This window comes from Dreissena polymorpha, chromosome 2 (assembly GCF_020536995.1).
Source record: "Dreissena polymorpha isolate Duluth1 chromosome 2, UMN_Dpol_1.0, whole genome shotgun sequence".
Taxonomy (NCBI): domain Eukaryota; kingdom Metazoa; phylum Mollusca; class Bivalvia; order Myida; family Dreissenidae; genus Dreissena; species Dreissena polymorpha.
In genome coordinates, this window is record NC_068356.1 from 48,547,195 (window position 1) to 48,619,283 (window position 72,089).

The window sequence follows — 72,089 nt, forward strand, 5'->3', positions numbered from 1 at the left end:
TATACCCAATGACGTAGGGAATAAAGTGTTAACTCACCAAACGGAAACGAGTTCATTCTCTTTAGTTATCATAATTATGATGCGTCATGCTAAATGTTAACTAATTTGATAATTGTCCTCCTTTTTTGAACATAAAAACACACGAGAAAAATAAAATATTATACTTAATTGAATAGGCAATTGTCAACTCGCCTTAAAGAAAAGGATATTTTAAGAAGAATTTTTTTCCTGATAATTAGTTTGGGGCATAAGTTCACATAAAATCATACAGGATATCTTCTAAAAAAATAAATAGGCATACAGACATTTTAAGTTCCATTTGATGACTTATACAGACGTTTTGATGAATATATGCGCTGATATTATAGATTGAAAGTATATCAATGAAGTAAATAAACGTCCAAGTGGTCTGTATGTGTAACCTGTAAAACGTGTATTGTCATGTGGGTCAATATCTTACAGCTGTTAGTAAACCGCGGTTTGTTTGACAGTCGTCCACCACACAAACAACTATTTATACATGTAGATATAGAAATTTCTTTCACAGCGTTAACATAGTAAATAGCGCATACCGAAACAGTTATACAGTTCGTAATACTTCATTCAGGCATTCTTCTCTTTTCATAAAGATTCGTAAATAAAGCACAGCGAAGAGATGTCGAAAAGAAAAATCCGATCCAAGTTGAAATTTAGACGCGATGGTATACACAGATAAATAGAGCGCGCAATGATAAACGGCTTACAATGCACGTAAATATTCGAAACCTATCACTACACTCACAGCGTTTAATCTTACAGCGTTAAGTGTAGCGTGTATCTTATACAAGGGGGATTTAATTTTGTAAATATTAACAGGATGTTATAAAAAATTGTGTTTCATGTATGGATGCAAATGTGAGGACGATGTATTGTTAAAGTGGATATTAATGGTGTATGAAACGTTAATATCGTGCCATTAAGTAAGGATATTCGTTCGTTTTTAAAAACATATACTTTTTAAATACTCTTTCCTTTCTCGGTAAAGCGTTCCTACGACAATATTCTACAAGGTCACGATGAAAGGGTAGACATTAAAAAATTAAAATAAGTCTCTTAAGATAACAATCAACACACCAAAACCTTTACAAAGCAACGATGTCAATTGAACTAAAACGACCTCCGGGACCGAGATGTTGGCCCATCGTCGGCAATCTACTGCAGCTGTCGGGATCGGGTATGTTCTACGAGAAACTAAACACTCTACGAAAACAACACGGGGACGTTGTGTATATTGAACTGGGGGCGCTCAAGCTGGTGGTGCTGTTCGGACACGAGAAAGTGAAGAAGGCCCTGACCGCTCAACCGGACTCGTTCAAGTATCGACCACAGTGGCTCGTGGAGATTTCTAGTTTCGCATTGTTTAACGGTATGATTTGCACCCATTTATTAACAAATGTGTAGTCTGGTACTCTTTAACTGTATGATTTACGTTGATTTGATAAGTGATTCGTAGTCCGCCCCTCGTATGTGATATCAATTAAATTGACTCGCCTCAGAATTCGTATTCTTACACTCTATTATGACTTGAATGACATTGGTTTTCTAAATGCTTACACAAAATTAAAATTTAGACGGTTCTGCATGTAAGTAAATCTCCCTGCTAGCAATACGTTTATTGCAACAATAATAGACATTAAATATAAAACGCCTCCGGCTCACACGCATACACGAAAAGCCGATGAATTTCTTACGGGCTGTGTCGGATCGGCTTATGAATATGCTTATTAAATAACGACAACATTGGCTTTAATTATTTAACGTATTGCATATTTACAGAAATACAGATAGGTAAGCTTATATAAGAAAGAGAAGCATACTTAATTTATAATTTATAAAACACTGAAGAATATGTTTAGACACGATACAAACCACAGGGAAAATAACTTGAACCTTAATCCAGGTATCTCTAACCCGTAAAAGAAAGAAATCAAAGTACTGGCAGTACTGGTGTGACGATGCTTTTGAAGAGGATGGATATAAAACATCAATTTAACTTTATCTATATCACCACAATTGTGTATGTTGATACGAACATTTGGGTACGATAAAACAATTTGGATACGAAAATTTTGGGTACGAAAAAAAATTTGGTACGAAAAACATTTGCGTACGAAACATTTTTGGTACGAAAAAAAGTTTAGGGGTACGGGGAAGTAGTACCCGTGGGTAACTTGACCCATTGAGCGAACCTGGGAGGCAGGTCACATTCTTGTTCATAAAGTATGGCAATACCTTCATGATGATTCTCGAAAGTAGGTATGAGCACATAGCCGGACCATGTGAGCTCAATCGTATGAGCACTTGACTATCCGAGTTCGCCCACGAACATATGGATAAGTTAACTAATAGCGAAATGACCTTATACATGTTTATGCTGAAATCTAACAATCGAACGAAATATCAAACATGGTATGTACACTTAGGTGGTTGTGTAATTTCTGTTAGAATATCGTATTAAATATGTAAATTTTAAATGATTGTGCCCGCACTTGAGTTTGTTGCCTTGTTTGAGTCTATACGCGCCTAGGCTGCACCCAGTGTGTGTATTTGTGTTTTTCCAAGGTAATGAGTTACCTCCGCGCTGAGGCTGCATAATGTTGGGACTCGGAGTGTGTCCAGCACTCCTACCTAATAAGATTAGATTGACGACAGTTGGAACGAATTTTGAATGAAAGCTGCAATTTCCAGCTATTTGTTTTGTACTGAAATACTTTTTAATTTTTTACATGGTCAAATGCTGCGGGGGGGGGGTGAGATTATCCGGGAAAAAAAACACCTGTCCGGAATGGTGACCACAAAACATACAAAATATAACATTGCGCCGGGAGCGGGATTCGAACCGGTGTCGTAAAGGTGAAAAAGCGAACGTCCTTACCACTGCGCTAGCGGGACGGGCAATTACGGAAAGAAATGTTGTTTTATCTATATATATCATAGCAATGCAGCGTTTACAATTTGCAGGTTCGAAATTGTTCGCCTTCTTTAGTTTTGTGATCACGTAAAAAGTTAATTTTACATGTTTTTATTCGCAATTTGTTTACTAAATCGAGAGCAAATATCAAACAAAATAGAGAAAATATATAGTTGTTTCATTGGTCCATAAAAATAAAATGGATGTAAAATTACTATTTTGAAATTAACGTTCTGATACACTTATTGAATCTGTTTCCCCAGGATATGCTGTTCTATTAATATTTACCTTTATCAACACGAACGACAACTCTGCTAGGAGAATGTTATCAGTGAAAATCAACGAGCAATCTCCTACGCAGTGGCGAATGCCAAGGGAAGTAACTGAAAAATCGAGTTATCTTAATCGGACTGGCTCGGTCTTTTATATAGGTCGCCATTGTGAAGATTTTTTTTACTGGTTATCAAACCTTGGACGCTGCTGTTCCAGCATCGTCAACAACTAGTAAATGTTTGATTGAAATTCTTTTTAAATATTTAAGTCTATAAAGAGTATTCAAGTATCGTTTATCGTTTAAAGAATTCACCATGTGTTTTTCCACAATATGTTAACTATATTCGGAAGACTATACCTCACATGCGAGTGTGCGTCTATTAATTACATATAATATCAATTGAACGCTGAATATTCATATCCTGTTTGACACGCGAATCCTGTTGTTTTTCGAGTACAGGTTGGAGGTCATAAAAAACAACAACAAATGAAGCTCATTTCATTTGATGTGTAAAGTGACTTAATTAAGTCATGAAATCCGGTCGGTGATTTCGAAATAACGGAGCGTAGGAGTTCGAACTCTTATTGCTTTTACGGTTTATGTTTGCCGTTACCATAAACTCTTAAGTGTAATCAATACATACTCTCATGTGTGGGCTATTTTAGATTTAGTAATTCTTTTCAAATATTTACTTAAGCCTATAGAACATCTTTAATAAATGGGTCGCGCTCTGTGAAAAGGGGGTTTAGTGCATATGCGTTAAGTGTCGTCCCAGATTAGCCTGTGTAGTCCACATGCTAATCTGGGATGACACTTTCCGCCTTAACTTAATTTTTGCTCAGAAGATACTATTTTTTTTGCAACAAAAAATATCATAAAAGTAGAAAGTGTCGTCCCTGATTAGCTTGTGCTGACTGCACAGGCAAATCTGATGCGGCACTTCACGCACATGCATTAAACCCCTTTTTCACAGAGCACGGCCCAAATGTATTCGTTGTATGTGTTTTATGGCATAACCATCCACCTTCAGACTATAGGCTGTTCATCTCTTAATGATATATTTTGTTGTTGTTACAAATCGTTCAATTGCACGAAACATGTATAACGCATACAAGTGGTTCGTTTAAGTATGCATTGTGTCTATAACAACACGATAAGTGATTCAAACGATGGGCTACGATTACTTCATGTGAAGTTGACAATTAGTAATATCCCGCTCTATTTATGACATTGCATGCTTTCCGTCAATCACATGTGTGAAAATAAGGCTTTAACGTTCAAAACTATTCACCTCATTTCACTCAACCTGTAGTCTTATCGACCGTTGGGTCACCACAGGCGACCTAGCAACCAGCTACCTCAAATCTTCTCGTCTATCGTATAGTCTCAAGGTTTTGCTAAACCTAAACCGTGTCACTTTTGAGATGTTATCATCCCTTAGTTTATTTGTCTGCCTGCCCTATTTTCCTCCTTCCCTGTACTGAACCTTGTAGCACTGACTTGGTGTTGGAATGTCCTTATGATCGGGAGACATGCCCGTACCACATTAGTTTTTTTCAGGATGGCTAGTAGCTCTTGGTAGCTCTCAATAAGAATGTCTTTGTATAACCAATATATTAGTTAGCGGTTATTTTTTTATTGGAAAAGTATACTGAAGCGTTGAACATGTTTTGTTTTCCTACGCAACGTATTGCTGGATGGGCGTCAGATAGGCCCGATATTAACGCCAATGAGACACTATCGAAAACACAACAACGAAAACTATTTTTGCAAATCGCAACACAGGTCACATTTCAACGCCCATGTTATACAAATTGCAACACAGATCACATTTCAACGCCCATGTTATACAAATCGCAACACAGGTCACATTTCAACGCCCATGTTATACAAATCGCAACACAGATCACATTTCAACGCCCATCTTATACAAATGTAAGCAAGTGTAATAATCATATTTATGTATTTTTTACGGATACTGTTTCAAATATTCCATTTTGCTACCAGTATCGGTTACACAAACCGGTATCGAATTCAGTTTCACAACTGATAGATAGAGACGGTTGGGTTTGAATCACACAAAAAACGCACCGGAGTTGCGAGTAAAGAATAATTAATATATACAAGAAGCAAGGTATTAAACTTTATAACCTTCGTTTATTGATGAAAGACAATAGTAAGTTTGAAAAGTAACACAAAGAAGGAAATGAGCCTTGTTCTGAGAAAAACTGGGCTTAGTGCATGTGCGTAAAGTGTCGTTCCATATTAGCCTGTGCACTCCGCACAGGCTAATCAGGGACGACACTTTCCGCCTAAACGTGATTTTCGGTAAAAAGAGACTTGATTTAAACGAAAAATGTCATAACAGCGGAAAGTGTCGTCCCTGATAAGCTTTTTCAGCATTTTATTTCAGTTTAATTCATTGTGTCCAGTGCTGCATTTGTTCAGTGAAATGTCAATTCTTTTCAGTAAGATCTTAGTTCTTAAAGCTTACCGTTCATCTTGATTATTAATGCTTCAGGCATGATTATATGAAATAATACATCATCGACATAATATTGAACGTTGCTTTAAAAACAATTTGCAAATATCAATACAGATATTAAACCATCGCACATGTTATACGAATAGTATCGTAACACACCATACGCCGGTATGCTATATCGGGTAACTTTTATTAGACACGGTTTAACATTTTTTTAAAGCTATCCGAGCAGAATAATGACAGAAATTATATACAGCAAAAAGCTTTTCATGTAAATTATGTTCATGCAAGCCGCGGGTCGTTGTGACATGCAATTTAAGACAGCAAGACTATTATATATTAGGCAATTGGTCCAAGAGCGATCTTATGGGCATTTTTCACTGTTGAATTGAGCTGAACAGAATTAACAGGTCAAACGAGTTACTGACCAATATCTGCAACTCATCTTGCTTCCAGTTGTTTATAAAATATATATATTATATTCGATATTTTACATGACTGGTGAGTCCTCTAAGCCGAAATGATCCGTAAAACAAAATAGTGTCTTTGTGTCGTAAGAACGAATCTGCACTAAAACGTAATTTAGATTCACATCGTACATTGAATTATTTCTGTCGTCAGTTGTTAAAACGAAAGAACGGTTGATATTCAAATGTATTATTTATCTTTTTCCGGGATATTGTTTTAGTATGTTGATGCTGCATTAACAAATATAAGTGTATATGCAGTGAAAACACCAAACATAAACAACGGTTGCGATAGACACCTATAAACTGTTGGATGCCCATAATATCACTTTAAACCACGCATACATTTATACAATTGCTCTCTCGATAACTTCTGCTCCCTGTATTTCTTTTGCCTTGACTGCATACAATTTATTTAAGTGGGTTGAAACTTAATGAATTAATTAATTTTGTTAGCTTTTATTAAAAATACATGGCTTGCGGTTAATGCATAATGCACGTGTTTCATAATGATCGGTATTCAGTAGGAGGCTAGTTCTAATGTATAAGCCACATGTGGTAAGCGATTGGCTATGATATTAGTTAGAAAACACATAATTTTGAATGAAAGATACATTAAATCAAATTATACGAAAAATCAACTTCTATGAAAAACAAATTAACTTTCAAATATATATATCTTTAATATTATATATATGAGAGCGAATTTTTTTCAGAGAAGTTTATTTTTTGTTATAATTTGATTATTTTTCATTCAAATGATTTTTTTCCTATTGCTTATTCAACGAGATCGCTGACCGCGTTTAAACATTTAAGATACACGGTTTGAGGTTAACGAATAATGCATGACTGTGTATCGGAAGAAATTTTGGCCGCGATTGTTTGGACTTTTGTTTTATATGCTACGCATGCTTTTTACGGTTGAGCTTCGCCCACCTGTCATTCCATATCTTGAGCTCCTCCACACCGGAGAAAAATTAGATGAAATCTGGTGTTAGCATTACATTTTATTTAATAATTGTACGATCCGATCTTGGCAATTTAATTTTATATTCGATATGCAATGTCAATTTTAAAACCCAACCACACGCTGTAAATACAAATTTATAATCTTGTCACGTAGTCTTTGAAACTCAGTAAACGTACACAACTCCTATTCAGTATTAATAGCGATTTATTTCTATTTATTTAATTCTAACATAACGTTTTCCAAAGTCTGTACAATATAACAGCAATACCCTTAACGGACCTCGCCCGCGATGACAAGAAACTACGTGACCTATCTGTACAGTGGTCTATCGTGTACTGTCTTCGTTCCTTTACTGCCAACAGTCACTGATACATACCCATGATACACAAGACGATATGAGTCGTGTTCTGAGAAAACTGGGCATAATGCATGTGCGTTAAGTGGTGTCCCAGATTAGCCTGTGCAGTCTGCACAGGCTAATCAGGGACGACACTTTCCGCCTAAATTGGATTTTTGCTAAGAAGAGGCTTCATTTTAACGAAAAATGGCATACAAGCGGAAGGTTTCGTCTCTGATTAGCCTGTGCGGACTTCACAGGCTAATCTTGGACGGCACTTTACGCACATGCATTATGCCCAGTTTCCTCAGAATGCGACTCATATAATGCACCATCATAAAAGGTTTCCTTATTACCAAGGGAGTATAACTAATAAATGACATTTTATCTGCTTGACAGAACATGGGCAAGTCGGCTAGGTAAAATCATTGTTTTTTTAAAACATAAGGTCACACCATAAAATTGTTCTTTTTGTATATAAAGGATTTTTCTAATGTTCAATAATTCGTTACGTTACAATCTGATACATCCTGATTTTCAAAAAGAATTCAAACAACCTTACTTTTAGTTTACAGTATTTCGGATAGACTTTAAATGATCCTTTTACGTCTTTATTGATAGAATCGGTTGTTGAATAAGGTCAAAATTATATTTTCAAATTCATGTGCTACTATTTTTAATCAAACTCGAAAACAAGGGTCTTTAGATTTGCTCACAATTGGAGTTGAGAGCAGTACTTGATATATGGTTGGAGTTGAGAGCAGTACTTGATATATGGTTGGAGTTGAGAGCAGTACTTGATATATGTTGCGAATGATTAGTCGGCATTTGCAAATTTAATCATGACAGTACATCCAAGTTTGTTAAAAAGCAAGTCTCTAAGCCGGACTTACAACTCTAGAAATTACTTCGACCTAAAACCAAAAATGTCTATCCCTGACGAATACAATTATTGAGAAAATAATCATGTTATCATTCAATCACCTGTTTAAACGAATTGACGGAATTCAAAAGTGTAAATAAGTATAAGGTATAACACTCTTGTGATATTTTGTTTGTGTTTGGATACATCGTTTTATATGTGAAACTTCGGTACACCATTATTTTAACCTAAATATTATTGTAACAGCGATACTGACTTAAGATGAGTAATATTAAATAATGATTATGTTCATATTGATACGACCAATCGAACTTTGCTCTGCTTTAACAGTTATCATTAAACATCACTGTCTTTTAATTGTCGATTTCCTTTGCCATACACTGACTCGTAAAGTACCGGTACACTAAATTGGCTATGGTAGTTTCAATTACTAATACCAATATTTACGGATGTGACCCACTAAGATTATTTAATGTTTACTTGTGTTAACGTTTTTTTGAAACATAAATGGCTTTCTTTAGTGAAAATTTAATTAAACTCCGAGAAGAAGTATCGTTGTACGAGCATATAAACTTGTTAAACTTCAAACAGATGAAATTTCATATCGAAGACAATTGGTGCCTGGCTGAACAGGTCTGCCAATATAATCACTGGCCTATACCAATATTGACACAGATACACACACTCGACCTGTCAGTCCTTTTCCCATTCAACATAGTTTATAACGAAATTAAACAGTGTTAAACTAAAACTATTTTCTGACACAATCAGAGTCAGTGTTTTGTATGTTTCACCAAAAACATGCAATTAAATACTTTAACTTTTAGTACCAGATGTATACATGACTTTGTAGCCGAAAGGCTTTCACTAATCAACAGTTAAATTGCATCAGTAAACACAATGTTACCTTCGGTGACGTACAATGTCCGCCTTATTGCACACATGACCATCATAGTCGACATTTAAAAGTGAAATTCATCAATAGTAAACCATTTAAAGCTCTGACAGTATAAGGTTTTATTGTAGTTATAATTATATAGTTTTATCACATGCCATACCCTGTTTCCCATGTAATATAACCATTACATATATTTTTATCTTACACATGTTTAATATACTTTTTCAGCGTTTTCATTGGCTTAGTTTTCGTTTATTGAACACTTGCATTTTGTTATTTTGCTGAAATGACGTTGCAACGTCAAATGACGTCATGAAATGTAAACAACATTATCATTATGTTTGCGTAAATATCTGAGCCGCGTTCTGAGAAAACTGGGCTTAATGCATGTGCGTAAAGTGTCGTCCCAAATTAGTCTGTACAATCCGCACAGGCTAATCAGGGACGACACTTTCCGCACATGCATTATGTCCAGTTTTCGCAGAACACGACACATTTATTTAATTTGCTCATTTAAAACTATGTGATCAAAAAGATCTGACACTCGGTGTCATATGATACCATATTTAATTAAACTCGTCCAGAAAAATTGTTAGTTAGCTCGCCAAAAGTTCGCTTACTAAGAACATTCCTGAACTCGTTTAATAAAATATGGTATGATATGACAAATCTTGCCAGATCCTATATGTAGCAAATACTTATAGGTTATTAGACGTTTCACTGTACAATACGGAGATATATTTGGACGAGCACACAGTTTGACGTCATATTGGACGAGCCGTTAGGCGAGTCCAATATGACTTTAAACTGTGTGCGAGTCCAAATATATCACGTATTGTACAGTTTAAACGTCTAATAACCTATAAGTATTTGCTACATATAGCTTTTTATTCTATATCCCTTTCTTCAGCTCTTTGTTTCATTTTATTTTTGATTTTAAAATGCTTTAATTGCATCTATGCTATTTTCAAGACAAGCGCCCGTGTGAGTCGATTATAGTACATTCGGATACTTTTTCTCAATCGGGACACCTCGGACAATTCCGCCATATCGGCGATCGTCTCTCGGGTGTATTTGGTGGAAGGATATGTCTAACGCCTCTAGGCGGAAGATATTACACCGAAAATATAGTTCGGGTTACACACCAATAAATTTGCACTAAATCAACCGGTAATACAGATATATAAGGACCAATATCTTTAAGGAGTAATATAATAGAATATTCATTAATGTTAATGTTTAAAATTAGATATTATTGCATGCAAAATTTTCAAATTTTAATAAAATGTTAAGAAAGCCAATTAGTTGTTTATTGAAGTGAAAACAACAACATTATTCAAACTTAAAAGAATCAGTATTTCTTAAATTATATTCATTGCAAAATTGCTGATGTTCGGCTGCCGGCAACAATCTTTGAGATTTAATCAATATGTTTATGTTCTATACCATAAACAATCGTACAACACTGTACAATGGTACAGAGAAAACTCTTCCGTGTAATATAAGAAATAGTAAACTCCACGTTGGTCCCAATGGCATTATAGTGACCAGCCAGGCAGTCACAAACTGTATATGGACCATAGCCATAAGGCCCTCAGTGGGGCTATTATCAGTATTGAGACACCTGAAAGGTTTCATGGAATGGAATGAGTGGGGCTTGATTGAATTTCAAAAACGATTCTTTCTGTACATTTGATGATGGCAACCATACAGTACTTCTGGCAGATATTGTTTATATTTTATCCTAGGCATTTATCCAGATGTTGTTATTCCGACCAGGCAACTATCTTTTCAAAGCCTTAAACAACCAAGTGCCATTAATATTAGGGACAGTGTAACAATGTTCAGTTTGGTAATATTAATATATTAAGGCATAACTTTGCCCTTGGAAATGAACTCAATTCAGAATGGCCTCTCAAAAAAAGACATACTGTACTGGAAATGTTAAAACTGAGCAGTGGTGTTGTTAAAATTTATATTATTTATCTTTTAAGAAACTTTAAGATACATATCACAGGCATGCCCATGGTTTTGGGTCTTTACTCTTTAGATGAGAAACAAAAGCACTAAATATGGTCGACAGTGCAGGCAACAATTGTAAAAAGATATTTTCCATCCCTGACTGCCATTACTGACATGAAGTAATTTAACTGTAATATGTCTGGAAACAGTGTCAGTCACACTTTTCTAAATATTGATTTATTCATGCATATGTATATATATGTCATGCAAGTACAGATCATACAATATAGTCAATTTAGAACATTTAGCAATTGGAAAACAATTATCACAGGTTTTGGATCACAATGCATTGATATATCACATTTTGAATATCACAGTCAAAGTTAATCATTTACATTCAGTTACAAGTAAATAGTCAGTGTATTTGGAAGAAATCTGAAATAACAAGTAGTTACAAGATGTTGAAATCAAGACATAATATATATACCACAGGATGTCCCATGAAAGGTTTGCAACTTATTTCCAATGGGGCCCTATAGATGGGTGGAAAATGTACAAAAATGGTGGCATTAATACGCATAAAAATATCGTTAATTTAAACTTGAGACTATAGTCTTGAGATCAAATAGTAATTAGCATATATTATTAAAGACTCTTTAATAAAGAGCATTAGTTACACAATGTTTACTACTATCTTGTCATCACATTTAAATGTACGTACAAATACTTTATTGATGACTTATTTGAACAACAGTAATATATATTCCGGTTATATATATATATATATAACATATTCAGGCCTCAAAAAAAATGCTAGCTACGCCCCTGAAGAATCTTATTCTTCAGTTCACCTTTTTAATAATATTATTAACAATAGATGTAGCAGAAAGATCAGCTTCGAATATTGAACCAAGGTTTTCAACAGATGATTGAGAAACAATAGTGTGATCATTGCATTTTACATTAAAATAATGAAGTTTAGATAATTTCCTTTTGGAACCAAACACTAAACATCCAGTTTTTCCAAGGCAGTTTGTTATCCACTAACCATTTAATACAATTTTCAAGTTCTTTACAAAAAACACTACCGATGATACTAGGATCTTTGTGAAAATAAAGGATGACACTTTCATCAGCATAAAGAATAAGTTTACATAAATACAATAATCAAAAATCACTAATATCCTATATCAGTGTTAAGGCATTATGAAATGGAAATGGGTGTGAAAAGTAACAAGAACCCTACACATTTACATCACAAAACATCTGATATCTACAATTACTGGATATAATATACATGTTGAAAGTTAATATAAAGAGGGCAATACAAAAGAATGTACAAAAGTAGTAATAAAGACAAAACAACCAATTTACAATGTTAAGATTTATGCATTTGTTGGCAATAAGAGAACAATTACCATTCTTTACTTTGAATTTTGCAAGTGTAAATCAGAACACAAGAATTTGTTTCCCAGTCACTTTGAGCTATATAAGTGCCCAATGTTTACACTCAGTGAATTTGTAAAACCAACTTATATGTGCTAACTGTCTGTCCGAAAGCTTAAACATTTCCTATAACCTTTGCAATATTGAAGATCGCAACTTGATATTTGGCATACATGTGTATCTCATGGAGCTGCACATTTTGAGTACTGAAAGGTCAAGGTCATCCTTAAAGGTGAAATATAGGGCTTCAAAGCGGTGCAATAGGGGGCATTATGTTTCTGACAAACACATCTCTTGTTTTTACATGAAAAACCACAGACATTGTTGGAATTTGCCACATATTAGGCATTGTGTATACATTTTTTAACTCAATTTTCCACACAATGAAACAACTTTTTTAAAAGGCACCAACAAATGTTCCTCCATACCCTTTGCACGCTAAACAAAGAATCAGTTTTTAGCTCCACTGGCCAAATTTGTTCAAATTATGCCCCTTGGTCAAATTTGACCCTGCCCCGGGGGTCACAAATTTGAAAATTGCTTATTTAACGCCTATTTTGTGAAAACTTTCAAAATCTTCTCGTCCATAGCCATTGGGCCTAGGTCTATCAAATTTGGTATGTAGAGACATCTAATAGTCCTCTACCAAATTTGTTCAAATTATGCACCTGGGGTCAAATTTGACCCTGCCCCGGGGGTCACAAAATTGAAAATTGCTTCTTTAAGGCTTATTTTGTGAAAACATTCAAAATCTCCTCGTTGATAACCATTGGGCCTAGGGCTATAAAATATGGTATGTAGAGACATCGAATAGTAGTCTACCAAATTTGTTCAAATTATGCCCCTGGGGTCAAATTTGACACTGCCCCGGGGGTCACAAAATTGAACATATGCTTATATATGGCCTTTTTTTGTGAAAACTTTAAAAACTTCTTGGCCATAACTGTATGGCATATGGCTACCAAATTTAGTATGAAGTGACATGTAATAGTTCTCTTCTTAGTTTGTTAAAATAATGCCCATGGTGTCAAATTTGAAACTGCCCCGGGGATCACAAAATTGAATATATGCTTATAAAGTGCTTATTTTGTGAAAACTTCAAATATATTCTTGTCCATAGCCATTGGACCTAGGGCTACCAAATTTGGTATGTAATGACATCTTATAGTCCTCTACCAAGTTTGTTCAAATTATGCCCCTTGAGTCAAGTTTGACCCTGCGCCGAGGATCACAACATTGAACATATGCTTATATAAGGCCTATTTTGTGAAAACTTAAAAAACTTCTTGTCCATAACTGTATGGCATAGGGCTACCAAATTTTGGTATGTAGTAACATGTAATAGTTCTCTTCTTAGTTTGTGCAAATTATGACCCTGGGGTCAAATTTGAAACTGCCCCGGGAGTCACAAAATTAAATATATGCTTATAAAGGGCTAATTTTTTGTGAAAACTTTAAAACCTTCTTGTCCATAACCATTGGGTCTAGGACTACCGAATTTGGTATGTAGTGACATCTTATAGTCCTCTACCAAGTTTGTTCAAATTATGCCCCTGGGGTCAAATTTGACCCAGCCCTGGGGGTCACAAAATTGAACATACGCTTATATGGAGCCTTTTTTGTGAAAACTTTAAAAACTTCTTGTCCATAAACATTCGGCCTAGGGCTACCAAATTTTGTAAGTAGTGACATCTTATAGTTCTCTACCAAATGTGTTCAAATTTTATCCCTGGGGTCAAATTTGACCCTGCCCCGGTGGGTAACAAAATTGAACATATGCTTATATAAGGCCTATTTTGTAAAAACTTCAAATATATTCTTTTCCATAACCATCCGGCCTAGGGCTATCAAATTTGGTATGTAGTGAAATCTAATAGTAACACTGTATTATGTGAATTGGGAATAAGACATCAATTTGGGAATAAATTGTGTTTTATCAAAAGTGCATAATATGCAGTTTTATCTGTTGTATTTATCTAGTTTTACAAATTATGATTAAAACATATACTTGCATATATAATAGCATCATTTAAATTGATATTTCTTCAAAACTGGATTTTATATTAATTAAAAAAAAATCCTCATGAAATGAAACTGTGTCTATGCAGCGCATGGACACATTTTAAAAATACAATTTAAATGATAAAAATTCAATCACTGTCAATGAAAAAGTCATGGAAAATTTCTTATTAAGCTTAAATTATAGATAATATATTACAAAAATATATGTAGATCATGAAATGAAAAGTCTTGTTTGAGAAAATCACCTAAATGATGTCCATTCCCAGTTTGATGTCTTATTCCCAATTCACATAATACAGTGTTTAGTCCTCTACCAAATTTGTTCAAATTTTATCCCTTGGGTCAAATTTGACCCTGCCCAGGGGTCACAAAACTGAACATACGCTTATATGGGGCCTATTTTGTGAAAACTTTTAAAATCTTTTTGTTCATAACCATTGGGCCTTGGGCTACCAAATTTGGTATGTAGTGGCATCTAATAAACCTCTACCAAATTTGTTCAAATAATGCCTCTGGGGTGAACTTTGACCCTGCCCCTGGGGTCACAAAATTGAATAAACGCTTATGAAGCGCCTATTTTGTGAAATCTTTAAAAAATCTTACGATGAAACCATTCGTACTACAGCTTCCAAATTTGGTATGCAGTAACATCTTGTAGTCCTCTACCAAGGTTCAAATTATGACCTTTGGGTCAAATTTGACCCTGACCCGCGGGTCACAAAATTGAACATTATATACGCTTATATCTTGCTTATTTTGTGAAAACTGTTAACATATTCTTATCCTTAACTCTAGGACCAAGCGCTACCACATTTTGTAAGTAGTGAGGTATAGTAGTCCTCTACAAAGTTTGCTCAAATTATGCCCCTGGGGTTAAATTTTAACCAGCCCAGGGGGTCACAAAATTGTTCATGTGCTTAAATAGGGCCTATATTTAAGTAATTGCACATGCTGAGAAATATTTGTTTTAGCCTTTTTTTAGCAGTGGAGCGATACAGGGCCATCGTGGCCCTCTTGTTTATAAGAATATGTCAAAATGGGCAAAAGTCAGGGACAATACTGTCTAAATGCCCTTTTAACAACTCTGTTGACATGCGGCTGTAGTATATTTTCTCTGTAAATTTACAGCGAAACACATAATGTCATCATCATAAATGTATTGCTTACATGTATATAAATATGTTACGAGGTCTTACCCGGTATTTATACAAATTAACCTGGATATTTATGAAAAACACCATCTCCTTGTAAAGTGTAAAGAGAGAAGGCATTTGTTCACCAGTAACATTATGTTCATGACAGGTAAATAAAAAGCAGAGAAACATGAAAAATTCAGTTCCCAATTCATAGAGTTTTTTAAAAGTTCAACTTTGCTTAAGTAATAATGCATCAATGTTGATTCTAAAGAAAAAGAGTAATCATTTATGCCTAAACTGTTCTGCTGTCCAGAAGCAAGGACGACATACACAACTTGACAAGCTTTACAACATTTATAGTTTTAGTTACTTAACAATCTAAAATAAATGTCCATTCTAAGTTTGCTGTCGTATTCTTCCCTTAAATCATACATGTTTCTTGCATAATTGAATGTTCATGTCCATGGATCACAATGTATATAGAAACAAACATTATTTTGAATTATCTTTCACAGTTATATATTTAATATTAGGTTAATTTTGGGATACACTAAAGCAAATATTAACATTTGTCTCAAAATGGATCATCCTCTGAAGCCCCCGATGGGATTTAAACCCATACCTCTTTCCTCTGGAGAGGAAAGTATTCTATCTTAAAATACAAGGGCATGTAAGAGGAAAACTAGCAATTTCAAAGGGACGTTTTCACAGATTAGACATGTATTGAAGTTTGTTATTAAATACTTTAAATTGATAAGTCACAAAATCTAACTATAACATAAGAACTCCCAAAATATTTTTTTTCATTATAGACTCTATGCTATTTTGATAAATGCAAACATTGGATCTAAAAAGCTGCAATAAAAAAGACAAGAATAAAATTAAATAAAAATATAGAAGTAACCCTCAAACGGGCTTGAACCATAGCGCATTGACCCCATGGAGTAAAAGTCTACCGTTTAGACCACTCGGCCATCCATACTCATACAATGAGTGATGTGTTTCATACTTTATCATGTTTATGTAAGCAATCCTCGTATCTCACAAAAATTCAAAATACAACGAAAACAGTCGATTTAATTTTAAATTTACTCGATGTCAATACTATAAGTACTCCTATCAGTATGTCAGTAATGGCATCTTTAAATTTTAACAAGTTTTTAAGTACGTTGTGGGAATTCACAGATCTACATTAAATTATTACTTAAAGAATGTTATCTTGAAAAAGACGAGCTAAAAGACACATTTTAATTTTTCCTCTTTACGAGAAGGCCGCCATCTTGTTTTCTAAAGTAGTTCCAAATCCAATATGCCGGCCGCCTACGTACATCAGAGAGACGGTGTGGTGTAGCCCACTGTCCGATGCGTTCAGATTGACTTTTTCTCGGTAACGGCTTTTATCGTTATAAAACCATTGGTTAGTGCACTTGTACTCAACTGTCCAATATGGAAAAAATACAGACTTTTTGGATCCAATACCGGAATATATTGGACGGTCACGTGGTACATATGAAGAATGCCGATTGGATGAATTTATTGGATATAGAATAAATAAAAAGTTCTGTTTCATGTCCGGACTGTACTGATACATTTTAGCCGAAAAACTATACATGTGTAATAACGATAAATCAAACTATACCAGACCTAACGAACATAAAGCACATCGGTATTCTTCTCTGAAATAGTCCTAATTCTGATGCGCAAATAGAACTTTGTTTGATATTTTTTTCATAATTTATTTTATCTTAACAAATAAATAAGGAAAATTAAATATGATACTTCATTTAATAGGGAATTGGTAACTTGCCTGACATTATAGGGGATTAGAAGAAGAATTATGTTGCTGGAGCTTAAGTTTACCTCGATTCGTACTGAATATCTCTCTACATAATATATCTTCATCTGATTTTGATGAATATACGCTCTCAAAAAATAAATCGTTATAATATAAGTAAAGTCAATAGACCTCCATGTGTACTGTATTCGTCAGTTGGTAGATCCTATCTGTAACGCTTTTCAATACCTTTCGGATATAAGTTAACCGAGTTTTGGTTAACAGCCGTCTTCAACGCTATCATCTATTGATATGTATTTTGTTGACACTTTTAATATAGTAAATGGCGTATTCAAAAACAATTATAGTGTTGGTTATATGCATTCAGACCGAGCTTTCTTTAAATAACGATTCGAAAAACAACACAGTCGGTCGAAAAGAAAAGTGTTGCTGTATTTCAAATTACTTTTTTAAACATTTTTATTTTAAGGAATATCAATAATATTAAGAATATAGTGTATAAAAGACATAGTTAAAGCTGCTTATGGCAATTTGAAATACATCAGAATTACTTTATTTAATTTATTTAATAAGCATGTGTTCTTTGCCAAAATTTCGATCTATACTGCATCCATGTATATAGGTATGCAGCACGCAAAGTGAAAATTTGGCACCGATTTCAGACGTATTCCAGGATTTATTCTTTAATCTCAAAGTGATCAGTTGATAGGTGTCTATCGCAACCGTTGTTTATTTTTCTTCTTTCCGAGATATTGTTTAAGTATGTTGATGCTGCATTAACAAATATAAGTGTATATGAAGTGAAAACACCAAAAATAAACAACGGTTGCGATAGACACCAATAAACTGTTAGATGCCCATAATATCACTTCAACTACACACAATTTACTCAATTGAACAATGAATTCTCCTTCCCGTTTTCCACAAGCGAATCTTGTTCTTTTTCGAGTACCTGTTGAAGCTTTAACACAAGAGTAGATCATTAAAATAGATGAAGAAACTGTCTTATCTGAACTGTGAAATGTGTCGCCGTGTTGACATGAAGAAGCATAAGAGATCTAACTATAATTGCTTGAACGGTTTATATTCGCCATTACCATAAACTCTTAAGTAAAATCAATACCATCGTATGTGGGGCATTTAAGACTAAGAAATGCTTTTATCAAATATTTACTTAAGCTTAAATAGCACCTTTAATCAATAAATTGGGCATGTATGTTTACGGCATGTCCATCCATGTCCATAGAGTAAAAGCTGTTTAAAGGGGCCTTTTCACAGATTTCGGCATGTTTTGAAGTTTGTTATTAAATGCTTTATATTGATAAATGTAAACATTGGATCTAAAAAGCTCCAGTAAAAATTCAAGAATAAAATTTAAAAAAAGGAAAAACAAGTAGCCCGCATCCTGCCCAGGATCGAACCAGTGATCCCCGGAGTCTTGGAGTAAAAACCAATTAGAACGCTCGGCCATCCTGCCAAGTATTAATAAAAGACGTATTTTATACTTTATATGTGCAATCTTCATAGTTTCACAAAATTAAACGACAACAACAGAATTCTCCAAATTATTCAAACGTTTCGCGTTGCAACGCTTTATAATTTTCAGGTTTATAAATCGTCGAAAGATGCATATAACGGCTAAATTAGACCATGGTAAATGTTCAGTATTACTGTTTCCTAACAAATATCATAACTAAAACGAACATTTGCGAATCTGAAACAACTTTTTTAAATTTTGTCAATTTACCAAAACGTGAAAAGATCCCTTTAATATTTATTGAGAGATATTGACGCTGTAAAAGATGTACGCGAATTCAGTGAAAAATGAACAAAAAACGCTAACAAGTTGTTTAGTCGTCCAAGTATGCATTGTGACTATAATATCTTGATATGTGATATAAAATTTGGACTACCATTGTTTTATTTTAAGTTGACATTTCTCAATTTCCCGCAATATGACGAGCTTACATGCTTTAAGTCAATAACATGTATGAACAGTTGACTTTTACTTGCATAGCTTTTCACAATAACTAAAATAACAAGGTCTGTTTCATAACAAAGATATCAGTTATCGGTTAGTCTTTATTGAAAAGTACACTCCGGCGTTGAGCATGTGTGTTTTACTACATACAAAACCGCTGGATATGCATAAGATATGCCTGATAAAAAAGCCATTGAGTACTTGTGAAAGTACAACAACGATCACTATTTTAGCCAATCTCAACACAGGTCACATTGCAACGCACCTGTTATACTAATGTTAAAAAGGACTATGATAATATTTATGCCGGGTATTTATTTCGGATTTAATATTGAAATATTCCATTGTATTACAAACATAGTTGACACAAACCAGTTTGAGATGCAAAGCGGATAGATAGAAACGCTCGCTAAGATAGAAACGCTCGCTATTAAATCACTAAAATTCGACAGAAAGGCGAGCAAAGAATAATAAATAAACGTGTATAAAAAGAGCAAGCTATTAAACTCTCTCACATTCGTTAATTTATGAAACGAAATGCTTAGCTTGACAAGTTACACAAGATGTAAAAATTCTTCGTTGGAAAATTACGAACATTATTTTTTGATAACATTATAATCGAGGTTCCATCAGTAAAGACAGAATACTATGCGCTTTTAATATGTTATTATTATACAATTGTTAATAATGTCGGTTCAAAAGCTAATTATAGCTTATGTTTATATGTTATGCACTCTTGCCGACTTTAAATCACATTTACTTGACTTGACTTGACTTGATAATCGGTATTTCTTCAGTACAGAAGGTATTACTTTATCTGCATGTGCAACAACTTTTATACAGTTTCAAAAATTGTAGTAATACGTTGAAGCAAATTCTAACCAAAATAAATATTGAAAGAGACGTTTTTAATATCCATTTAGGTTTTAAGACACGGTAGAGTTGAATATACTGAGATAATATGCAACTAAACACAATGTAATGCCATTAAAATTTGTCGACGGAATAACTGTTTTTATTTGTGAGCGTTAGCTTACAAATAATGCAGACGCAATTTTGCAAATCATTTTGCCTTAGCTACGGTAGGAACCGTAGCCCGTGACTGCCTGTGTGGATAACTCCATTAAATTTAAGCAGACGATGAATCTGCCTGTTCTCACTGGTACACTACATAATGAGTATTTAACAGCTTGTAAGACAACGTTGGCCATTCAAGTGTTTATCATTGAAATCTGTACATATTGGCTGCTTTCACGGAAAACGGGGCTTAATGTATGTCAAATAAGATTAGCCTGTGCACACAGATTAGCTGTATCAATGATTTGAAAAAACAACAACCCCACACATCTCGATCTGTGTTATAAGACACACTCTTTATAAATTCAAATGGGTTGTGGTCATTTCAAACTTGCGATATAAAAAGCTATAACATAGTTTTGAAAACTGAGTTGCGTCTAAGATTATACAACAGCGAACAAATTCAGTGCCTTCAGCGCTTTGATTATTGAAGCTGTGAGTTTGTTTTGAATAACTGTCATTTAAGCAAATTAGATTTGACACACATAGACAACTGTTTGGATAATTTGTATCCATAACAAAACAATTTCTGTTTAAGATAAAAAATGAAGGTTAAATTATTCAGTGCACCAACATGATTTACAGAAAATCCAATTTATCAACTTGATTCAAGATAAAGTTGGCAGCGCTCCATTATTGAAATTAATATAATTACTTTAAAGTATGCCTTTCATTTTCCGTTAGATATTATTTCTTGTCGGTATATAAATAGTTCATTCATTAAGTTGCATAAAGTTTTTTTTTCAGTATTTCAGCACACTATTGTTTCAGCTATGTTACTCAGCGCTGCATTCGTTCAGTTTAGTATCTTAATTTTGTCAGTAAATCATTTTTTTTCATATATGATGCATTGATGCCGATGATGTATGCGCATCATTTGAGCTATATCGATTTAAAGCCTACTTGTAAGCCTGTTTATCAGTGCATCAGGTATTGCTGTATAAATGAATACATCATCAACATATTTGTTAACGTTAGTATGATTTTTTTAAGTGCCCATTGCCCAATATCAATACAGAGACCCCGTTACAACGCCTACGTTATACAAATGCCAACAAAAACAGATCATACGGCTACCGTTCTTTTCACGGATTAGTGAAAGGTAGTGAAACTCTTCATTACAACGCCGCATACTATATCGGTTAAAAACAAGTTAGTTACGGTTTCAAATTCTTAACAAAGCTACCACAGCAGAATAAAAAACAGAAATAAGATACAGCAAAACGCTACTTATACGATGTCTATTCATTTACGGCACGGGTCAGCGTGACATGCAATTTAATACAACCGTACTATTAATACGTTTATTGAAAAATAGTTCAGCATCTAACATGATTTGTGCACATTTCGACTGTTAATGAACGGTCCATCAAGCAGACGGAGCGTACATAGCTTTTGGTATCATCTGTATCAACTGTTTCTACGCTGTAGCATGCAACATAATAAGTACTTTTTGAGATTTCAAATGTGACCATCACATAGCTAAAGACCATTGTTTTCAGCGAAATGACTTATAACTGGTTTGAAGGAGTACACAAACTGAAATCACAGGTGGGTGAAGCTCAACCGTAAACTAAGAAGCCTGCGTATAAACTTAAAAGTTACATTACTACTCAAAATCAACGAAAATTTCGTACAATATTTCGTAAAATAAACTTAACAAATTAAAATTCAGTGTTCCTTATGACAATTGCCGAAATTCAACGCCAGATGTGGTCTGGTAAAATAGATGTTTATAGATACAAAATTCTCGTTGTTTTTCCATTTTTATTTCCCGCAACGATATCTATTCATACGACACATGAACACTAACATGGTGTTCGTGTGTCGTATGAATAGATATATTCGCGGGAAATTAAAATGGAATTAATGTGGTCACAAATAAATAAAAACGAGCATTTTGTATCTACAAAAATCTATGTAATCATACCACACCCAGCGTTGAAATTGTGGCTATTGCTTTAAGGAACACTGATTGTTTAGGTGTTAACTTTATTTTACGAAATATTTTACGAAAATTTCGTTGATTTTGAGCGTTATAGAGACTTAAAACTGAACTACAATACGACGTTATCAGTTAAATATATGTTCTATAGCAACATGCATTTTTAGATTTCCGATGAGATCAAAGAACTTATTTCAGTACTACAATATTGTAATATTTCTTTTTTGTAAGGATTCATACTATTTAACTATATACCACATTTTATTTTCTAAAACGCATTACTGTTAAATACCGCTTTAAAAAACTTACTTATAACAGCGATACTAATTTCTAGATGAGTAATATTGTGTAATATTTATTTTCTGATTGAAACACATTATGAACTCTTGACAAACCTGATTTTACAGCTGTCATAACAAATGTCACCTGCCGTTGCCCTACTCTTTCCCGAACAGTACATCTAATCAATGATACGTTAATCGCAATTATATGGCAATAAATGTTTTATGAACAAAGTGATCCACATAGTATATTATACGTTTTATTGTGTACTTATTGTACTTATTTGTGATCATTGGAGTCCCGTTCTGAGAAAACTGGGCATAATGCATGTGCGTAAAGTGTAGTCCCAGATTAGCCTGTGCAGTTCGCACAGGCTATTCAGGGACGACACTTTTCGGTTTTATGACGTTTTTCGTTTCAATAAAGTCTCTTCTTAGCAAAAATCCAATTGAGGCGGAAAGTGTCGTCCCTGATTAGCATGTGCGGACTGCACAGGCTAATCTGGGATGACACTTTACGCACATGCATTATGCCCAGTTTTCTCAGAACGCGACTCATTGCATTGTAGGTTCTAAAACACATTTGCACACGTGTTTGTCTTATTTCGTACTTGGTCTTTTGTCTTCATGTACGCAGGGTCGTTATCATTTGGTGTGTTGGCGTTAGTTGATACTGATATCCCCTACATAGTGTTATAAAGATGGTAATTGCCGAATACAAATGGATAGTTAACATTAATTAAATCATCAAATGCATCGCTTGAAGCTTGATTGTTAAAAAACGGATGACTTCGTTGAATATCGAAAATGAAGCCTCATGATTGGCCCCTACTATTGTCATTTATCCAATAAATGAGCCTCGTCCTGTGAAAATGGAGTTTAATGCATGTGTTTAAAGTGTCGTCCCAGATTAATATGTGCAGTCCACACAGGCTTATCAGGGACGACACTTTTCGCCTTAAGTGGATATTTGCTAAGAAGAAACTTTTTTTGAAACGAAAACTATCATAATATCGGAAAGTGTCGTCCTTGATTAGCCTATGCGAACTGCAAAGGCTAATCTGGACGACACTTTACGCACATGCATTAAACCCCCTTTTCACATAGTACGGCTCAAATAGTTTAAGAAATAGCTAATTGAATGCAACTAATTCAGTTCAAGTACTTTTTGGACGTCATTATACAATGCTGCAAATTTCGCTCTTTAAACATATCATCGATAAACGCATATATCTTAAATTGCAAAGACAGTAGATATTTTACGCGCATTCAGATGTAAATATACATATTTATATACAAGCGGGGAATATATTGTTGGTTTTACGAACTTGTTGACGAAATAAAGATATTACAGGCGTGTAACCTAATACAGAAAAAAACGTTATACATGGATAACAATGCGCCAACATCTGCGACGAATATTTTAAATGTAAAACATTGTTGTATATCAGACTTCAAATGTAAAGGCAGTTTTGCATAACGAAATTGAACCTTCAACATTGTTGTTTAACATACTTCAAATGTAAGAAAGTTTTGCATAATGAAATTGAACCCCATTGTCGAAATCTAAAAGATCATATACTACTGCGGTCAGCATACTAGATCTAATAAAGAAAATTAAATTAAACCGAAAAAGCGAACAAAGTTTACCCATTTCATAATAAAATGTTAAGATATTGCAGGCCATTACCATGATCAACATGTTTGTTGTAGCTACCAGATCAACAGGCAACCATTTGGTATAAAAAGAGAATCAGATTTTGTATTGGGTAGATTCGGATATCATATACTTGGTACATAGGATACATTTTTATTGTGAATCGCGGGGCAGGCCTTTGAGGGTCTGACCTCCCGCCTTTTTTTATAATTGGAATTCAATATTTTACGATCCGTAAAGTTACTGATGGTATCTTATTTATTAGAATATTTAGTGGACTTGTTATTAAGCAGAATAAAATCTCAATCAACACTTCATCGGACTTGATTATGCATTGTTATCCCTTTGAATTATCATGCACGCGATCAAAATGCATTTGGTGTTCTGTTTTAGTAGTTGCGTTGTACATCATCTGCGAGGTTTTAACTGACTAGGTATACCTAGCGTGCTCTGTTTTACCTTTTTCTTTAAGACCAGACACATTAATAGACTAGAATCTGTGTGCAGCAGACAAGGATATTACATCACATTGTAAGTTTTGTTTACAATCGTGTGTTTAAGTAATGTGACGTCAAAACACAAAACTACAGCAAAAATCAAATAACTCAAGTTATATATTATTGCAATTTGCGCACCAACTGATATATTCTATGTGAACTCATCGCAATATGGTACTGCGAACCCATCGCAATATGGTACACACACTATTATGAACGTGTTTGATAAACATCAGCATACAATATTTCACGTAAAATGCCGATCTACGCAAATTTCTATGAATGTATCATTATTGTTATAGGCTTTCTTCCTATACGGGGTGCTTAACCCATTTATGCCTAGTGGGCTCTCCCATCCTTCTAAATTGGATCAATTTATTTCCAAAATTAGGGATGTCTAGTATATTAATTTATATATTTAGAATATTTTTACAGAAATTCCTTTAAGCAAAGAGCGCAGACCCTGATGAGACGCCGCATCATGTGGCGTCTCATCTGGGTCTACGCTGTTAGCCAAGGCCTTTTTTTCTAGACGCTAGGCATAAATGAGTTAAGAAAATGTTAGATATGATTTTCTTTCAGGCATTGTTTGGTCCAATGGTCCGCTTAACGAAAAATTGCGGCGCTTTGCGGGTCCCAGTGTTTGGCCAGGGTTAGGAGACCAAACTCTCGAACAGCGCGTGCAAATCGAGGCGACCGCCCTCGTGATGGAACTGACAAATCAGAAGGGGAATTCTGAGACACTGAAGACTAAGTTCTTTCAAGCAATCTCTAATATCAACTGTGCAATCATTTTCGGATCGAGGTAAATTGATAACATTTCAAAGTACACGTCTGAAATGATATTTTGTAATTTTGACACCAATACTAACGCTGGTGTACGTGATAAGTACATGTAAGTTAATGCAGAAGCACACCCAATCCTTCGGGTAAGCATATAATGTCGCTTTAGTACAAAGGGTGTTAACTATTTTAACAGTGAGTGTTTTCAAGGCCATGTCATTGGATCTTATCAATGTACTTTTATAATGGATGCAAGGCTCTTATAAATCTAAAACCAACGCAGCGATGTCATGTCGACATTCCAATGCTCGAAACAAGTTGATGCTTCTCCTTACGAAATTACAAGGTAATCGTACGACTCTGTCGAATGAGGATTATATCGAAGAAGGTAGAATGATTAAGTCTTCTGTACATAAAACACAATCTGCATGCTCCTAGGACTTTGTTATAACTCGCTTGTACGACTGCTGTTATCGTCCTGTTTGCTTGCAAGACGATTCAATCTACATAGCGTAGTAAATGTACATAGTTCTACATGCAACTTCGACTAAAACTATAGTCGTCGTATAGTTTACTGCTGAGACACGTATCGCCGTGTGTGTTTGAAAGATCATTACGTATGTTATAGCATGAGCCTCGTTATGGGGGAACTTGGCATAGGTGCATGTGCTTAATGTGTCGCCCCACACTAGCGTGTGTATTTCGCTCATGCTATTCAGGGACGATAAATCCACTTCATGGTATTTTTTGTTATCAGAGGAGGTATTTTCATATGGTAAATCCAGTTAAGGCAGCAAACCTCGTACCTGATTAGCCTGTGCGGATTGCGATGGCTAATCTTGAAGAACACTTTTCGCACACGCACAGTCCCCGATTTACAGAGCGGGGCTCATATGTGCCTTGTTCTGAGAAAACTGGGCTTAATGCATGTGCGTAAAGTGTCATCCCAGATTAGCCTGTGCAGTCCGCACAGGCTTATCAGGGACGACACTTTCCGCATCAACTTGATTTTCGGTAAGGAGGGACTAACTTGAACCAAAAAAACAACAACATAAAAGCGGAAATTGTCGTCCCAGATTAGCCTGTGCGGACTGCTCAGGCTAATCTGGGACGACACTTCACGCCCATGCATTAAACCCAGATTACAAGAGCGCGGCTCATATGGTTATGGTTGTACATGCAGGTACGAGTATTCGGATGCTGAGTTCCAGGAATTCAGCGGGCTCATGGACCGGCTGTTGCAGAGACAGGGAATCAATAACCCGCTTAACTTCATCCCTATTCTCCAGTACTTACCGGAAGGCAAGAAGGTTGTCCGCACTTTCTATGTTTTAGTTTGCCCCTCGTCGTTTGATGTACTTTTTATGCCCCCTTTCGAAGAAAAGGGGGCATATAGTGATCGGACTGTCCGTCTGTCTGTCTGTCCGTCTTTCCGTCACACTTTGCGTTTAGGTTTCGAAAAATGCTCATAAATTCTATGTCCTATAAGATATAACCTTCATATTTGGTATGCATGTGTATATGGACAAGGCCTTTCTATACGCACAAAATGTTTTACCCCTGTGACCTTGAACTTAGGGTCCGCGGTTAAGTTTCGAAATCTGCGTTAAGGTTTCGAAAAATGTTCATAACTTCTATGTCCCTTGAGTTATATCCTTCATATTTGGTATGCATGTGTATATGGACAAGGTCTTTCCATACGCATAACAATTTTTACCCCTGTGACATTGAACTTAGGGTCCGCGTTTAGGTTTCGAAATCTGCGTTTAGGTTTCGAACAATGCTCATAACTTCTATGGCTCTTGAGATATAACCTTCATATTTGGTATGCATGTGTATATGGAAAAGGCCTTTTCATACGCACAATTTTTTTTTTACCCCTTTGATCTTGACCTTGAACTTAGGGTCCGCGTTTAGGTTTCGAAATCTGCGTTTAGGTTTCGAAAAATGCTCATAACTTCTATGTCCCTTAAGTTATAACCTTCATATTTGGTATGCATGTGTATATGGACAAGGACTTTCCATACGCACACATTTTTTTTGCCCCTATGACCTTGACCTTGAACTTAGGGTCCGCGTTTAGGTTTCGAAATCTGCGTTTAGATTTCGAAAAATGCTCATAACTTCTATGCTCCTTGAGATATAACCTTCATATTGTGTATGCATGTGTATATGGAAAAGGCCTTTCCATACGCACAAATATTTTACCCCTGTGATCTTGACCTTGAACTAAGGGTCCGCGTTTAGGTTTCGAAATCTGCGTTTAGGTTTCGAAAAATGCTCATAACTTCTACGCCCCTTGTGATATAACCTTCATAATTGGTATGCATGTGTATATGGACAAGGACTTTCCATACGCACAAACATTTTTAACCCCTGTGACCTTGACCTTGAACTTAGGGTCCGCGGTTAGGTTTCGAAATCTGCGTTAAGGTTTCGAAAAATGCTCATAACTTCTATGTCTTTGAGTTATATCCTTCATATTTGGTATGCATGTGTATATGGACAAGGTCTTTCCATACGCATAACAATTTTTACCCCTGTGACATTGAACTTAGGGTCCGCGTTTAGGTTTCGAAATCTGCGTTTAGGTTTCGAACAATGCTCATAACTTCTATGGCTCTTGAGATATAACCTTCATATTTGGTATGCATGTGTATATGGAAAAGGCCTTTTCATACGCACAATTTTTTTTTACCCCTTTGACCTTGACCTTGAACTTAGGGTCCGCGTTTAGGTTTCGAAATCTGCGTTTAGGTTTTGAAAAATGCTCATAATTCTATGTCCCTTAAGTTATAACCTTCATATTTGGTATGAATGTGTATATGGACAAGGACTTTCCATACGCACACATTTTTTACCCCTATGACCTTGAACTTAGGGTCCGCGTTTAGGTTTCGAAATCTGCGTTTAGATTTCGAAAAATGCTCATAACTTCTATGCTCCTTGAGATATAAACTTCATATTTTGTATGCATGTGTATATGGAAAAGGCCTTTCCATACGCACAAATATTTTACCCCTGTGATCTTGACCTTGAACTAAGGGTCCGCGTTTAGGTTTCGAAATCTGCGTTTAGGTTTCGAAAAATGCTCATAACTTCTACGCCCCTTGTGATATAACCTTCATAATTGGTATGCATGTGTATATGGACAAGGACTTTCCATACGCACAAACATTTTTAACCCCTGTGACCTTGACCTTGAACTTAGGGTCCGCGTTTAGGTTTCGAAATCTGCGTTTAGGTTTCGAAAAAAGCTCAAAACTTCTATCAAGCGTTTATAGGGGGCATAAGTCATCCTATGGTGACAGCTCTTTAAAAAAAATCTTTTTGTTGTAGAAGTAAGCATGATTCACCACCGGGGCCTAAATTTTAATACTTTTATTGCGGCATAAGTAAAACAATATTAAGCGTGAATGTTCTCTCTCGGCCTTTTAAAATGTGTTCCGTTACTCATTGAACATGTGTTACTAATAATGACATTTGTAGAAAACTGAAAGAAAGGCGAATGTTACGAAGGCTATTCAAGTTTAACTTGTTGATCAAACGAAAGACTGGCTGTTTCAAGGCACATGTAGTCAGTTTAACAAAGGAAACAGAACAGCTGCTATTTAGTACTGGTTGTTATTGTCGTCAAGTTTATTTTGTTTACACAAAATTAGTTAATTGTTATATATTTGGGGACAACATCAAAACTCAAAAATGTATATTAACCACTATTGATTATGTATACATTATGAAATAGAACTTGTACTCCTTCTTTAATAGGCGCTACAGTAATTTGAAAGTCATTTGTGAGTATCAGATAAATGTGTTTGGGACACATTTATAGGAATTTGATAAAATTAAATATCGTATATTGAAAACGTTTCCTTTTGACAATTTAACAATACGCCTGTGTTGCTTCCTTAACCAATTGACAAATAAATATAACCAATAACTTTGACCATTAATTGTGAAAACAGCTATCATGACCAAATTAACAGTTCGCCGTTTTAACTTTATTGTGCACTGAATGAGGCAGCTTTTAATGTTTTGTGTGGACGGTCAAACGTGTGTGAAGTCGATTAAACTTGGTCTTCACACAACTAAGCTCAAAACACAACTCGTTTTGCATTGGGCAAGACTTGTGATCAGTTTATTGGCAACATACATCCACGAATATTACATTTTCGCAATAAATAACAATCAAGTATAATCGTAGAATAACATGACAGTACAACTTTGATCTATAAATTTTATAACACAGTGCAAATCACAGGTACTTGAATTATTATTTTTTGGTCCTTATATATATATAATAAGATTAAAGGTATCCAACGATGATTTCACAGGTGTATTGAATAACACAATCCAACAGCATGAAAGATCAAACAATGCACACATATGTCGTTGTGGTTGCCGGCAGGAAGCGTCCATCTATGATAAAACACCTTTTATTTGATGAAAATCCACCAAGTATGTCCAAAACAGCTAACAGATATTCACAAATATGACCCCAAAATTGAAGTGTGTAATTCCGGACGTCCAGCTGTCAGTAATGAATGAAGGCGATTTTCGGTCGCATGAACGAACCGCACATATACCTGTTTTGGGCGGTGCGTTATGTTTAGACATACGTTCTGTGCTATACTCTGTAACGCACAAAACTGAAAATAACATTTCCTCCAAGATCATGACAATACAGTTTCCAGGAATATCATTGATTAAAAAAACAAACAAAACTAACCTGGCGCAACAAACAAACATTACCAATTAAACGTTCTTTTAACATCAAATACCTTTTCAAGCGTTATTATTGGAGAAAACTTTAAAGCGAGATTATACGATTTTGTCAAATATTTATTAATTTATATAAAATGTGTAAAACACTTATTTAACATATATTTCAATATAAAATAAAATAAAACTTAAACAGAACATGTGTCGATATAAACCAGATATTTAATTATGAAATCAAAAATGACTGTACAGTCGAATTCGCCAGCATGTAAATCATGCATGTACGATGTGAATCTAAATATAGTTTAACGGTTCAATTTAAAATTCCTGCAACGATATCTATTCAAACGACACACAAACACTAACTAAAAAGACGAATGCCTCGGTTATTGTAGGAAAACATGATCAAACTTTCTTCGTCACAATCGGCTCGGGGCGCTAATTTGTCTTTGCTGCATTTTATGAAATTCGTCTTCAATGTATAATTTTCCTTGCCTATTTTGTAATATTGTAACATATTTTATCAATACATAACAATTTAACACATATAAAAAATCGTAGAATCCCGCTTTAATTTACGCATTAATATTTTAAGCCTTCTTTGTACCTATGGATTACGTGGATTTTCCAAAGCTGAGCATACTCCTTGAAAAGACATTTTAAGATGATTAATCCATTCAAAACAACAGGGTAACTTTAAAAGATGGAGTGCTGTCCCCATAGTTACTTTGACAAGCGTTATCTCGATTCATTACGAAATGATTAAACGATTTTGTCAAATATTTATTAATTTATATAAAATGTGTAAAAAAAACTTATTAAACATATATTTCAATATAAATTAAAATTAATGTTAAGAAGAACAAGTGTCGAAAAATGCGAAATAAGCTAGGTATTTAATTCTGAAATCGAAAGTGTCTGTACAGTCGAATTCGCCAGCATGTAAATCCTGCATGTACGATGTGAATCTTAATTTAGTAAATTTATTTTAAATTCCTGCAACGATATCTATTCATACGACACACGAAAACTAACTAAAAAGACAAATGCTTCGGTTATTGTAGGAAAATATGTACGAACTATCTTCGTCACAATCGGCTCGGGCGCTAATTTGTCTTTCCTGCATTTTATGAAATTCGTCTTCAATGTATATTATTTCTTGCCTATTTCGTGTTATTGTCCCCTACTGGTTTCACCGGAGGGGACTTATGGTTTGCGCTCTGTGTGTCCGTCAGTCCGTGAGTATGTCACACTTTCTGGATCCTGCGATAACTTTTAAAGTTCTTAATATTTTTTTCATGAAACTTGAATCATGTATAGATGGCAATATGGACATTATGCATGTTATTTCATTTTGTTCCTACGTAAAACATTCTGGTTGCTATCGCAACAAATAGACAAAAATACTGCTGAAAATGGTGGATTTCTGGATACTGCGATAACTTTAAAAGTTCTTATTATTTGTTCATTCAACTTAAAACATAGATAGATGGCAATATGGACATTATGCACGTCATTTCATTTGTTCCTACGTCAAAAATTCTGGTTGTTGCTATGGCAACAAAAAGACTAGAAATACTGTTGAAAATGTTGGTTTTCTGGATCCTGCGATTACTTTAAAAGTTCTTCATATTTTTTCATTGATGGCAATATCGACATTATGCACGTCATATCATTTTGTTTCTACATCAAAAATTATGGTTGCTTTGGCAACAAACAGACTAGAAAAACTGTTCAAAATGGTGGTTTTCTGGATCCTGCGATAACTTGAAAAGTTCTTCATATTTTTTCATGAAACTTGAAATATGGATAGATGGCATTATGGACATTATGCACGTCATTTCATTTTGTTCCTACGTCAAAAAAATTCTGGTTGCTATGGCAACAAACAAAAATAAAAATTCTGACAATGGTGGAGCCGGTAGGGGACATATGTTGCTTGGAAATAGTCTTGTTGTAACTTATTTTATCAATATATTACAATTTAACACATATAAAAAATCGTATACTCTCGCTTTAATACATGCGCATTAAATAACTTATGTTTAATATAAAACTAAAACAGAGGTGATCATTGTACGAGCAAGCAAGCTAATTTACATATACATAAGAGTTACGATGTATCGGTATTTTGTAGGTTAAAGAGATGAAGGTCGCAATCAAGAAGATGTGTGAGTTTCTGGCTGGGAAGGTCAAAGCCGCCCGAAGCACGTTCGACAAGAGTCGCGCGCGCAGCCTTGTGGACCTCTACCTGTCGCAGGAGCACGAGCAGGATCCCGTTACAGGTAGGAGAATCGGATTGGGACGAAGCGGTGCTCCATATGAGTCGGGTCGGGGCAGTGCGAGTTTTTGCGGGTATGCGGGGCTGTCCGGCTAGCGCAGTGGTTAGTACATTCGCTTCTCACATAGGCGACCCGGGTTTGAGTCCCATTCCCGACAGCATGTGAGTTTGGTATATGGTCAACATATGAATCGCGTTCTGAGAAAACTTGGCATAATGCATGTGCGTAAAGTGTCGTCCCAGATTAGCCTGTGCAGTCCGCACAGGCTAATCAGGAACGACACTTTCCGCTTGTTTCAGATTTTTTGTTTCAATGAAGTATCTTCTTAGCAAAATTCCAATTTAGGCGGAAAGTGTCGTCCCTGATAAGCATTATGCCCAGTTGTCCCAGAACACGACTCATATCAATTAAGATGGCGTTTCCTCCGGGTACTCCAGCTGCTCTACACAGAAGAAGACCACACCAATATTAAGCAATAATTCAGTAATAACAAAATAGCTAGACATTACAGCTAGTATTTCTAAATTCGTACACATTTTCCTGCGTCTAGTGAATTAATTAGATTGGATTGCTACGGCACTCTTCGGATCCACACAGTCATTAATTTTGAAATACACACGCAATGGTAAGCGGTGAAAGCAGAGCTGTGCTACATGGGTAAACGAGGCTAAGCGACTCTTATTAACACATAACCAAGGATAAAATAAGGGGTTCAATGAAATACACGTTCAATTTTAGGGGTTAAAGGGTAGTGACGTTTCAAAGCTTTTGCTTATTTTGTAACTTTCAATCAGAAAGCAATTGATATGCATGCTGATAGGAATCGACATTTAATAAATACATGTATGGTGTATGAGAACATTGTCCCTTTGTTTCAGAGGAAAATGTGTTCCACATAGTGCGCGACTTTTTCGTTGCTGGTACAGAAAACGTCGCAATCGGATTGTTATGGTTAATCGGTTATATGGTCCGGTACGGAGAAGTACAGGGAAAATGTCGAGAATGTATACAGAAAGTAAGATATGTATATTACACGAGATTTCATATTTTACGGTATTGGTGTTAAAAATTAACGTTTTCTGTGTGTATGGGCAAATTACACAATTTACCTACCAAACCCGCCTGCATGGGAACCATTGAAAAGCTACGTACATTTATTGCTAGAGGTACTGGAAAATAGTCACCAAATCTGCTTTGTAGTATTATAGTTTTACTGGTCTTAGTTTTTTCAATTATATAGAGGATATTTGTTGGATTCGGTGGATTCGGCAGTCCGCACAGGCTAATCAGGGACGACACTTTCCGCTTTAATGACATTTTTTGTTTAAAGGAAGTCCCTTTTTACCGAAAATCTAGTTTAAGCGGAAAGTGTCGTCCCTGATAAGCCTGTGCGGACTGCACAGGCTAATCTGGGACGACACTTTACGCACATGCATTATGCCTAGTTTTCTCAGAACAAGACACTAATAATGTTCAGAAATATGATCATATCAAGGTTCTGAGACAGGAATATTATTATTCATATTTGTTCCGTGGCCAACACGTTGACCCCCGTAGATCGCCATTTGCATTCTTCCGATTCAAACATTGTGGCAAATGAGAACATATTCCTCATTTGTATGTGGACATTATTATTTGTGAAAAGAAACACACATTCACAATGCTTTCCTCTATGAAGTATATTGATATTGGTATGACTGACCTCAATTTTTATTTGCATTTTATTTGCTTTGCTATTAGATATGCGAGTGGGTATACACGCGCATACCAAAATATAAATGTGACGTGACTAGGGAAAACCGGACACAACGTACCTGCGTATTTAAGTGTCGTTTTGGATCAGCCGTTGCCGTTCGCACAGTGCGACCCTTTCCGCCTTCAGCGGTGTCATCTTTAGAGCACTTAAATATAATGGTGAATGTGTAGTCTTGTGCTAGCTTGTGGGATTGTGCCAGCACATCCGGGCGAATAGCAGACGCTCAAGGTTTTCACAAGAGAAAGCACATTAAATCTCACACCCTACACACACGTACAAACGCATGCACACACACGCACACGTAATGGCAAGAATGTCAACTGTTTTATAAATTCGATATTTTCAGATTGTAGGAGACAAATCTGCTCCTAGTCAAGGTGACATAAAACAGATGCCATATGTAGAAGCTACGGTACAAGAGGTACTGCGACTTGCGAATATAGGTATGATTAAAGTTTTCTTTTATAATAATAAATACTTGGATTTGAAAAGTGGTTTCGCTGTGATATTGTAGAGAATAATCCGTACGTTCTAATATATATATTATACAAAATACATGCATATACAAATGATTTTGAATGAATGTTTTGAATAGGCCCATTTATTGTGTAAAAATATATTAGTTAAGGACCTCGGACAAGTTCGAGGGTAAAGGCTGCGCATTAAGTATCTCATGTTGCTTATCGCCATTTGCAGTTCCTCAAAGTTTCGTAATTTTTGATATGCTTCGTATTGTGTCAAGCAAGAAAATCTAATGTCACAAACGTATGCATTTACATAAAAGCTGGACAAATGTCAATGTCAAATAAATTCTGCCTTCTTGGAGACGATATTACAGATTGAATACTCGATAAGATTATGTTGTTCTATTTAGAAGTAGGAACAAGTAAGGTATAAAGCTTAAAGGGACTGTCAACCACGAATGACGAAAAAATTAAAGTTCTAAAATACCGTGTTTTTTTTAATTATTAGTTTATATTGATTAAAATTTCACGACTGGTATATTACATTACTTGAAAAAAGTTCATATTTTCAGTATATTCGGTAATAAACTTTCGCGATGTGAAATCGAAAGTACATTGCGAAAATAGGTGACTTAACGATATACACACTATAAATAACGCAAGTAGATTTATCATTTGTTATATAAAATATATACAATTCAAAACGCATGCACAATTTGCATCCCTGGGTTTACCACATGACGATGATGATCAATCTACTGGCGTCATTTATAGTTAACTGGTAGTTACCTGGTAGACATACCCAGTAAAATTTAATACCAAATATACTGAAAATATGAAAACTTAACAACTTTTTGCAAGTAATGTAATATACCAGTCGTGATATTTTAATCCATATAAACTAATAATTGTAAAAAATACGATATTTTACAACTTTTCTTTTCTTCGTCGTCGTGGTTGACAGTCCCTTTAATGGTAACATACGTTGTTTTGTTACATGTAAATGCATATTTTGCTGATGTACAGGGAAGAAAACTTAAAAGGCATACATGCTCCGGTATTTTGTACAATTTATATGTATTACAAGTCTGGAGAAACGTATGTGGGAGGCATATAAATCCGGTATGCCACATTGTTGTTCAAGCCCCCTTATCGGTGCCTCATGCCACAGTGGAGGAGGCGGAGTTTGAAGGCTATTCCATACCACGCGAAACGATGGTGCTCACTCACCTGCAGTCGGTCCATTTAGACCCCGCCTACTGGGATGACCCGGAAGTGTTCCGTCCTGAGCGATTTCTGCGCGACGGCGTTCTAATACAGAACGAGGCTTATTACCCATTTTCAATAGGTATACATTGCATTAAAAGTTAGTAATTATTATTGATGTAACTGTAATTGTGTGTGGTGTTTCTATCTTCGACGTAAGCTAAGCATTCATCGTGTTAAATTTACTTAGCAGTGTATAAACTGACTATTTCAGTATATAATATTTATTGCTATTTTCTCTCATCCATAACGTGTTTAAAAATACATGGCGCAATGTCCGCTACAAGCGTTGACTGTTTTTGTAACATACATGTACTAGTAGCCCGGAGATTTTTTGTGTACCAAAACAAACTGTCTGTCTTATTCGACAATACTATAAAAATCGATTTAAATAGGCAACTATCGATAGATAATGTATGCTTCCACATAATCGAGTGTGATACAGATCTATTATATTTTTAAAAATACAGAAGATAAATGCAAACAAATTTTTTATTTTTTTATTTAAGAAACATTACTTTTCAAATTCAACGAACATTTCGTACAATTGGTCGTAAAATAAACTTAACCAATAACAAATCAGTGTTCATTGTGGCAATTGCCGAAATTTCAACGTCAGATGTGGTCTGGTAAAATAGATGTTTGTAGATACAAAATGCTCGTTTTTATTATTGTTTTGCATATCTATTCATACGACACATAAACACTAAAATGGTGTTCGTGTGTCGTATGAATAGATATATTCGCGCGAATTATTTGTGGCCACAAATAAATAAAATTTTTGTATCTACAAAAATCTATGTAATCATAACACACCTAGCGTTGAAATTTGGCTATTGCTATTCACTTTATTTTAAGAAATACTTAACGAAATTTTCGTTGATTTTGAGCGTTATAGAGACTTTAAAAGTTTTATGCTAGAGGCACCCAGTAGAGCACTTCAAATTTATTGACATTCCCAGAAACACATTTCCAAAGTTTGAAACTGTTTTTATTAAAAACAAAAAAATCCATAACTGGCTTTGTTGTAAACAGCTGATTTATGTGTATATGTCGGAACTTATTCTCGCTCATTAAGAGTACAATGCACGCTCACTCAAGATTTTAAGTAAGTCTCTATAACGCTCAAAATTAACGAAAATTTCGTTAAGTATTTCGTAAAATAAAGTTAAAACCTTAACAATCAGTGTTCCATATAGCAATAGCCAAATTTTCAACGCAAGATGTGTATGATTACATAGATTTTTGTAGATACAAAATGCTCGTTTTTATTTATTTGTGGCCACAATTAATTCCCGCGAATATAGCTTTTCATACGACACACGAACACCATTTTAGTGTTCATGTGTCGAAATGCAAAACAATAATAAAAATTAGCATTTTGTATCTACAAGCATCTTTTTTACCAGTCCATATCTGACGTTGAAATTTCGGCAATTGCCATAAGGAACACTGATTTTTAATTGGTTAAGTTTATTTTACCAACAATTGTACGAAATGTTCGTTGATTTTGAATGGTAATGTTACTTTAAAGAAACTTATCGTATTCTATACATAAAAAGCTGAAGTACATCCACAAGTAAATCTTGTAGGGAAGTTAGCTCTAACATATTTTGACAAATAAGACAAGACGAGTTAACGTACCACAGTAAGTTTCGTTTTCATTTCTAGGCTCCCGGTACTGCCTTGCTGCTAAGCTGGCCCACATGGAACTGACATTGATATTCACAACACTGCTGAAGAATTTCACTTTCCCTAGCGACGCATCGTGCATACCGACCCTTAAGTGCACCCAGCCCGGAGCGTTTGTAGAACCGGAAGTGTTCAACGTTACCTGTAACGCGCTGACGTTATCGCCGTTAATGAAGTAGAACATGGTCCAGCTCGTATATATGACGTCAGCAGGCATCATCAGAAACCACGTTCACTAAATACAATCTTGTCATTGATCTGCTCAGGGGATAAGGCTAGCTGAACTTAGAATTTATGAAAATTTAATAAAACATTTAATTGGTTTGGTGTTGAAGTCTAGTAGAAATTCCATCCAAGGAAACGACCTTACGTTACTACAGTGGGCGTGGGCAACGTTTACTTCAGTTGTATTAACCGGTTATGGTCAGTTGGATTCAAGGCTTTAAACGTACTATTATTTAATTTTTACGCGCTTTCATATGTGCATATATGCTAATTTTGGTAAAACTAATAATGTTGGTCTATTATTTACAAGTTTTTTCCTAGGGTAGAGACTAATGTGGAAGTAATAATTGAGCAAATCTGTATGCTTAATTGGCAATCAGAATGCGGAAAATGCAAATATGTATAAATTTAACATAACAAGTGTAGTCATTAATCGCGCTTCCCGTTAAACCGAAAGTAAATATGGGTGGATTTACATATGATTGACTTGTGCACGGTTATTGTCAGTGCGGTACAAAGCCACTTAGAACAAAGTTATGTAAATGAGCCCGCTCTATGAAAACGGGGCGTAATGATTGCGCGTAAAGTGTCGTCCCAGATAAGTCTGTGAAGTCCGCGCAAGCTAAATACAGTAGACACTTTTCGTTATCGTTGTATTTTTCGTTTAAAAAATTCTCTTCTAAACGGATATCCAGCCTAGTAGGAATTAAAGTGTCGCCCCAGATAAGCCTGCGCGCACATGTTTGATGTAGGAAAGTGTCGCCCCAGATAGGCCTGCGCGCACATGTTTGATGTAGGAAAGTGTCGCCCCTGATAGGCCTGCGCGCACATGTTTGATGTAGGAAAGTGTCGCCCTAGATAGGCCTGCGCGCACATGTTTGATGAAGGAAAATGTCGCCCCAGATAAGCCTGCGCGCACATGTTTGATGGAGGAAAGTGTCGCCCTAGATAGGGCTGCGCGCACATGTTTGATGTAGGAAAGTGTCGCCCCAGATAGGCCTGCGCGCACATGTTTGATGTAGGAAAGTGTCGACCCAGATAGGCCTGCGCGCACATGTTTGATGTAGGAAAGTGTCGACCCAGATAGGCCTGCGCGCACAAGTTTGATGTAGGAAAGTGTCGACCCAGATAGGCCTGCGCGCACACGTTTGATTTAGGAAAGTGTCGCCCTAGATAAGCCTGCGCGCACATGTTTGCTTTAGGAAAGTGTCGCCCCAGATAAGCCTGTGCGCACATGTTTTATGTCCCGTTTCCAAGAGCGAGACTTAAATGTATTTATTCACAAAATTTTGCGATTGTTTAATGACTATATTTTAAACCTATTACTATGTACATGTATTTTAAAGATATTAACTTTGCTTATGTTTTACGAAAGATTTTTTCTTCTTGTGGAAACATGAAAATAGATTTTAGCTTGTTTTCTGCAAATTGAAACTTCAATAATAGGAGTCCGAGTTTTGATTTCAAACTATCTTAAGAAAAGGATAATTTAACTTTTTTTTAAATTTCATTTATCTACAGACATTATGATAATGTTTGTGATAATATTTTAAAGATGTTAAGGGTTCGGAGAGGACATACAGCTGATCAATAAGATATCAGGAATTACATGATTTTCTTTGCAACCTTAGATTGAAACTTAAGTTTAAATATGGGTTCTTGTTTGTTTGTTCGTGTTCTATCGCGTCATACATGTTTGTCATCCTTTCCAAGCGCAATAGTGAAGTTGGTAAAATCGAATGCAAATGTTATTTCTTCGTAAGACTTATAGACTGTGGATTAGTATTATTATTATAATTATTATTAGTTTTATTAATATTATTATTAGTTTTATTTTTATCATCATCATCATCATCATCATCATCATCATCATCGTCATCATCATCATCACCATAATATTCATTTTTTTGCGGAGATTGAGTAATAGACCGACATAATATTATACTTCAAGTTCAATGCATTAGTCAGTCGGTTTTGTTAGAATTTGTTATTTAAAGTAAAACACACTTTGTTTTATTAGAAATGAAGTATGAAAAGTATTATCATACTTTATAAGTTCCACTTTTTGAGAAAAATAGCACGCTTATTTCCAATTTGAAAACAATATATAGTAAATATATATATTTTACAGCATATGTTTGTTGACTCCTATAAGCTGTTACCTTATGGTATCTTGTTTGTAAGCAGACGTTCACTTTGTACAAGATCACTGTATGGGGTATACAATGTACAATAGTTAAGAGCTTAGTTTGTGATGTCAATCAATAGCAGAAATGACAATTAAAATGGTGTTTCAAAATTAGTTTGAAAGACGAGCTGTATACTGTTCTGGTGTCGATGTGTTCCAATTTAAGACAACACGTGGGTGCATACATAAACAAGTAACTACTAAATACAAATGTTGCAGGCTCTCGTACTAGGCAAGGGACATAACCAGCCCGAAATTTTTTAAATTTACACATAAACGACTTATCTCTCTTCTTCAGTGAACGATGCCATGCAAGAATAATTATTTCAGACGACAATTCTTGCCGAAATTTGGAGATCAGAATTATATGTAGATGATAATTTGAAGTGCATCAAATATTGGTGTAATCTTATACATGTATATACCTTTACACCGGATTTTTAAGATAGTGTAATTAGATCTATCTGTTGTCCTGTCAAGGTAATGTAAGCAGGATAAATAAGGTTACCGTTGTTAACATTTCTTATTCAAGATCATACGATGTTACTTTAGAAAGATTATTTCTGTCGGTTTAATAGCATTATATCGTGTTATTTTCGAATTAAAAAGTAACAGGTTACACTACAAATCACTAGTGACCATACACTTCCTTATTGTCTATATATTTCTTAAAGACAATGTATACATCTATAATATAATATATATAATGCATGTTTTCGTTTAAACGTCGCTGGCAGATACGGAAAAAACGTAGGCCTACTTTTAACATAACCATGATTGTTGCAGATGAATATATATATGATGCGCAAACTGGTAAAATCCGGCATATTACAATTAAAATCAATGACAACAAGTTGACAACTTTGCAACTCACCACAATCGTTAACAGAACGTCATCCTCATTACAAAGCAGACCAAGCGTTCCTTTCATTGTTGATTCAGCAACTGATATTATCTAAAATTGATTCCACTTGATGATAGACAGACTGAATTAAACACCATACAACACGACTGAACCCTATATAGAGATGAAATATCCCATTGTTTTTAATAATTGATTTTATTTCGCAAATACCATTGTTCCGTTTTAGATTATGATGAAGTGAGAAAGAGTCACAATCACAAGCTACATGTAATTATTTTATATCACATATCGTTACTATAAATAGTAACAAAATGACGTCGCGACAGGGCCGTTATTCATATCTAGCGGGCCAATATAAATTATATCAGCCCGCCTAGCCGGGCCGATTTTTCAAATAAAAAAAGAATGAAATCGCGCGACTTTTACTGAACAAAACGGCGTCCACATTCAGCCTTTTCCAACGGTGATCAATAAAATTGAGCTTCAACTCAACGAGAGAATCGAACATGATTATAATTACACGTAGCACACAATTTGGATAATACAAATATCGATCGAAACTGAAAAACTCATCTGTACATTAAATTGATGCATCTATTTGTGTTTTAACAACATTCGTCAAACACTGTGAAACAGCAAATTTTTTAGAAAAGACACACATACCTCGATGACAACTTAAATCCGGTTCTTATAATAATAAAATAACAAAGATTTGTATTTCTATTTTCTGTTTTCCATCCGTTTATCTTCTTTGATTTTAAATCACACTTTTAATTAAACGATTGCATCGAATGCTTAACACTGTCACCATAAACACGATTTACGAAATCGAATGTCGAAGCGATTATAATAATTATATTTCTATTGAAGCTCCCAATTATGCATGTCAAACACAATATCCGAAATACGTTTTGGAATCATTCGATGTTTAAAAAGTATTTAACTGTTAAATAAAAACCCTCCACGTCCGAATTGTTGTTATAAAATCCAGAGAGTCTAGGTAGTTTCGTCATTGAAATTACGTCACATGAGGTACGTCATCAATTGCGTAATCAATTGAATGAAAATAAAAGTACGGAAGGCTGTTTCTGTTTTTAGTGAAGGCCAAAATAGTATGTTATGTGATATAAACGATAACACACGACAGAGCTGGACCGGACGTCTAAAATCGGCCCTAGCCGCATAATGGCCCTCGGGCCGTTATGTCGGCAGCGGGCCGATTATAGACGTCCGGCCCAGCTCTGCTGTGTGTTATTGTCTAAATATCAAAGTACACTCGTCTGATGGGTACACTGGGTTATAATAAAAGTACCACGAATATTTATCGTCTTAACAAAACTTCAGTTTAGCATGATTTAAAATCCAATCCATATACCAATACATACCCGAATATGAGTAAGTACCGTGTTCCCTTTCAATATGTACAGACGTATATATGGTAACGCCATGGTATTTGTAGCAATTATATTTTGTAATAAAGCCGAAGGTGTTCAATGTGGCCAATTTTGAGCAGCTTATGTTCAGCTTTTATACAGAAAATGTCTTTGCGTATGAATTATGTAAGTGTTCAAACTGTGTATTTTATATCAGTACTTTTTTAGTTTAAAAGTTATTGTCCTTTTTTAGCAATTATTCTATGTTTTGACTTTTGTACATTGAGCTCGTAATGTATTTATTTTGTCATTCTTTATGCACGTTTTAAGCGTTGACCTCGATATTTTGGCGATTTTAAACAAGAAAAAAGTTGCCACAAAATTGAGTTGATTGAACTACAATTGCATATGTCTATTTATCACATGCCATGTAATATAACCATTACTTATGTTTGTTTATTTTATGCTTTCCGGTGGTTTATAGAGAAATATCAGTGAATTAAAACTGATAATTTCACTGTTTAAAACAGTGAAAATTATCAGTGAAAATTATCGATAATTTTCACTGTTTACTGTGAAATGACGTAATTTTTTGACGAAGTGACGTCATTATCCCAGCGATATTCTTTACTTAAACTCGTTAACAATGTATATTAAATGTGAAAAAAGCATAAAATAAAAAGAAAATGTGTTGGATTCGGTGGAATATCGATTTTAATTCACTCGTGATCATAGAAAAAATATATTTTCACTCGTGGCTCGCTTACTAAAAAAATATCTGAACTCGTTTAATAAAATATGGTATGATATGACAACTCGTGCCAGATCCTATATATACCAGAGTTCCGATATTATCGTCAATGCGTTGTCGTTGACGACCGACTTTGAATATACTCTCGATATTGCTTTGAATTGTAATAACATCCTTTAAACGATTTCAAACTTTGCTGCAAGTATTAAAATATCTGACTAGTTTTCAACCGCAACACTGTTAATACTTAATTGATGAAATGTATCAACGTATAAGAAATAGTAATACTAGTAATACATGCACTCATTATTGAAAAAGAAGACCTTAAAAAACTGAATATTACCAAGATCAAATTTAATTTTTGATGATCATTATGTCGTATAGATTGAGCGTCATATATCAATATGTTGGCGTTGCCGTTGGCGTTATATAGTGGTGAAAAATTTCGTGCCATATGCAAAAAGCACTCTTTTGACGAAAAGAAATTAGTTGGAACTTTTGGCATATAGTGTAAATTAAATAACCGAAGTCCGCTAATATTAAATTATAAACAACGATGTTCTTTTTGTACTTAGACATTGCTCGCAACTCAGACTCTGAGCAAATTTACCACTTTTGTACTTAGAAGATACAGCTGACGGTTTTCGTACTAACGTATCAATGCACTTTGATTATGTTAACATAGCGTTTGCTTGGATTTGAATCCCAAGATCACGGTTGCTTAAAATAAAAACAATGCTTCCATTAATTTTGTCTCGCACTGAAAATTTGTGAGTGGCTTGCTGACTTAGAAATCATTCTTGGTATACCAGATACATAACATTAAATTTAAATATGTATAAAATAAGTAAGCTTCCGAAACCTTGATTGATGCAATTGTCAACTTTCTTTATAGCACAATTTTCATTCAAAGTTTACATATATGATACGTGACGCGATTGTGTCCTAAGTTACGTCGATTTCAAATACTTTTAAGCGATCATTGAATCAGGTGACTGCCTGAACATGTGTATCGTATTTTCTACTAACAAAGCGGACGAAAAGAGAGCGCATCTCTTATGCAATACTAATTTAAGTAGGCACACATTAAGTATATTATCCGATATACAACAAACATGCACTAACTGAAAACATTCACCATAGTATTGTACAAATGAACTCTTACTAAATAACTTTTTATCTACTATATATCACGTGATATTGGTTAATCAATTGTTGCTGAATCCGCTTGCGGAAAGTTCTATTTGCAGTCCCAATGATTTACTATATTTGCGTGAGTGCATGCATGTTTGCGTCCGTCAAATGAAAATGTTGGAATTTGCAACAACACAGCTGTTCTGGTCTTTATCGTAGTTATTTGTCATGTATTAAAAAATATATCATCACAAAAGATCACAACGTAAAGACGTCATTTTGCGCGAAACACTAGTTTGCCTTCATCAAAGGTTAAAGTCAAAGGTAAATGTGGTTATTAAGCTCTATACTTCATTTTGTCATTCATCATGCGTTTCAAATAACTTACCACAAGAGTCCACAATAGAACACTATTTTTCGAGTGTAGAATCAATCTCTCTACTTTAAAAGTGTATGGTAAAACTTCGACACAAAAGGTTAAATCCCCCCTTCCCCAAAACATGTTTATCTGCACTGTAGCTGTATTTTTCACCATGAAGTTTACGAATCATTTTCAGCTGTATTTTTCACCATGAAGTTTACGAATCATTTTCAGAATGTTCAATATTTTAAGACTGTGGGTCAATTTAAAATCGTCTCCCTATCTCAAAGATCAAGGTCACTATTAAAGGGCAACAGTTTAATTTGGTATAAAGCATTTTGTATAAAGTTAAACTTCAGCATAATTTATATGAATTGTAATGATTTTGAGACATAATATCACACTTTGGTGAATGGTAAAATTGCAAAGATTTATGCAACGATTGTAAAAGATTTAGCTTAATATATAGTTACAAGTATTATTGCCAATGGACTATACAGGCATAAAGTTGACAAACATGCTAGTATTAGCCAATTAATTTTATGAATTTCGATTATGTTTAAAATTATTTTATGCATCATTTGAATTGTTTCCCTTATATAAAACTATGTTGCCTTAAATAGTTTTCAAAGTTAACACAAAGACAACGCATTCCTTCTAAATATTTATGTTGTGCATATATAGACAAGATATGTAATCGATCACTTTACTCCTTGCGTTACAGCAATCGCATTATAGTGAAGATTCTCTGAAATTTGTTCTTTATGATGTATGAAGGATCTTTAAATACAATATACGGAGATAACAAACGTTAAATATTGAAAAGGTTCAATAAAGCTTTTTCACTTTACACTCAGTCATAATGATGAAAAATAGAAGTATATAAAATAAGATTGCGTGTGTGTATATTTGAGATGAATTTAAGAGCAAATGTAAAAGCGATATAAATCAAAACCAGTATATAAAGGTCGTTAGCATTTGTGCCCTTGTAAGATGGAAAACGAAGTTATGTACAATGTAATCCGATTGGCTGTATGATAAAAGCAGTTCTCACGCGCTATTGTGTACCGGATGATAACAAATAGGCAATTTGTGTTTAATTTTCAATATGAATTAGGTGGTATTCATCGAAGCATGATTGCGACCTAGTTTCCTTGGTCCGTGTTGCAACATTAAAGTAAATTATCGTGTCTGGTAGTGCAATTTATGTTGATTTGATTGTGGGTTCAGGTACTGAAATTATCCGTTTGTATACTGAATAAAAGTAGAACCCTCTCTGTTGTTGATGGCTGTATAATTATAGCAGACAATATGTCTTTACATGATTATCTCGTCAGATTATGAGGCGGACAATGTTTCGTTATATGCGTTAAGTTATCTCCTTTTATGATATCGGATTGGATACAATACAAATATTTGGTATAGTAATATTATCAACAAAGCATACATCACGAGCAAAAAAGCAATATACAGATGAGAAATTTAATCTTTCAAATTGAAAATAACTGTTGTTTCATAAGGCAAGTGTTTTGAGGTTGTGAATAAAAAAAATAATCTTTACAGGGACTTTATTCATTGAAGGTGATTTCTTGTCAAACATTTTAATTGAATATACCTAATTTTGTTAGTAACATGGATGCAAATAAAAAATCAATCGCCAAGTCTTTTTGCGTAGATAGTAGTTTAACAAGAATTGTATAGTTAATCTATTAATACGCAAAATAAAAAAAAGGTACTCCGTGAAGGTAAAGTTATAACATTTTAAATAAAAGAAATATTTCCCAACTTTTTAAAATGAAAATACTTTGTAAGAATTAAGTCGGTAAAATTGATATAAAACGCATGAACGATTGTTTAATTACCATCTCGTATGGTAAAATTTTAAGACAGTTTCTCAAACAATATAAATAACATATTGTATATACGACAATATACACATTATATCGGTATGATTTCAAGACACATAACTATGCTTGCATCAATCATTGAGTAAACCTAAAAGTTCATACATAATCATAAGCAACTTCATCAGAATAATTCTTATACTTTTATCTGTATTAAAAGAGTAAAACACAATTTTAAAAATAATACTCCGTGTATTTCATATCGTATTAATTGCACTCAATAGCATCGTACTAAGTTCCTTTTTTCAAGCATGTACAGGTTTTGGACTTTCATTTCCTCTGTTTTCGCAAACGTTGTGGTTCGAAAATATGTGAAATTCTATCAAACACGTAATTAACTCGCGTAATTCTGTAGTGACATGAAACATCTATCCGTCATGGCATTCCTAAGAACTTCCAGGCAAATAGATCTTCATTTACTTATCTTTAGTAGTCTGAGTAAAATGTAAAATATGCAGACTGAATTCCCTGACTTCTAAGCTAAGATAGATATGCCTCCTTCCACATCGTTTCTCGTTATTGAACCGTTATTTATCTTCCAGAGGTATGTACTCGTAAGCTCAATTCATAGATTTTGCCATACAATAGGCTCACTAGACGTTTTTATTAATGCCAAATGTCATCCAGCCAAAAAATGAAGAGTGTTTAGAAGCTAAATTCTCTCTAACAAGAGATAACTTGTATTTATTTGTGCGCGATATTTATGCATGCACGCGGTATTGTCTGTGAGTTTCTGTGTTACATGGTTCTAAATCACTGTGTATTACGAAATGGATTTTCACAATAAAATAATAAAGCTGTCACTCTCCTCTCATGCCTATCCGATCGTGATTCAGTAAATCTTTTACACGTTTTGCAAATCACTGATTTTCAGTCCATTACAGCTAGACTACTCAAGGTGTAAATCGTGTTATTTTTCCAAATGTACATGTCTATCGAATTTTATCTCGCGCTTAATAGGAAATACAAGGACTGAACATGCAAGCAAGCCAGATAGATTATTATGTGTCATACTAAAAAGCATTTCACTTATTTTTTGATTGACAATTCATTCTGTATATGTGGTGAAAATAGGTTAATAATGAGGCAGACGCTTTTCTGCCATTATCGTGTAATGCTTCACTCCATTAATTCAGTCGGTAAAGTAGTGTATCCGTCTCAAGACTTCCTTTTCTCTTCTAGTAAAATTACTATTAATCATAGTATTTTGTGATTATTTCTTGCATCTGTTGTGTTTTTGTAGCCTTTTGGTCCATGTGCGTGTAGACCGAGTAAAAAGCGGAACGGTTCGAATGCGTTTATTGAGGTATTACGCTTTTGGCGAAAGTTTACCGTGAACACCATGATTTCTTTTACGGTGCTTGTATTTAAATGAATGATATATTATTTTGGTGTGCTGCACACAAAGAAAGTGCGCGTTTAAAGCATTGAACGTTAATAGTTTAATGATAAGGCTCTATGTGAACTTGATTTAGGTTCGGCTAAAATGAAGGATAGTAGCTTGACTCAAATTTGTTGGTGAACATCAAACCGACACCAACAACAACACATGATGCCATGCCATATGTTTGTACGATTAGCCTAAAATTATGGAATAAAATAGTATAAACAATGTTTTAGCGCATTGTACATTTATAAAAAAGGTATAATTTGACATGACACGGATGCATCCATGTCATTATTCCACTTTATGAAAAGCCTGCAAAACATATTCATTTTTTACATTCTAATTGAGTGACAATGGTTTTATAAAGATGAATTACCCAAAGCGGAATACATCTTTAGTTCCGATCCCATTTAAGATCACATAATGCAAAACTACGGGCACAGGTTTACATGTAGATGACAATAACAAATAAAAAAGCCTGTCCTGAAAATTGGGATCACATTACTATTATAATTAAAAACATGTTTTGTCGAAAAATATTATAACAGAATTGTAGACCAACACAATAGCAACAGGTTCATGTTTCATTTATTCAGGTTCAGGTTTATTCAGGTTCCGTTTTAAACGTACCCTATGAAAATATTGAGTAACTCACTGAAGTGATAAATAACAAAGCAGATGAATTATGCCCTTTGTGCCAGCTATCTAATTTACAATCAATGTGAAAAAGTCTTAGTATAAATAACACTTAACAATAAAACAACTGCTGTTTTAAAACCCGATATTGAATCAACTTTCGTTCAAAACATTTTTAAAAAGTGTATTCATATGTTATTATGTATCTTTTTTACCCAACCCAGAAATAACAAAATAACCCTTCAAACTTGAAGAATAATATGCATGGATTAAGTCTTCATAACACTTCGAAAGCATATAATGATGACAACACTAAGAATATCATAAAAATAATGATACAAGTGGTTTATTTTACTAAGCTACTGAAACGGTCAAATTCGTTATTGTGCCTGAAAAACAAGCTGTCTTATTTATTTATATTTTCTTGGACAACATTATTACTTTTAATGTAAGAACAGATGGTTTTAAATTATTTGGTTCAAATGTGCAATAGATATGCATGATACGTTTTTGAATATGTTTGATGACGTTTTACTCGTTAAATATCAATTGTTATGATCACTTAAGTTTTTTGAAAAATATGTTTTAAGCTGCTTTTTTCTTGTCGTGTATTTAATGTATTTCAAATTCGTATCAAATCGTTTGTCTTTTTGAGACTTATTCATTTTAACCGAAAATGAAGGCTGTTCAGTTTATCCCAAGTAATTTGTCGTATCTAAAAACATTGATATTTACGTATACTCGCCGGTTATATACATGTACATTTTAATACGGTACCTAAGACCGAAGAGGAATGATAAAACATGCATTGATGTTTACTGCCTCAGGTTTAAGATTTATCTTAACATCAACCGGTTTAAGGACTTAACGCAAATATAAGTTGGATTGAAATAAATGGTTTTAGTAAAAACATTATAATTAGAATGAATAAACACAATATTGTCTTACTCGTGAGCCTTATGATGTCGTTGCAATTGCGTTTCGCTGTCTCTATATATTTTGAATTTAGTTTATATGAATTGTGTTTTTTTTACCCCAAACTACTTAACATATACTCATAAACTATCATTTAATTATGCGGGAAGCATTTTCATTTACCGGTATGGGGTAGGCGAGGTACAAGAACATAATTTAAAATGTATTTATACCGATAGTATTACTTGAGCCGTGCAGTTATACAAATGTTTTATAATTAATAAATCGGTTCTATAATACAAAACATTATACAATATATACTACTAATACTTATGTTTGAACATTGGTTGACAATTTGACTGTACAATAGTTAAGAATGATTTTCAATATTTTTTTTGCTAACACTTAGTGAACGATGAAGGAGACCAAGGACGACGTACCGACGCTAATCTTTTACCAGATTAGGAGTTTTTTGTCCTGTGGAAGATCTCATATTCAAGGCTTAATTGAAACACGCGTCACGTTGTACAGAAAAGTGACCTCATGAAAACCGTACATACAAATCAGCTCACGAACAATGCTAATGCAGTTATCGCCTTCTTATTAAATTTAATGACACATCAATTAGCAAGCTTCTAAAGGATTTAAGATCGGATATCAGACACAATGTCCCGAGTTGGCCGCGTGGATCTTGTTAAGAATATTATCCCTGATGCTAGGTACATTTAAACAAATCAATACGGGCGGGTCGGGTTTGGCTCGGTTGGCGGGGTTGCGCTTGTGAGGGGACGGCGGGCTCTGCACACTGGTAACACTGGTAACTGAAACAAGACACAATTAGCTTAAACGACTGACGGACGCGACCAACTTTACAAACCCTCCACTTCCGCTCCAGACAAAAAAACCCACAAATACAATATGCTCAATATAATCCACCACAGATCAACATCATAAATACCAGGGCACATTAATTTATCATTTGGCATCCTGCAGTGGATTTTTTGGATCGAAATACATTATTTTGCGAATACCCGGACAACCGGGGTAAATTTGACCTACTTTAGCTCGAACAAATATTTTACTCCGCAAGGTTACATGGACAGGTCGGTACAGAATTTCGTAGTGAAGACGCAGCGACGACCAGTAAATACACTCTTAAATACAACATAAATGGCAACAAGTGGGCTTCATAGATCTATAAATTGTTGATCACTTATGCCCATACACAGCTTCAATGCGGTGACCGAAGTTTTAATCAGTGTGTACCTGTTTGTTGTGTGATTGTTTAATCCAACTTAAGAATGCTTTTGGTTGAGTCAAGCTGTTTAGCCGGTGGTCGTTTGCCATTAAACGTGCGATTCGGTGTTTCTCCTGGTTGTACAGCTGTAGATTCACTTAAGTTAGAATGAGAGTTTACATTATAATTCTATACTCATATAGATATGTAAGTGTCTTTAAACTTGTTTTAGATAACCATGTTTATCTAAAACCATACATGTGCTAACATATATCCAAAACAACAACACATATAACTGTCTGTAAAATATGCAATAATTGATATAATATATGCATTTTATGTATAGGTTGTTCACATGCGGTTGACAATGATCAAACAATCTTTATGAAATAAATAGCAATATTCCTATTCGCAGCCTATGAACTGTATTCTCAGATGGCAGTTGATCGCAAGTGATTTGTATTAAGGTCTTTGAATCATTCGGTACACCACAACGTGGGTTGTTTCCCAGCGGAGTTGTAAATTGTGATTATTTCATTGAAAACCTTATATTACGTTCTATGCGGGTAATGTGCTTCAGAACTGTAAGTTAATATTTTGATAAGTGCCCATCGTCGCCTTGTGTCATGTATCATGTTTCATGCGTCGTCAACCATTAATCTAGTTAAACTCAATGACTCGATATTCTTGATGGTTTTCGTCTGAATGTTTATCTTGGCAACTTTTGACCTAGTTTCTATCTGAGACTCCTGAGTACTCGGTAACCGGGTCATATCAGCATATTTTCATCCTGTGTGCGTTACGTTTATTTATTTGTTAACAATTTCCTTTGAATTTGTTATGTAACATCAAGCATGTATGACAGTGAGAGCTGTTGGTGTCGCTTCGTTGTACCTAATATAATCAAATGTAAATATCTAAAATATATCGTACTGTTCGAGCATATCCATTCTATTTTATTTATACGATTGCAGGAAAATATATGTAGTGTGTATGGCTTTTTCATATTTCTAACAGTTAAAATGTTTATTTATTTTAAGAAAATTAATCATTTTTAATCGAATTTCCTTAAGGATCTTTTTTTATATTTCTAACAGATGTGAAAAATGATGTATATAATCGTTGAACACTTTTAAATTTTTTAGAACCATCGTCTCTCGTAACTCTTTCAGAGTGGTTATTGTACATATATTTAATGATTTTGTGCTGCTTTACTGTGTTTTATGTACAAAAGTGAGACGTTAATAAACTATTCGGTCTCTTCTGTCTGTTAAGCAGGCTTTCTAGTTTCTTTAATGTCTAATCAATAAACACATGGGTATTGTTCCTGTAGAGGATGAATAATTGTTAAGGACCAGATTACTCGTTTGTCCAGCATGCCGAATAGCGAAATGGTTCATTGATATTTGCGGACATTTGAAAGGGAATGATGAAAACGTGAATACACACACATGGTTTATTTGTACTCTACTCTGTTCATGTTAATAGTATAATCCTGTAACAAAAAGTGTATTTGTCGTTTGAATGGATATTAGAGCGTCTTATACATCAATAAACCTTTGGGTATAATTTTGGGACGAGGACTTTTGAAAATCAAATACTGAACTTTTTCTGTTAAGATAAAGTGAAATAAAGTTTTTTTTATTTTGATAATAAAATTCTAATATATTTCGGATTTCATGAACACTATATTACTGTACTATTTACACGTAAACAACTTTATTATTTTGAAACTAAGAACTAACTTTTCTCTCGGCCGTATGCACTTACACTCGTGAGTATTAAAACAAGAGGGCAAAGATGGCCTTAGTTCGCTCACAGGAGAGGAGTCGGTTCATTCAATCTTTACCAAACGTCAAACTTGACCAAAATATTGTCTAGACAAACATCCTGGTCAAGTTTCATCATTATTGAACTAAAACTCTGGCGTATGGAGTGTTTTTGCTTTTGTAAGATTTGACCTGGTGACCTAATTTTGACTTGACCCTCCTTACCAAACATCAAACTTTGCTTACAAAAAATAAATATTATGACCAAGATTCATAAAATCTGAAACAAAATTGTGACCTCTAAGAGTGTTTACAAGGATTTTGTATAATATAATGAAAATTTGGAAATCTAAGGCAATAATCATGGCATTAATTATGTGATTTTTCTCATTATCAAACTTGACTGAGAGCTTTCAGCAACTTTGATAAAGAATGCTTGAGAAATGTGAATGCTAAATTGTTTACAAACCAAATGTTGACGGGCGGACGGCGGATAAAGACCAATCCTAAAACCTTACCTGAGCAATAAGGTGAGCTAAAAAGTGTGTTTCACCGATCTGAGCCATTTTCCAAGTCCGAGAAATCAATGAAACCAATATATTGACTAAGTTTCACGATGATTTGGAAACAAATGTGACTTCCACAGTGTTTGATCACAAGGTTTCTCTCTTGTCACATAAGGAAAACTGTCCCCCCCCCCCTGGCAGCCATGTTTTTTTACCGATCTGGACCATTTCAAACTCATCTGAGATATATATTAAACCAATCTTTTCAGCAAGTTTCATGATTATTGGGCAAAAATTGTGACTTCTAGTGTGCACAAGCTTTTTTACTATATAAATATAAGAAAACTGCCCCCCCCCTCGTCAGCCATGTTATTCAACTGACCGGAGCCATTTTCGAACTAAACTCTCATATCAAGGAAACAAATGTTCTGACCAAATTTCATGAAAATTGGGCCAAAAATGTGACTTCTAGAGTGTTCACATGTTTTCACTATATACATATATAGAAAAATTGCCCCGCCCACTGGCGGCCATGTTTTCTCACCGATCTGGACCATTTTCGAACTCATCCGAGATATCAATAAAACCAATGTTTTGACCAATTTTCATGATGATTGTGCAAAAATTGTGACTTCTAGAGTGTTTACAAGGTTTCTCTATAGCCAAATAAGGAAAACTTCCCCGCCCACTGGCGGCCATTTTCAACGGACCGCAACCACTTTTGAACTCAACCAGCATATCATTAAGACAAACATTTTGACAAAGTTACATGACGATTGGGCATGAAATGTGACTTCTACAGTGTTTACAAGTTTTTTTCTTTTTTTGGCCTAGTGATATAGTTTTTGCCCCGTTACGACCCAATTTCGATCTCGACCGAGATTTCATTGGGACAAAGCTTCTGACCAAGTTTCATGAAGTTCGGACAATAAATGTGGCCTCTAGAGTGTTTACGAACAAATGTGAACGGACGGACGGACAGACGACGGACAAAGACCGGTCACAAAAGCTCACCTGAGCAATCAGGTGAACTAATAAAAAAAGTATTGACATTCATAAACAGTCCCCCTTTGTCAATTAAAAAACCCTACCATATAAATATGATAAGTCTGACTATTATACAAAGCAATGAATTTGTCCTCTAACAGAATATGTTTCTAATGCAATAGCTAAAAACGATGAAATCAGTTTACGTCTACACACAAGAAGTAAGTAGAAGTCCACAATAAAATTCAATCTCTTGAACAAAACAATTGTGCCACTCTTGTTCAAATACATTTTCTTTTGCATTTTAAATGCTTAATTATGTGATACATTCTCTGGAAAACAAATACGATACAATTCAAACTAGATTTGTTTGCTAAACACAGATTTGTCGGATTTTAATTTTCAAGAGCAAACAATGATGTCTTCTATTTAAAATAAACAACATCTCTACCCACAATACCATAATTATGCGCTGGTTCTATATATCTCAAAGCAAGCGTTATGAACGGCTAAAATCATTTGATTGTTGTATTCTAATTTATTGTATAGAAACGTTTTCGTTCATTCTTAAACGTAATTATTGTTTTTCCCGCAAAATCCTAACAAATGAATCATTAAAAATTATATGTGCAATGTATTACACATAGTTTAGTCCTTTTATCGCACAACAGTATAAAAGGTCATACAAAATAACATCTGTGTATTTGACATTGCCGTATTATCGTATAATCCAGTATTACAATGCTTACAGGCTTTCATTGCATTCCGATGGTTTGTGCATGTATTTTGTTCGTTTTCTATGATGAACAAATACTGTTTTCATGCGAATTGAGTATCTGCTTATGCGGCATAATAAATTGAATAAACTAGATTTCTTATTCGTGGAACTTAAGCGTCTGTAACACATCTATTTCAAACTAGCATTTGTTTTCGCAATTGATTCCGTCTTCTATAATTATCATAACGTATTTTGCAGTTGAGTTAAATTACACGTTTCAAGCCCATTAGTAACACTGTTTTGTAAGATTAACTGATAGTCGAACGACCAATTTATAGAGAGTAATACCTCTAACATCGACATTCGGCAAAAGCTCGGGATATCAAGCTGGAGTGAATGTCGAGCCAGTTCTGACATCGACATTCGAAAAAGTCCCGAATATCGAGCTGGGGCGAATGTCGAGCCAGCTTTTACATCGACATTCGGAAAAGTTCCGAATATCGCGCTGGGGCGAATGTCGAGGTAGCTCTGATATCGACATTCGGCAAAAGTCCCGAATATCGAGCTGGGGCGAAGGTCGAGTCAGCACTGAAATAGACAATCGGAATAAGTCCCGAATATCGAGCTTGGACAAATGTCGAGCAATCTTTGACATCGACATTTGGAAAAAGCCCCAAATATCGAGCTAGAGCGAATGTTGAGCCAGCTCTGACATCGACATTCCGCAATAGTATCGAAAAGAGGGCCGGGGCGAATGTCGAGCAAGCTCTGACATCAACTTTCGGCACTAGTCCCTAACATCGAGCTGGTTCGAATATCGAGCCAGCTCTGACATTGACATTCTGAAAAAGTCCCGAAATATTGAGCTGCGGCGATTATAGAGCCAGCACTGACATCAACATTAGGCAATAGTCCCGAATATCGAGCTGGGGCGAATGCCGAGACAGCTCTAATATCGCGGCAAAAGTCTCGAATATCGAGCTTGGGCGAATATCGAGCCAGCTCTGACATCGACATTCGGCACTAGTCCCGAATATTGAGCTAGGGCAAATGTCGAGCCAGCTGTGACATCGACAATCGCTAAAAGTCCCGAATATCGGACTGCGGTGAATATCGAGCCAGCTTTGACATCGATATTCGGCAAAAGGCCCGAATATCGAGCTGGGGAAAATGTCGAGCCAGATCTGAAATCGACATTAGGCACTAGTCCCGAATATTAAGCTTGCACGAAAGTCGAGCCAGCTCTGACATCGACATTTGGCAAAAGTCCCGAATATCGAGCTGGGGCGAATGTCGAGCCAGCTCTGACAGCGACATTCGGCACTAGTCCCGAATATTGAGCTGCGGCAAATATCGAGCCTGCTCTGACATCGACATTCGGCAAAAGCCCCGAATATCGAGCTGGAGCGAATTTCGAGCCAGCTCTGACAACGACATTCGGCACTAGTCAAGAATATTGACCTGGGGCGAATGTCGAGCCAGCACTAACATCGACATTCGGCACTAGTCCCGAATATCGAGCTGGGGAATGTCGAGCCAGCTCTGAAATCGACATTCGGCAAAAGTCCTGAATATCGAGCTGGGACGAATGTCGAGCCAGCTCTGACATGGTCATTCGGCAAAAGTCCCGAATATCGAGCTCGGGCGAATGTCGAACCAGCTCTGACATCGACATTCGGCACTGGTCCGAATATCGGCTTGAGCCGGTGCGAATGTCGAGCCAGCTCTGATATCGACATTAGACACTAGTCCTGAATATGAAGCCGAGGCGAATGTCGAGCCAGCTCTGACATCGTCATTCGGCACTAGTCATGAATATCGAGCTGTGGCGAATGTCGAGCCAGCTCTGACATCGGCATTCGTCAAAAGTCCCGAATATGGAGCTGGGGCGAATGTTTAGCCAGCTCTGACATCGACATTCGACACTAGTTCCGAATATCGAGCTGGGACAAATGTCGAGACAGCTCTAACAGCGACAGTCTGCAAAAGTCCCGAGTATTGAGCTAGGGCGAATATTGAGCCAGGTCTGACATCGGCATTCGGCAAAAATCCCGAATATCGAGCTGGGTCGAATGTTGAGCCAGCTCTGACATCGACATTCGGTAAAAGTGCCGATTATCGAACTGGAGCGAATTTCGAGCAAGCTCTGACATCGACATTCGGCACTAGACCCGAATATCGAGCTATGACAAATTTCAAGCCAGCTCTGACATCGAAATTCGGCAAAAGACCAGAATATCGAACTGGAGCGAATGCGTTTGTTGAGCGTGCCTCTTGTATTAAATGGACCTCATCTTTATCGTTTCTACATGTTTATTACGGAGAGGTTACAATAACTCTTGTAGTGCTCTTATTTTTATAAAAATGGTTTTTGTTTGGCTTGTAGGCAAATATATATATATATAAATTCAAATTTAATTTTTTGCATTTAACAAACTTAAATGAAGAAATATCTGCGTTTATGATACTATTTATACTATACAAATATTTCCGGCCTATTTAAGAGGCATTATATTTATTTAACAAACAATAAATCAAAGCATATGTCTCAGTTATAAGTGATGCCCTATAAATATCCCTTAAAGTTACTTCTTCTTGTTTATGAAACCCTAAAGTGCGGTCGTTTGAGTGAGAATAAAATTGCACATGCACCTGTGCAACGCACTTAAAGGTTGAAACTTGACCTCAAATTACTTATAATACTTTGGGGTTCATTCGAAAGTGCGTTGAAACATGGGCGCATGCAAAAAGAATTCCTGTAGTTTTTCTTAACGTATTTAGTTTATCAATTTTATTTACAAACTTGATTATTGTCTTTCATTCATTTCATTTGTCATACTGAAATTTTGAAGAACAAAGTTGTATGTCTAAATGAATAAAGGTTCAGTTTGCCTGCGATCTTTGGCAAAATTCTTTGTCATACCTAATAAACGTTACGGGGTCGCAGCTCGACATTCGCCAAGCTGGATACTCGGGACTAGTGTCGAATGTCGATGTCAGAGCTGGCTCGACATTCGCCCCATCTCGATATTCGGGACTTTAGCCGACTGTCGATGTCAGGGCTAGCTCGACATTCGCCCCAGCTCGATAAAATCGGGACTAGCCGAATGTCGATGTCAGAACTGGCACGACATTCGTCCCAGCTCGATATACGTGACTTTTGCCGAATGTCGATGTCAGATCTGGCTCGATATTCGCCCCAGTTGGATATTCGGGACTGGTGTCGAATGTCGATGTGAGAGTTGGCTCGATATTCGCCCCAGCTCGATATTTGGGACCTTTGCCGAATGTCGATGTCAGAGCTGGCTCTTAGTTCTTTCTTATTTGATTCTTTAAGTCCCCTTCTGCTCCCGTTATAAAGAGCCCTGCTTTAGGGAAAATTAAACACGATCGTGTTGATCCATACGATCCGTTGCATTTTCATCTCTCTGAACCTCGAGTTACCACTATAAAAACAAGTTCATTATGTAAACAATTATTTCCGGTCGTCGTTCGAAATATATTTCTTCAGAAATAGGCATTTTAAATTCATTTAAAATGTGCAATTATAATATTAATATTATACATTAATAGTATGTGAATTTTGAAAACGAATAACGCATTGGTTATATTTCAAGTGTGTTTGTTATTTCATTATACATTAATTCCCAATGTGTCATCGTTTACTATGCACAATAATTCGTACTTCACTATGTGTGGTAAGGCCAAAAAAAATAGGTCGGTTTCCGGTCGCCCGACCGTGTCTCCCGAAACGGCGCCGACCCGTAACTTTTTATTAGGGTGCCGAAAAAAATATTTTTTTTGTACTTGTTTTAAACGTTTTGACCTGTGTCCTTTTACACAGTTTTGACTTTAGACTATTGCGCTTAATCCGGCGGTTTCATTGGCTAATACGGTTATTATTTGACAAAATGGCTGCGCCCATGCAACCAGTAGCCACGTCGATTTTGGCTTTTACATTTTTACAATGTATTCACCAAAAAGGCAGAAACTTTATCACTAACATTGAAAACCATAAATTTATACCAGACATATTCGAACAATTCCATACAGCTACATGTAATACGAACGATGGTGCCGCTTGCGCACAATTCCCGGCGCAGTGTAAGATCAGGTGTTCCACCGAAGTCGACGGTGCCAATGAAAAATAATTTTTTTGAGGTGGAAGGTAATGTTTTTTTTTATAGACAATAAACATTTAAATATATATCAAACGTTTTTGTTATTTCTTATTTCACTATTCGCTGCCAAAGATTAAATCATAAATAAGAGAGGTATACAGTCAAGTTACCATTACCGGATCAGTAGCGTCATAAAGTTGTTCTGGTGAAAAGCAATACATGTTTTGAGACTTCTTTTACATCAGTTTAATTAAATATTACCTTTGCTCACTGATTCAGCCCAAAGTCTTATTTTTAAAGGCAGGCAAAATGTTTTTGTGACACATTTTACTTGAGTAGATGTATATGTGTCATTTTTCAATATTAACTGATTAGTTTGTAATATAAAAGTATGAAATTTTATTTATATATTCTGCAATAAATATGGAAAAAAGCAAACAAAGCAAATATTATACATATATTTATCAATATAAGATGTAATATCAAGCAAACAACGCATATATATATATATATACATGTATTTCTTCTTATAAGCTTTAGTAGTCTTCCATTCTAGTACCCGAAAGACAAAAAAAAAAAAAAAAAAAAAAAAAGGGACCCGGAAACGGACCTATTTTTTTGGCCTAAGTGAAGCCATTATATACATACATGATTTTCAAGTAGAAGATAAAACTCCGTTATCAGAGTACCCAATGGGTCGAAAGTCTCTGTTATTTCGAAGTGTCCTTTATCTGTAATCAAAAAGTCTGCAACATAAGGAATACCACCTATTAAAACATGCTCTATCTTCGTTTATATTTCATTGAAAACTATAAAATTTTAAGTATTTGAAGTACAGTGATTACTCTACATGCTGGCATATCAAACGATTTCTTGCAATATTTATAAGTAGTTTTATTTTGTTGAAATGTTTACTGTTCATTCAGTTCATGGTGTTTGCCAATCGAGTTTTCTTTTTTGGGCAAAAATCTAACCATTGTTTTGTGACTTTTTTCTTTCAAATAAAAACAGGATACACCATCTATCAACTCGACCATGTGCGTCTAACAAACTTATCTGTAGGATATCACTTTAAAAACATCAGAAGTCGCATTATAATCAACACTGCTATAAGATAAGTATTTACAACAGAGCTTGCCCGGAAGTATTGTTTAATTGAGGCGTTGCCTGTTGCTTAAAGGACTTAAACAAATTATCGGCTTTTATTAAAATGGAAACCAATAATAATATTCACATTTTGCTCCCAAATTGTTTTTTTACAAACAACATATAAAACATATAGAACATGATGTGCCAACATTTAAAAAATTAGAACAATTAATCGAACACAGAAACAATACAGGTACCATAAACGCATGTAAAATGCTAAAAGTTCGTATAGTGCAAAGAGAATTCGATCCCGTCTAAAATTATTACAAAAGAACAATACGTGTTTTATACGTTCAGTTATATGATAAAAAGTATGCTTACATATGTAACTTGCATTATTGACATCTAGGCATTTGATTTATTAGTGTTATTTTGGACTTCTGGATATCGTGTTTGTGGAATTACCCGAAATTGCATATCTGTATTTCAATATTTATTTTACAGCTTATATCGCGATTACCAGTCAGATTTGTTTAACTGTACGATGTTCAACTTGTTGATACTGAATGCTGCAGGGTCTCATATTTTATATAAGCAGGCAAAAAGGTTTCTATATACTTACCTCGCAATTTCAAGAAAGTATATGGTTATATATCAGGTTTTTTTCAGCACTGTCTGCGCCTCCGGAAAACGGAGGCACTCCCAAAGCAAACGGACCCGATCCCAAACAGAAATTAATTTGTTCCCCAAATTTCCAAAAACAAAACAAAAACAGACATTTTTTTTTAAAGAATGAAGTGTCTTATAACTTGTGTGACTAACCAGTGTTTGTTTTGGTGGTCAAAAATATCTGCTTTAAGGTTTTGACTGTACAGTTCTTATCTCAGAGTGTAACTGTAACTGAAAAACAAAACTGCAGTACTTGAAAAAACGTTGAACATACCCAATATTGCATCTGTTTATATAAAGAAGACAAAATAACAAATAAAAACAAATTTATTCGTTAAACCACTGAATTATTTAAGCATGATAAATTCACAATTTTTTCCCAAATGAGCCGTTTCATCGAAGCAAAAATTCCCAAAATGGCCAATTTTGTCGATAAAAAATCCCCAATTTTTCCAATTCCTTTTCCCAAAATACGCAGAAAACCCCCTGTATATTACGCTGGGAATTGTATGAACTGTCTACGAGGTTTGTGGTTTTTGTCAAGAACACGTTAGTCAAGTTAATCATTTGTCTGGCCAGTATACACATGCTATTATATCCACAGCCTTAATGTTAGAATACAAAATAAACATGTCCTTTCTGGAAAAACACCAATGCAGGAAAATCATGAAATGGGTCTGAGGAAAACCAAACACTCGTATTTGTTTGCGAAGTGTTGATTATGGTGTCTGTTTATGGTTTTAGTGATGTAAATTGTCTTGATGTGACATTAACATGAATATATATTGTCTAAATGTGGGCTTAATTTATCAATCAAGTCATCTTATGCCCGACTATAGGTACAATGCGGGGACCCAAGTTTTAATTTGTGTGTACCTCTTGAGTCAGGCTTTTTTGCAATTGGTCGCTTGCCATTAAACGTTCCATTCGGTGTTTCTCCTGGTGGTAAAGCTAAGATTCACTAAAGTATGCTTACTCTGATGCATATATTCTTATATACGTGTCTGAAAGCTTAATGTAGGTAAATATGTTTATCGAAGGACATACGTGTGTTATTATGTAACCCAAACTACAACAACACACATGTGTCAATGTCGGTAAATTATGGAATAATTGATATAATATCTACACATGTATATCATGCTTCTGATAATGAGCAAATTAAAATTATTTACAATAATGAGTTTCTGTAAAGCATCACACTGGATTGTCAGATTATTTTTGTAAGATGTCTGCTCATGCATATACGTAAACATTTTAATTTTAATAATTCATTTTCGCGCACCCATAAATCAAGCAAAAAAGTTATCCTTGATATATCCTATGAAATATTCAGCAATCTTCCTTTTCAATGAAACGTCATCTGAGATGGCAGTTCTCATAAGTGATTTATATTAAGGTCTTTGAATCATTCGATACACCACAATGTGGGATGTTGCCTAGCGGAGTTGTCATTTGTGATGTTTTCATTGAAACCCAATTTATACTACGTAATGTTTGGTTTAAGGTTTGAGATCTAAAGGTTTACATTTTATTTAGATGAGTATATATTATTGGTGATGTATCACATAATTCAGTCACATGTCAAGAGAGTTGATACAATATGGTATCTCTATATTATGATTTTAAGTAATGTTTCAACTTAACTCAAGCGATGGTACTGTTAACTTTTCACTTCTCCACATTCCTTAGGTTTTTAAATTGATCTTTTTTGGTCACTATGTAAGGCGATTGTCGACTTGTATCGTATATCGTTGAAACTCAATGGTCAATTATGTGCATCAAACTTGATAGACATGGACTCAATGTTTGTCTTGGCAACGGTTTGACCGAGTGTTATTTCTTGAAATTTAACCCAAGCATTTGTAAACATATTGCATGATATGTACAGTTCCATTTTTTTGTTGAATAAGACCAGGTTCATGGAAATCGCTGCACAATTTATGAAGCTATGGCTGTTCAAGCGATGTACTCTGTTTTCGGGGTCATATTTAGTTGAATTCGTTGGTATATCTATATTTGATAGAGAAATATTTTTGTTCAGAAAAGTTGATTTTTCGATATGATTTGATTATTTTTTATTCAAAATAATGTATTTACTAATTAATATTATAGCCACACGCTAACCACATGTGTTAACAATTAACTTTAAAATTGTCATTTGACTCCAAATTGCCAGTTGTATTGTTGTCGTTTTATTGAACCCCAAATAATCGAATGAAAATTTTTACAATATATCGTACTTTTCTATCTGGTCAGTCATATCCATTCCATTTCATTTATATGATTACATAGAAATTAGGATATGAGTATTGCATATTAAGCAGGCTTTATAGTTTCTGAAATGTCTGATAAACAAATACTTGAGTCTTGTTCCTGTAGTTGATTACTTGTTTAGGACCAGATTACTCGTTTGTCCAGTATGCCAACTAGCGAAACGTTTCATTGAAACTTGAAAGGGAATGAACTTGTAGTTGACAGCAAAAATATAGCCTGGTAAGCGTATTTTGTTGAGTTTTCTTAACAGTTAATTCAACAAAACACTTATATGTTCATTCGTCAAATATGAAACATTGAATACACACAAACGGTTTGTTTGTACTGTAACCTTAACCAGGGGGTGGATCGTACGCAAGTAACTGGCGTGACGTAAGTGAGAAAAATAGTAACTGTTGTTCAAAATGGCGGTTAACGGGTGATTTTTTAATGTTTTCGTCGGAATTTTTGAAAGGTTTGTACATTTACAGGGTTCGCGCAGACCTTGAAAAGTGCTTGAAAATCAAGGTTTATCTTGAAAAGTGCTTAAAAACGATCTGGAGTGCTTAAAGTGCTTATTTTCAACCATAGCCTTGAAAAGTGCTTAGAAAGTGCTTGAATTTGGCTGATAAAGTGCTTGAAATGAAATAACAACAATTAAATATGTTAAAAACAGATTCATTATTTCCAAGCTTTCAGATAATTTCACGTCATATCGATCCGATGATATTGATCGCTCATCCTATCTGACAAGATACCCACTGTTCGTGTACGGTGTTTCTGGTGAGGGTTTTGACGGGAATTATAAACTCGCTACAACAACAACTTTCTAGAATATAGGTCAAACAAAAAAACGGCGCAACATTCCTGCTAGTGAATGTTTGTTTAAAAATACTTGGGTAAATAGGTACCCTTGGGTAGTAGAAGTGTGTAAGAAGACCCAGGCAAGATGCAAGCAATGCGAAACAATTATTGAAATTGCCAGCATGGGCAAATCGGCTCTCAAGAGCCATCAAAAATAGCACGAGGCACAAGAGAAATTCTGGTAAGTTAAAAGTTCAACAAATGCAAGTTTGCAATCTAATATGCACATACAAATAAACATAAGTGTGTTTAAAATAATAAAACATATTATTTAAACACAAGCGTTCGCTATTTTTGACGTTTTCAATGTTGTTAACTTTTTTTTCAAAAAGGGGCTTAACTTTGGGTACGAGTTGGAAGAGGCCCGAGTCATTATAAATTTGTGAACATTATCACACGGTTTTTCCTTAATTATATCAAATTTTAACATGAATCATCGACAATTAGTTGTAATATACGGTGGCACTTAGGTGACATCACCGCTCAAAAAAAAAGTCGGGAAAACACAAGTTATGTTTTCCCGTCGCCATAAAAAAATTAACTCGGGGAAACACAAAATAAGTCTGTTTTCAGGTGGTTTTTTTTGGCGACGGGAAAACAAAAGTTCTGTTTTCACGTCTTTTTTTTGGAGCGGAAAACACACGTTCTGTTTTCCCGTCTCTTTTATTTTGAGACTTGAAAACACAATCGCTATATTGTGCGCACAAGATAATCGGCCAATCACAGACGCGGATTATATGGAGGGAACATTTGAAAACGTACTTAAGGCAAGTTCTGATATAACAAAACATACTACTACTACTACTACTACTACTACTACTTCTACTACTACTACTACTACTACTACTACTACTACAACTACTACTACTACTACTACTACTACTACTACTACTACTATATAGCGGTTCCCCGAGTAAATTTTTTTTTGGCGACGGGAAAACATAACTTGTGTTTTCCCGACTTTTTTTTTGGAGCGGTGATGTCACCTTAGTGCCACCGTAGTAATATCAACAAATTCATCTCGTAATTGGATGGAGGATTAAGCAGCTGCAATCTGCAAGTAAAATATTGTCATATTTTCGCAGCCCTACACAAATTTAAACTATTGACATCATACCTAAAATGTGATGGACCATTGAAGGCGCTAGTTTTTGTTTTAACTAATGAAATAAATCAAGAAATAATAACAAGGAATGTCAATTATGAGCAGATGATTTATTGATAAAATATTAAAAAAACTTATTATGCCCCCCCCTTCAAAGTTGTTGAGGTATATTACTTTGCATTTTTACATTGGTAAGTCTTACAGGAGGTCTTTCCATCCATTGACCTTTTGTTTCCGTTGCAAAATCTAAAGAACGCGTTGACCTACAACCATGCAAATTGGTATGACAGTTACGTAGGAAAAAAATGAAGACGCCTATTGATTATTTGGTAACCAGGTCACACGAGGGCGTATAAAGTGCTCCGCTCATTTTAATTGGTTTGCTGGTTTCTTAGGAGGAAAATTTCAAATATAATGACATATTGATTTGGAGGACAACAGGCCATGTTCACAAGGGCTTGTTACGGTAAATTCGTTTCCACACAGTAACTTGAGAACGCTTTGACCTACGAACATGCAAATTGGTGTAGTGGTTACTTGGGTGGAAAGTAAGACGTCTAGTAAAATTGAGGTCATCAGGTCAAAGTAAAGGTCGCAGGGGCTTGTATCATGAAATTGATTTCAGGGGCGGGGGTTAAATGTTAAATTTAGATGAAATTCTGATTATATGCAATAACTCATTTCTCTTTTTGCAGAGTCAACAAATGCACTCACGCTTGAGACTTTTGGGGTTAGAAACATTGTTCAGCAAGCTACTCCACAGGCACAGCAATCTACTCCCGAGGAACAGACAGGATGCACCCTGTCAGATGAAAACAACAACAAGACCACCTCCACACCACCGCCCGCAGAGCAGCAAGCAAGCCAAAATACGAACAGATATGTCACAAAAAAATCAGGTTCTAAAGGCAGAGATTTTGTGGATTTTGAAAACAGTAACATCCCACTGTTCCTACAGATCCAATGAAAATGTTAATGACGTCTTAAGAAGTATGTTTCCAGATAGTAAAATTGCCAACCGTTTCTCCTGTGGAGAGAGGAAAACATCGTACATGTGTGTTTGGTTTAGCAGAACATTTTTAGAAACAAATATTAGAAGATGTCAAAGGCCATTTTTTACTTCTATTTGATGAATCGTTAAATAAGAAGATGCAAGAAAAACAGTTGGATATCCATGTTCGATACTGGGAGTCATATCAGGGAGCTGTGGTGACCAGATACCTTGGTTCTCAGTTTATGGGTAAGGTTCTGTTGATAAAATATTATAAGAATGTCGATCTGAATGAATGAATTTGTTGTGAAAACTAATACATTCTGATGACATTGGTGTATAAGTTAAGTTTAGTTTAGGTTTTGTTTAATAATATTTTAATGCTTATGAATAATGCGAAAATTATAAGATGAAGAAGATACTGATTCAATCTAAAATAATTACCTATAAAAAAGCACACACAAGAAAAACAACTTACATAATAATTACATTTCTTCACACTACAACCAGCTCAACATTAAGCTGAATACACAAATATTTATTAATATGAAAAGGGACGTCTTTTTCAACAATTATTCAGTATCACTGCCATGATTTTTTCTTTGTTACTGTGCTTCAGGTCATGCCAAGGCAGAAGATCTTGTACAGGCCATCAAAGCCAAGGTCACAGATCACCTGAATGTACGGGACATGTTGCAGATTAGTATGGATGGCCCATCTATAAATATCAAACTTCTTAACATTTTCAAGAAGGAAGTCGAGAGGGACTTTGGACATCTCCTAGTGGACATAGGTTCCTGTGGTCTCCATACCATGCATAATGCCTTTAAGTTTGGGGAAAGTAACACAGGATGGGATGTTTGTGAAACATTGCGTGCATTGTACAACTTGTTCAAAGACTCTCCAGCGCGCAGAGATTATTTGTCATGTTGCAATGGATCTAGTAAGATGCTGCCTTTAAAGTATGTATCACATCGTTGGCTAGAGAATGTGCCTGTGTGTAAACGTGCAGTGAATATTTGGTCTTTCCTTGTTAGATATGTTGAAAAGGTGAATGCTAAGGACTTCACAAAACCCACTTGTAAATCCTACGAAATTGTGAAAAGTGCAGTAGGTGACAAATTATTCCTCGCAAAACTTGAGTTTTTCTGCTCTGTGGCATCTGTCGTACAGCCCTTCCTGGAGCATTTCCAGTCAGACAGACCATTGATCCAGTTTCTCGCCAAAGAATTGGCAGATATTTTGAGATCCCTTCTAAGAAGAGTCATAAAAAAGGACGTGGTAGATGCTGCAGACACTTATGACAAAATTTCAAGGTTCAACTTGGGGGAAGGACATTTGGTGTACAGCCGAATAAACATTGGTATGGCAACTGAAGAACAATTGAAAAATGTTCAAGGGTCAGAGAAACAGCTGATGGAATTAAGGATGGAGTGCAAAAAGTTCATTCTTGGCGTACTGAAGAAACTACTTGACAAGTCACCATTGAGTTACTCGCTTGGTCGACAATTTTCATGCCTAGACCGTAGGGAAATGGTAAAGCACTAAACCAGATGTAACTCATATTTCAAGAAACTGTTAAAGTTGCTTACTTCATTCAAAAGAATTGATCCTGATAAAGCGGAGATTGTTCTGTGTCAGTATGAAAGGTATTTGGACAATATAGCTGTTATTGGATCTCAAAGATTCACTGGATTTGTGCCTTTCGGTGAAACAAATGATAGAGTGGACACATTTTTCATCAGTACCATGGATGACTCCTACAGTTCTCTTAAGGAGATTCTGAGACTCCTGCTTCTTCTTTCACATGGCCAGGCAACGGTGGAGAGAGTATTCTCAATCAACAAGGAGATTGAAGTAGAAAATATGCAGCAGCAAACTTTAGTTGATTTGTGACTATGTCAATAGGGTTGGGGGTGTTATGAAGGTGCCTTTTACAGATGAATTGTTAGTCAGTGCAGCATCTGCAAGGCAAAAGTATGAGCAGGCTCTGGAAACTCAAAGGCAGCAAAAAGCAACTGATCAACAACTGCTTATAAGACGAGCAGTTGTAGAGGAAATAGAGACATTTAAAAAACAGAAAAAAAACAAGTTGACATTGATGTGGAGCATGCATCTGGAGATGACTGCAGACAAACTGTTAGAAAAAGCTGAAACCACTGAAAAAATTCAGTTCGTGGCAGAGGCAAACGGATTGAGGAGATCAGCAAAAGAAAAAAGGAAACTCTTGCCAAATTTGCAAAGACAATTGAAGAGAGTTAATTGAAACTGAAAGCTGTTTAAGATGGCATCGTCCTATCTTATTAGGTGGTCGTTTTGATACTGTTCATGTATTCCAAATTGCATTAAACTGGTTATTTTTAATATTATTTTAATATCAGTATTTCACTAGTCATGTAATTGTTCATGATGAAAACTGTTTAAACGCCAGTGTTGATCTATCATATAAGTGTTCAGGTTGAAAACTTTTATTGTCAATAATTGGCCTATCATATATTAAGACAATTGGTTATGTTGATTTTTTTTTTAAATAGAGCATTGGTCAAATATTGTGAGTGGACACTTAAAACTTGTCTAGTCATACTTAAACTGTTTTATGTAAGACTTCGTTTAATCAAATAAATATTTTATGAACAACAGCATTGTTGATATAATGTCTTCCTCGTATATAGGCTAAACATAATGAGTTGTTATGTATGTAGAAATACATCTTCGTAAAATTGTCATGAGAAAGTACTCAGAGACATTTCGAAGCTGCAAATAGAAATAGTGCTTCAATTTCACTTTTTTGACCTTGAAAAGTGCTTTAAAAGTGCTTGAATTTCACTTGGAAATGTTTGTATGAACCCTGATTTACCATATTTATTTGACATTATACTTACGCGCTAGATGATCTACTGGTATCAATTTACCCTCGGTATAAATCCTGTTGATTCATTATCAATATTAACAAATTTATTGAAGACTTTATACGCAAGTGTCTCTTTGTTTACGTATGACACGCTTCAATGTATGTGCATTTTTAGACCATATATAAGGCTTTCTCAGCAGTTTTCATGCAAAGGTGGACTAAAGAGCCATCGTAGTTTACCTTGCATGAACGCCAGGATGCTTCCAACAAGCAATCGCAATATATGCATCAAAATTCGAAAATTAACACCATTTCCATAACTGTTGAGCACAGTAACCCACTTTCAGTAACTGGTATTTATGTTTAAGTCAGAGTACACAGATAAAACAGGAAAACACAATAAAAATACGCATGTTTGGATCTGCTTTTCTTATTGGTGATGTGTTACTATAATTTGTGGAGTCAAAATACAGTGTACGGGGGCATAGAAAAAAGGAAAATATCTTTTACTATACACGTGCGGACGTATTGCTTTCTTTTGCGTTTGAATAACATGTATGTGCGCACGTATTGATGTTTATGTGCGCATGTTTAACGTTCTGCATGCGCACGTTTTACCTGTTCATTGAACTATTTATCACATGTGCACGTATTGCTTTCTCGTGCGATCGAATTGTTTTTACTTGCGCACATATTGATTTTACGTGCGCATGTTTAAATTAGAAAATGACTTCGCATTTATACACATTTATACTCCGTGCGTAAGTATTCACTTTAGTCCAAATAATTAGACAAAATATACCGCATACATCTAAACGGTTAACGTTGTTTTCCTATAGCAAACTGATTTCAACGTATATATCACTTTTCTTGTTAAATTATTTATGATGCATACACTTATCATTAGTAAGACATGAGAACGAGTATCTCTTAAATGTGTGAGAATTGTGCAAGAACACAACTTTTGAAGATTTGGAAATATTTCAAAATAAAAAAAAAGCCAATGTTCCCCCAATGCCGCCGTGAAAGGGTTTAAACCTTACAAGTATACGATATGAATCTATATCGTGCAAAATTTGTATAACCTTTAATACTGCACACAGATAAGATACACTTATTGTTCATGGACAAATATAGCTGCCAGAGTCATTGAATATGTAATCAACGCAGTCTAACAAAGTTATTTTCGAAATCGGTGAAAACCATATTAGACGAATTATTTCATGTCTTATTTCAGATGTCATCGTCAAACGGAGACGATGTACACGCGAAGAGTGCGGTGTTGCTTCATCGTTCGCATTCTCTTTAAAGCGTCACATGCAGCTTCTAAGTGGATCCACCTACGTGTGCAATTTTCCAAGGCGTGGAAACCATTTTATTGTAAAAATTCACAGCAGCGTTCGCACATCGATAGTAAAAATGTTTGAAGTTAGTATGGGTAGGTGCTCACTACGACGTATGGTTTAAACAGGAATGATTATGAGCTTCATCTAGGCAATGCATCGAAGTATTCGTGTACAGTGTGTGCGAAGCCATGTCAGTCAAGATACGATCTTCAACAACATTTAAGTACACATTCTGAAAAATATACACCTGTGAAATATGTTCGGAGTCGTAGAAAATCCATTGATTTCTGGACCATGCAGAAAGTAAGGTTACATGTGCAACATGCACCAAAACGTTTTTAGACACGAAGGCTGTTGAAACAGCATATGAATAAACACGATGCTCCGAAAGTGTCTTGCCACGTCTGTGGAAAAATGTTTAAATGGATGATAGACATCTAATGTTTTGTATATTATACATAGTCATGCATTCATGTAAAACACATTTTCCAATTTTCCAATAAAATATACTGTCTTAATAAGCAAATACAAATACTTTTGTTTTTATCAGCTCATAATGTCAAGACACTGATAAAGTAATGTATCACAAATACATGTACTAACTCGTTTTAGCATGACACGCATTTTCCAATTTAAGAAACAATTAATAAATTGGTAAGCTTCGGGTCCACATCCGGGATTGTTCATGATTTTTAACCAGTAAAATACCCAATCTGATTCACGCAAAACGATATTGAACAATGTTGCCATTTGTATGCAATACGTATAGTTGTACTGTTATAAAATCACTTGATCTTTGTACTCGTGTTTAAACCCTGGGCATTTAGTCAACAACAAAAACATTCATTTAGCATTAATATTTATTACATGACATTTGACAGTACCATAACAAATACATATATCACTACAAGACGATGATTTATAAAATTAGTACGGTTATAAAGAATATTAACAATTCAGAAAAGGGTAAAGGGTTAAAATCATACAAATTCATAATTTTATGTTTGAATACTGCTAACATAAAATGATCTCTGTTGCATAACTTATCATTTGCTTACATCGAATCATTAATATATAATATAAAAACATCGTCAATATGAATCCCATTTAAATCACTTTAAATCATGTATTATAAAAAGGGCCGTGTTCGTTTTCTGTCTAGAGCTCGTTTAAATCATTTGATGAAATGCCAAGTCTTAAAGAATGTAGTAGTTTTGCTTCATTAACGTTGTAGTGTTCCCGAATGGACTGAACGCCTTTCGGAACTACGCCGAGATTGCTGATCGTTCCCAACTTTCTTTTGTGCGGAGTCCTTACGTCAAACCCATGGTTTCTGAAACATTAATGTTTGTAGCATAAAGAGACGTAAAAAACACAATTAAAGTTAAATACTGTGTTATAATTTTCGCGAAGGGAGGCATATAGTTTTCATTGAAAATGCACACAATGTCTGTCCACAATTGTGTGTTTTGTCCATATCTTTTCTACTTTTGCATGAATACCAGTTACTGAAAGTGGCGTAACTGTGCTCAACAGTTATGGAAATGGAGGTTAATTTTCGAATTTTGATGCATATATTGCGATTACCTGTTAGAGGCGTCCTGGTTCGCATGCAAGGTAAACTATGATGGTTCTTGAGTCCACCGCTCCATGAAAACTGCTGAGAAAACCTTAAATACAGTCTATATAAAAGCACCACAGTGAAACGTGTCAATCGTAAACAACGCTGCACTTGTGTATTAAAGTCTCTATAACGCTCAAAATCAACGACAATTTCGTTGTATTCCGTAAATTAAAGTTAACACCTTAACAA

At 35.1% G+C, this 72,089-nt stretch overlaps 1 protein-coding gene across 1 annotated transcript; it reads left to right on the forward strand.

The window, feature by feature from the left end:
• Nucleotides 1-762: 762 nt before the first annotated feature.
• On the forward strand, nucleotides 763-39,861 carry LOC127866967 (cytochrome P450 2J6-like). Its single transcript, XM_052407843.1, has 8 exons — nucleotides 763-1,405; nucleotides 25,646-25,868; nucleotides 27,030-27,156; nucleotides 32,706-32,853; nucleotides 33,729-33,865; nucleotides 34,953-35,049; nucleotides 36,215-36,418; nucleotides 38,008-39,861. Exons 1-8 carry the CDS (start codon nucleotides 1,135-1,137, stop codon nucleotides 38,205-38,207), a joined length of 1,407 nt encoding a protein of 468 aa, XP_052263803.1. The 5' UTR covers nucleotides 763-1,134; the 3' UTR covers nucleotides 38,208-39,861.
• The last annotated feature ends 32,228 nt before the right edge of the window (nucleotides 39,862-72,089 follow it).

Excerpts from the sequence above, each read along its gene's own strand:
- LOC127866967 (XM_052407843.1), top strand. The coding sequence starts at position 1,135 with ATGTCAATTGAACTAAAACGACCTCCGGGACCGAGATGTTGGCCCATC. Across the intron at positions 25,869-27,029 it reads GCAATCATTTTCGGATCGAG|GTACGAGTATTCGGATGCTG; the intron begins GTAAATTGATAA and ends TTGTACATGCAG. Across the intron at positions 32,854-33,728 it reads CGAGCAGGATCCCGTTACAG|AGGAAAATGTGTTCCACATA; the intron begins GTAGGAGAATCG and ends CCTTTGTTTCAG.